We start from the raw sequence: 58478 nt of genomic DNA on the forward strand, positions 1-58478 counted from the left end.
TTTACTACCGGTTCTGTGGGTGTGGCTTGGTGGGCTTGGCAGGGGAAGGATTCTGCAAAATCTCCATTCCCACCCCAATCCTGGGGGAAGGATATTGCAAAATCTTCATTCCCACCCAACCAGAGGTGGTATTTGCCAGTTCTCCAAACTACTCAAAATTTCCGCTACCAGTTCTCCAGAACCTGTCAGAACTTGCTGGATTTCACCCCTGCTTCCCCCCTTCCCCTTCCTTCTCTTAACAAGCGTCTGAGGCCATTTGGCTGCAGCACCTTCTCCAAAGCCTCCTAGCTCCTGCATTGATCGTGTCATGGCTTCTGGCTGCCAGCGAACTGTCTTGTTCACCCAAAAGCCCAGGGTGAACTGTATTTTGGCGAATGGGCCGCACCAAAGGGCCTGGAACAGAGGGGCTGAGGCCCATTGGCCAGGGTGAAAGAATGGGGGTGGGCCAGCTGAGGAGAAAAGCTGGTGATAATGCGCAGAGGCGGAACCTTGGAGGAGAAGCAGGCGTGGCCAATAGCAGGAGCCTAAAAGTCCCATTCTGCATCCACTTCATGGTCTGTTTCTGTTGCTTCCCTCCAGGAGGAGGTTTTGAAATATTTCTATCAGGACTACCTGATTCTGTAACAGCTTTGCTTACTACGCCATCCATCTGATAAACTCGCAAGGTTCATTTTTCTTGAAGTAGACTGTGTTATTTCTCTGTGCCATATAATATATGTGGGTCTGTGGGTATATGCATATTTTTTAAAAAAATTAGGTATTTATTTATTTATTTTGTCATGTTTATGTAGTGTATATTGGAGGTGGTGATCCTTTGACAGCTGTATGCAATGAAATTTCATTTTAATGTATGCTGTTTAGTGTACATTTAAAGTGACAATAAAGTTATTCTAGGTTCTCTACATCAACAACGAGGCCAGGAACTGCCTGAGAAATCAAGTCCATTTTCCCAGAAACCAAGTGATGTGTAGTGAGGTAGTCTTTAAACTTAGCGAGCAAGAAAGCTCGGGCCAGGCAGAAGTTGCATGGCAGCACTTTAATGGCTAAATGAACCTGCCAAATCATTTGGGCTGCAGTCAGTTTTACAGTTCTGAATGACCTGGGCAAAAAAAATTCCCCCTTCCTTTTAGTTTCCTTATTTTTCTGGGAATATTGCAGATCTGATTGGGTGGCTGAGGTGGGATAAGTCACATTATTTTCAGTCTCTGTTTTTGCTCAGTATGCTACCCTATCACCTCCACTATCACCTATCACCTCACATCCCTGATTTTGCTCCATGGGAATGGGTGACGAACAGATGTTACACATATTGAAGCTGCCTTTAAATAACGTCCAGATAAGAGAGAAAATCCCGATTGGATTACTGCGTGCATAAGAGCACATAAGAGCATATTGGCGTGCATAAGAGCACAAACGTGCCTACCGTTCCTGTCCTATTGTTTTCTTTCATTATATCCAATTAATATAGTTATTGCATGCTTATGCTTATATATATATGCTTATATATTATATAGTTACTTTCATGCTTATGCTTATATATACTGTTGTGACAAAATAAATAAATAAATAAATAAATAAATAAATAAATAAATAAATAAATAAATAAATAAATACATGGGGTTGTCCATAAAGATCATCTATAAATTGCAACTCTCGCAGAATAAGCTACACACATACAACTTTGCCGTTTATTATTATTATTATTATTATTTATTTGATTTTTATACCGCCCTTCTCCCGAAGGACTCAGGGCGGTGTACAGGCAAGATAAAACCAACAATACAATATACAGGTTAAAATGCAATTTAAAAAACTTATTTAAATTAGCCTGAACATTAAAATTTGCCATAAACTAAAAAACTCCGTTTAAAATTAATAAAATTTAACCTTAAAATTCCATTTAAGCCAGCCCCGCGCGGATAAAGAGGTGTGTCTTCAGTTCGCGACGGAATGTCCGAAGGTCAGGTATTTGACGTAAACCCGGGGGAAGCTCGTTCCAGAGTGTGGGAGCCCCCACAGAGAAGGCCCTTCCACTGGGGGCCGCCAGCCGGCATTGTTTGGCGGACGGCACCCTGAGAAGTCCCTCTCTATGGGAGCGTACGGGTTGGTGGGAGGCATGTGGTAACAGCAGGCGGTCCCGTAAGTACCCAGGTCCTAAGCCATGGAGCGCTTTGAAGGTCGTAACCAACACCTTAAAGTGCACTCGGAAGGCCACAGGTAGCCAGTGCAGTCTGCGCAGGAGCGGTGTTACATGGGAGCTACGCATAGCTCCCTCTATCACCCACGCAGCTGCATTCTGGACTAACTGAAGCCTCCGAGTGCACTTCAAGGGGAGCCCCATGTAGAGAGCATTACACTAATCCAAGCGAGATGTAACGAGTGCATGAGTGACTGTGCATAAGGCATCCCGATCAAGGAAGGGGCGCAACTGCCGAACCAGGCGAACCTGGTGGAAGGCCCTCCTGGAGATGGCCGTCAAATGATCTTGAAACGACAGCCGATCATCCAGGAGGACACCTAAGTTGCGCACCCTATCCTTTGGGGCCAATAACTCGCCTCCAACAGCCAGCCGCGGCTGCAGCTGACTGAATCGGGATGCCGGCATCCACAGCCACTCCGTCTTGGAGGGATTAAGCTTGAGCCTGTTTCTCCCCATCCAGACCCGTTTATCCATATTATACTGCTGTTGTATGAGCTACACTGACTCTCCGTTGTTTCTGGGTGAAATTCAAGGTGCTCCTTATCACTTTAACCTAGCACAGGCAGTGGTGGGATTCAGCCAGTTCGCACCTATTCGGGAGAACCAGTTGTTAACTTTCTAAGCAGTTCGGAGAACCGGTTTGTTGGAAGAAATCTTATTTTGTTTTTTTCCCCATTTTACTGGGCTAATCCTGTAAGGAAGGCAGGAAGGAAACATTCTGGTGTTGTTTCTACCCTAATCTTTATTGCCTTGCTTACAGGAATTGCCTCTCTGGTTAACCCTTATTACATTGTAACAGCTAAGGTGAAGCACCCACCTGAGTGACATTGAGTTGACCACGGCCACATGGTCACATGACCACCGAGCCATGCCAACTCAGCGGGTCATTTAACTGGTTGTTAAATTATTTGAATCTCACCACTGAGCACAGGGCTATGTTATTTGTGGGACTTGTCTCTCCTGAAAGGCAAGTGACATGGCTTTTGTAATTTGTTTACTAACATAATTACTTTCTATTTTAATTGGATTTATTTTCTCTCTTTTAAAATGATGTTCAGGTTTTGTTAAGTTCGGGCAATGAAGAGGCAGGAGACAATACAAGTGACAACAGCTCTTTCGTTTATTGTGATCCCAGCAAAAGCCAACAGGCAAAAAACCCTCTTTAAATAGTATTTTGGCTGAGGCATCAGCCAATCAGCAACGTGCATTTTCCCGCCCAAATTTCCCTCCTAAAATTCAAATACATTACACTCCTCCCCTCCCAGAACACATTGTACCATATTTACATAGTTTTTTGCATAACATTTGCATGTTATTTTTCCACGTAGTCACGCAGGTAGACAGGGCGTCTCCTAACTCTTTCTGACCTACGCAATTCATTCCCTGGGAGTGAGTCGAGCTGGTCGGAGGGACTGTTTGTTCCTCCCAGCTTCTCCTCTGGGCCATCAGGCCCTGGATTATTGGCAGAGTCGTCTCTGCTGTCCTCTGGAGGAGCCGGTTGGCATCACTGGACTTCTTCAGACTCAGCTAAGTCCTCCGATGAGTTAGCTGTTGGTTCACATATTGGGTAGTCAGGGTCTGGCTGTTTGGTTTCTGGATTGTTTTGTATTCTTTTTCATAATTGATCTATGTGGCGTCTCCACACTCGGCCATCCCCCATGTCCACTATGTATGATTTTGGGCCCGTCACTCCTACAATTGTTCCCTTTAGCCACGCTGGGCCCTCACTATAGTTATGTGCCCATACTGGGTCACCTGTTGTCATTGTTCTGGTTCTTCCCTTTGTGCTTTGGTACCCATCAGGGGAATATGTTGGGTTTAACCGATCTAGGGGGCACCGGAGTCTTCTACCCATTAATAACTCCGATGGGCTGCGGCCGGTGGTCACACAGGGAGTTCTATGTTGAACTGCCAGGAAGGTATCAATTTTGGATTGCCAATCTCCTGGGCTAATTCTAGAAAGCGCTTCCTTGGCACTGCGTACGAAACGTTCTGCAAATCCGTTCGTCGCCGGGTGGAAAGGCGCCGAGAGGACATGTCGGATGCCCTCTTCTGCCAAGTACCCCTCAAACTGGGTGGCCGTGAATTGTGGGCCATTATCGGACACTAGAGTGTCGGGCAACCTGTGTGTCACAAATAGATGTTTCAATACTGTGATTACAGCTTCCGCTGTTGTGGTTTTCATGAGTAAAATTTCTAACCACTTTGAGTAGGCATCTACTACAATTAAGAAGGTCTGCCCATAGAACGGCCCGGCAAAATCTATATGGATCCTGGACCAAGGACCCTGGGGTTTCTCCCAATCCCTTATGGGGGCTGTTGGGGGTAGTGGCCTTGATTCTTGACATGCTTGGCATTTCCCTACCCGGTCGCTAATGTCTTTATCCATTTGTGGCCACCACATGTAACTTCTCGCTAGGCTTTTCATCCTCACAATCCCCGGGTGGCCCACATGCAATAGTTCCAACACATGCCCTCGTAATTTCTCCGGAATAACCACTCTATCCCCCCATAACAGACAACCCCCTTGTACCAACAGTTCCGAACGCTTTTTTGTAAATTCTTTGAAACGATCCCCCGGTGCAGTGGGCCATCCCCTCTGCACCCAACCGATCACAGTTCTTACGACAATGTCTTTGTAAGATGCCCTAGTCACTTCCGTAGATGTGATTGGGCCAGAGTCCAAAGAGTCAATTAACAAGACGGGCGTCACTGGGGTCGGGTCTTCAATAGTCTCTGGCAACGGGCATCTACTTAAAGCGTCCGCATGTCCCAAATCCTTGCCCGGTTGGTGAGACAGTTTGTACGAATATGCTGCCAGGAAAATAGTCCAACGGGTCAGCCTGGGTGATAATGCAACCGGTGTTGGACGGTCCCCCGCCAAGAGTCCCAATAAAGGTCTGTGGTCTGTGACTATTTCAAATTGCCGCCCAAACAGGTACTCGTGGAATTTTTTAACCCCAGAAACTATAGCCAGGGCTTCCCGGTCTAGTTGGCTATAGTTCCTTTCCGCTGCAGACATCGTGCGGGAAAAATATGCGATAGGAGCTTCTGAACCATTTGGTAACCTGTGGCTGAGGACAGCCCCTACCCCGTAGGGTGATGCATCACAAACTAGTACTAGTGGCAACGTCCCATTGTACTGAATTAGAAGGCTATCGCTGGACAAAAGATTCTTAACATCTTCAAATGCCTTAGCCTCAACCCTGCCCCAAGTCCAAACAGATTTTTTCGCTAGCAGTTTATGTAGCGGTTTGGCTACCGTTGCCTTATTTTTTAAAAATACCGCATAGAAGTTTACAAGCCCCAAAAATGCTTGTAATTCTGTTTTGTTTTTTGGGGTTGGAGCCTTTCTAATGGCTCGCACTTTGCTCTCAGTTGGGTGGATGCCTTCCTTATCTATCCGGTAACCCAAGAATTCTACAGATTCAACTCCTATCTGGCATTTGTTGAGTTTAACCTTAAGCCCCGCAGACCTGAAAATGCCCAAAACCTTCCGCAATTTGACCCCTAATTCTTCCAAGTTTTCTGCTGATACCAGTACATCGTCGAAATATGGAATTACTCCCGGTAGACCTTGTAGGAGTCGTTCCATTAGGTTTTGGAATAACCCGGGGGCTACACTAACTCTGAACTGAAGTCGAGTGCATTTAAAAGCACCCCCATGTGTGACAATCGTCTGCGCTTCGGCTGTTTCGTCGTCAACTGGTAATTGTTGGTAGGCTTGAGCCAGATTGAGTTTGGCAAAAATCTGTCCCTGTCCTAACGAGTGCAACAAATGTTGCACTACGGGAACGGGGTAAGCACTCTTTTGCAATGCTTGTTAAGCGTTGCCTTATAGTCAGCGCAAATCCGGACTGATCCGTCCGGTTTGACTGGGGTCACTATTGGTGTCTCCCATTTTGCATGGTCGACGGGGACTAGTATTACCTGGCTTACTAATTTGTCTAGTTCCCTGTCAATCTTGGCTTTGAGGGCGAATGGGACCCTCCTAGCTTTTAATCTAATGGGAGCCACCTGGGGGTCCAAATTGAATGAAATGGGGGTCCCCACGTACTTGCCCAGGCAGTCTTGGAAAACGTCCTTGAATTCTCTCAACAATTCGTCCTTCAGGTTGACTCCGCTTCTGTGAACCCCGGTTACTTCCATGCCCAAGGCTCTGAACCAGTCCAGACCTAACAAACTGGGCAGGTTTCCATCTACGATGGTGATCGGCAGGGTTTTCTTGAATTGTCTATATTTCACTCTGACGGACGTGACTCCTCGAACAGGGATTCGGTTCTCCTGGTAGTCTTGCACTCTCAGCTTTTGGGGTTGCAGCTGGCGTTTTGCGACGTCTGGCAGGTCCCTTGCGATTGTGTCCCAAGACATAATCGTGATTGATGAGCTGGTATCCACCTCCATTTTACACTGCACTCCTTCGATGTATGTCTTGGTGAATATTTTCTTTTCTAGCCGTGTCGATGCGTGGCCCACTCTCACAATGGTCTGATTCAACTTCGCGCCTTTTTTGAACTGACCAATCCCTGGCCGCTTCGCGAATCCGCCGCCCTGTTGATTGGCCGGTTTGAATTTTGGGCGGGAAGGTTGAGAGGCTCGGCAGGCCTGAGCTATGTGTCCTTTCTTTTCACACTGCCGACAAATTGCGTCTTTGAACCTGCAATTCTGTCGTTGGTGTTGGCCTCCGCAACTCACGCACTTGTCCCGGTCGCCTCTCTCCAGCCTCCCGGTGTGGAAAACCTCTTCCTCTTCTTCACCGTCTGATTCGGCCTGGATTTCTTCGCTGTGGACTGCCGTTGCTTTCGCCGCGCATTTATTTCGGTTTTTGTAAGGCTCCCGCTGCTTTGGTGGACTTTTCGTGTGCCCTGGCCTCACCCAGGGCTATTCCCAGGGTTAGGTTGCTTTTCGACAGCAGCCGCCTCTGTAGTCGGATGTCCCTGACTCCACAAATGAGTTGTTCTAATAAAGAGTCCTCTAAGTCTCTATACTCACAGTGGTTTAGACATCGCTATGTATCCGCCCTTGATACTGGCTGGGTTTGAAATTACGTTGCTCCTTCAGCTCTTTTTTAGAATAGAATAGAATAGAATTTATTGGCCAAGTGTGATTGGACACACAAGGAATTTGTCTTGGTGCTTATACTCTCAGTGTACATAAAAGATGATATTAAATCCAGAAAATTTACAACTGGCTTTATCATTAAACAATATATCAATATAAATCATAAGGATTTTCCTAGTCTCACTGCCTTCAATATCCCACCTTTGTCGCCAATGTTAAGTTCGGGCAATGAAGAGGCAGGAGACAATACAAGTGACAACAGCTCTTTGGTTTATTGTGATCCCAGCAAAAGCCAACAGGCAAAAACCCCTCTTTAAATAGTATTTTGGCTGAGGCATCAGCCAATCAGCAACGTGCATTTTCCCGCCCAAATTTCCCTCCTAAAATTGAAATACATTACAGGTTTATTAGCTTTTAACATTTCTAAACTGATAAACAAGCTGGAGACTAGCTCCAGGTAAGAAAAAAATGTTAGTACAACTTGGGGTCTGGCTTATCTCTTTTGTGAACTCTCAACAACCCATTTCCTTACAATTATGCCCCTTCTGACATCAGGCCTCATTTTAATGAACGTGTGATATTATGGGAGGCAAATATATAACATGTCTGACTCAGTGGTGGGTTTCAATTTTTTTTACTACCGGTTCTGTGGGTGTGGCTTGGTGGGCGTGGCAGGGGAAGGATACTGTAAAATCTCCATTTCTTCCCCAATCCAGGGGAAGGTTACTGCAAAATCCCCATTTCCTCCTGATCAGCTGGGACTCGGGAGGCAGAGAACAGATGGGGGTGGGGCCAATCAGAATTTTTACTACCAGTTCTCCAAACTACTCAAAATTTCTGCTACTGGTTCTCCAGAACTGGTCAGAACCTGCTGAAACCCACCTCTGGTCTGACTACATGTGACCAATTTTTGTGCAAAAAAGGAGTGAAACATGGGGCTTGAGGTTCTCTCTTCCTTTTTAATAGAGAGACCCCACTTTATCAGGGTACCCTAATAAACTGCTTTTAAATGATTTTCTGACTCGGTTGCTTATTGGGAAGGTAAACTGAGGCAGAGCCTAGGGCCAGATTTGGCTTTCACTCCCCAAGACTATCTGCCTGTCCCACTAGGTCAGTTTGTGTGGATCCTTCCCTTTAACACTCTCATCTGATGAGGCCTCACTTCGTTTCTGTAGCCGTCTCAGAATAGACTCTTACCTGAACTTCAGGGGATTCCTACCATTTTACACTTCTGGAAGACCATGAAGATCTGGTTCTTTCCTCAAGCATTGAGCTAGGAAGTGGGTTGAATCAAACACTCAATAGTTTGGTTGGTTTGGTGCTTGGTTCTATTCTATTGTTTTTATTGATTGCAGGAATGACTTAGGATTGCTATGTGAGATAGGCCACCATTTTAGTTCTTTAAATAAATAACATCACTTCAGCACTGTATGCTAAGAATATCTTATAGCTGTCTCAGTAAGAAGTTGGGGACAAGAAGAAGACATAAGAGGAAAAAGAAGATATTGCCACAGCATGTTCTGACAAAGTTAGGTACAAATGGAAAAAAGTATTTTTAAAGTTTTGTGTCCACTTAAAAAAGGTTGTTTCCAGCTACTTGTCCATGTGTGTGTTCCTCTTTATTTCCTTCCTTGGAAAGGTCTTGGACTAGGAGCAGGAAGACTGAGCTTTTACTCTACTCCAACCACAAATGGTCCTTGGGTTATTTCCTCCATCTCAGTCAACCTAAGTCACAAAGTTATTTTTGTAGGAGAAATAGGTGGTTGAAGCAATATGTACTCTGCCTAGAATGCCATTGTGGGTATATTTTTATACACATAAAAAATTGCAGCAATTATCATTTACAAAAACAACCTTCCAGAATTCTTTTCTAATTGTCTATCCAATTTTAACTTCAATTGAATATTGGCCTTTAAAATTTTTGTATCTTTGTGTGTATTTGAACCCAAAATTTTCTGGCTTCCTTGCAAGTCTACTTGATATGATAAAATGACCTTTTGTGTTGCCAACATTTGCAATATAGATTTGAGGTACCTTCAGACATATTTTAGATAATTTTTCTAAAATGCCAACATTACCTCATTTTCTAAAAAGTTCTTTTAAAGTATAATCTAATATGGATTTCAATCCTTTTTAACATTTGTTCTTCTACCATTTCAAATTTCATGAAAAAGTGTATACATTTTAGCCGTTATATGTTCATTTGGCATAGTAGTTAAGATAACAGGCTAAAAATAGAGAGACTCTGAGCGCGATGTCCTCCCTTAAAACATCAAAGCCGGTTGAGTAACCTTTGGCCAATCTCTTTCTCTTCTTCCAACTAGCCTCACAGAGTTGTGCTTGTGTGTTCAGTGTGCTATTAGCCACCATAAATCTTACTCTTACCTATACATATACAGCTGCTTGAACATACAGCTGCAGGACTGGAACCCGCAGGCCAAATTTCTATCTGAAACATGTCCCCGCTAAATATAGGCCAGAAGGACTAAATGTCTTGCTGCTTCGAATGTAGTGAGGGGAAATCATTTGCTGCTGAACAAGAAAAATAGCTACTGAGTTTTACCTCAGAGTGAGAAGGCTTCCACAGCAAACTTGGAGAGGACATATCCACTTCTGTAGGCTGCCAGTCTTCCCGCCAAACTGGACACATTGACCACTCTCCCTCTGGCTCTCCTCACTGGGGGAAGCATGTGGAGTGTCATGTCAATCAGCCCAAGCAAGTTGACATCCAGCACCTTGGCAAAATCCTCCTTCAACCACTCATTGGGAGCAACTGGATAACCAGTGCCTACAAAGGCCTGTGGAGGGGATTCAGGAGGCTCTTCATAATTCTGTCTCAGAATCAAGGGTGAAATGCTCCCGGTTTGGACCGGATCTCTTGATCTGGTAATGATGTTGGCTGTTGGTTCAGAGAACCAGTAGCAATCATGGTGCAAGGCTCTGCCCACCTGCCTCGCTGTTGTTTTCATGAACTTGAGCTGAGCAGATCTGTGGTGCCTGGCAGGGCAAAAGTGGCGGCTCCTGGTTTTCCCAGCTGCTGAGTACTCACTTAAAGAAGAGCAGCTGGGGAAGCAGGCAAGGCATGGTAGCGGTGGTGGCAGGCAGGTGTCGGGGAAGCGCTGAGGGCAGCACACGCATCCAGGATGTCCATCTTTGGGCTTTCCGCTTGGGCAGCGGCGGGCACAGCCAGTCCCCATCCCCACCTGCTCGGCCTGCAGGTCCTTGTGGGAAAGAGCCCAGGCAAGTTGCATGTTCAGAGCTTCCCTGGCGGTGCCGAGAGCGTGGCCATCAACCAAGGAACGGCGCCTCCCAGAGGGAAGGAACCCAGGAAAGCTTCCCTGGTGGCACCAAGAGGGCTGCCACCAGCCGGGGAATGGCTGCTCCCAGCGGGGAGAAGACCAAGCAAGCCACGCATTCAGAGCTTCCCTGGCAGTGCTGAGAGCGCGGTCATCTTCTAGGGAACTCCTGACTCTTTACCTGAGAGGTTTGCAGGAGACTCAGACAAATTAGAACTTGTCTTGCCCAACGCGACGTATTCCTCAGCACCAGACCAATGGAATTTCCAATGATCAGATCATGAGTGTCCTTCACTGTCAGCTTCTTCACAGCATCAGCTGCCAGATGGGTGTGCCCTATAATTTAGCACAATGACCGATCATGGATAGCATCAAAACTTTATAGCAAACTTATGGACAACATTTTGGAAATTTCATCCAAGAAGACACTGCCACACGCACAATGCAGAAACTTCGAGAAGGCAACGGGAGAGTAAGACGCTAACTGAAGAATTCAAATTAGTTGTAGCAGATTTGAACTGGAATGAGCCTTTCCTGATAGCACAATTTAGATGTGGCTTGAATGGTAGAATTGTGAAATGAATTCATCAGGCAGGGAGTTCAAATCAAATCTGCAGAATCTGCATTATAATTGACTCATGTTTAGAAGAGATCTGGGATGGTTCCAACTAACACAAGCTACCACCTCCTCATCTCCCATATCCACCTCCCTTACAGATTCTAGGCTATGAGTAGGCTGAGCCTGAGGAAGGTGGGGTTAAATGAATTATCAATTTGGAATTGCTGCGCAGCCACAAAAAACTCATGTACAGTCCCTTGCAAATCCCATTGATCCTTATCTAGCACCAATTTGGCTTGTTAATAGATAGGATTGAAAAGAACATTGTATTCTGAATAAAAAACAAACAAACCTTTGCAAGAGAGAAAAATGTAAAAATGTAAGATACATTCTTAGCAATTTCCGGATTTGGGCTTGAATATTTGTTCATGGAGGCTTGAAAATAGATGAAAAGGAAACCTTCATCTACAATGTATGGAATGCTTACCTGCCAGTTATGGTTTTTAACCTTTTCTTGAAGGTTAAGGTTTATGGCTAATTATTGGCAATACATTTGAAAAAGGAAATTTAAAAATACAAGAAAACCATGTTAGTTAGCCAATGCAACAATATACTACAAAAATCATATTTCAAAGATTACAAGTCAATACGGTGTGGCCCTCAAGGGAAAGAAAAGTTTGCCATGGTCTTTCAGAGCTGTAAAATTGACCGCAGCCCAAATGCTTTGACAGATTAATTTAGCCATTGAAATGCTGTCATGCATCCATTGCCTGGCCCATACTTTTTTGCTTGCTAAATTCAAAGACTATGTCGCTACACATCACTTGGCTTCTGTACAAATGGACTTGATTTTTCAGGTGTTTCTTGGCCTTATTGATGATGGAGACACTCTGGAATATTATCGGAAAGATACCTCCCTTCCTAGAATCACATGGGCCATTTAGGGCAGGCCATCTATTCCAATACCCACTCCATCCAGAAATCCAAATAAAAGCATACTAGATACAGTGGATGACTTCCCATCTTGTTTTAAGAGCAATAAATAAACAAACAACTTTTTGCAAATCTTCCTGTTCTTTTACTTCAAAGATTGAAGACTTTTTAGTTCTTAAACAATGGGGCTGAAAATATGCATTATTCTTGGATCGGTGAAATTGTCTTACCCATTTTCACTAAAACTGAAATTAATTTGTTTGCTCATTTGGACAACTGTAATATATTTTCTGCAATGGAATCTACACTGCTTGTGCTGGCTTTGGAAGAGGAATGCTCAATATGTAATCTGTTATTGCAGTTGGCAAATAAGAGACAGGCAGGAAGAAGAATTTTGCATCCCAGCCGGCTGAGTAACGGGTACGAGGATAGCGAGCCGTCAAAGCATGCTCTATGCAATTGGTGACCAAGCGGAAGTTCTTGCTGCTTAGCTTCACGAGTGTGCAGATATATTTGTAATCTAAAAAACATGAAGCAAAAATCAGTCAATGGGTTATCTTTCTATAGTAGTTTCTATGCTATATTTTATATAGAAAAAAAATATGAGGTTTCCAATTCTCTGTTCTGGGAGAAAGGCAGAGTGGGAGACATAGTGTCAGGTACCCTTGTTGTGTGCAAACAACAAAGAGCAAACAATGGAAAGCTCTCTCTCCTCAGCCCAAACAAGTAGCTGAAAATATTTATGATGCTTCAAAAGTGGAACGGCAATGGAATGGGTAGGGACTGTCAACTCAAGGCTCGGGCCTGTCATGAATGTGAACTGAGATAATCACTTCAAGTACGATGCATCAAGCATCCTGAAATGGTATCAATACATTATTTATCATGTTATTTTATTTGTACTGTGAGAAGATGGAGAAACATGGAATTTTCTACCGAATATGGATAAATAACTGGGCTAGTTTGCACTTTGACCATCAGGGAGGAGATGAAGGGCAACCGTTCCTGACTTATTTCAAGCAGCCAAATGTCTTGTGTTGGCTTTGGTTACCTTTATGATTCCTGCTCCTGCTGCTTCTAGACAACTCATACACAGACAAATACCCTTCTAAAGTTCTCCTTTTACTCACAAGCATCCAGGTATGGTTGTCCATAAAATTCTTTGACATGTGGTGGTATTTTGTTGAAGACACCCTTTAAGTGCTGATCTGGGTTATTTAGCATATTTGTGGCAAAGCCCCCAGGCTCAATGATGCTGGTTCTGATTCCAAAAGGAGAAAGCTCTCGCCTGTATTGGAATAAAAGGATTATTTTTGCATAAGGAGAGTCAGTGAGGTGGAGGGATTAAGGCAGTGGTGGGATTCAAGTAATTTAACAACCGGTTCTCTGCCCTAATGATTTCTTCCAATGACCAGTTTGCCAAACTGCTCAGAAAGTTAACAACCAGTTCTCCCGAAGTGGTGCGAACTGGCTGAATCCCACCACTGGATTAAGGTCTTGGACTAGGAGCAGGGAGACTGAGCTCTTACTCTGCTCCAGCCACAAATGCTCCTTGGGGACTTGGGCTGCTTACTCCCTTTCAGTCAATCTAACTCAGAAAGTTATTTTCATGGAAGAAATAGGAGGTTGAAGCAATATTTAAGCTGCCTTGAGTTCCATTGTGGGTATTTCAGAGTCCTTTCATTTTTGTGCATGTAAAAACTCACAGCAGTTATTATATATAAAACAACTCTTTTCTAATTGTCTATTTCTGGTTTCAATTGAATATTGATCTTTAAAATTCTTTGTATCTTTGTGTGTATTTGAATCCAAAATTGTCTGGCTTTTCTGCAAGTCCACCAAGCATGATAAAAGGACCCTTTATGTTGCCAACATTTCCAACATAGATTTGAAGTACCTTTAGACATATTTAAGACACTTTTTCTAGAGTCATATGTCAACATTAAATCATTTTATAAAATTTTCTTTTAAATTACACACGCTGCTAGAGAGAAGTTCCCTGAAGATGGGCTCCAGCACAAGTCTGAAAGCTCGGAAGACAAAACCTCTGGTCCTGGTGACCGACCCAGATTAGATCCTGAAAGAAAAATAGCTATTAAATTTACGTTTTACCTCAAAGTGTCTGAGAAGGCTTCCACAGCAAACTTGGAGAGGCAATACCCGCCTCCGGGGGCTGCCAGTCTTCCTACCGCACTAGACAAGTTGACCACTCTACCTCTGGCTCTCCTCACCAGGGGCAGCATGTGGAGTGTCACATCAATCAGGCCAAGCAAGTTGACCTCCAGCACCTTGGCAAAGTCCTCCTTCTTCAGCCACTCATTGGGAGCAACCGGATAATTAATGGCTGCATTATTTACTAACCCCCAAAGTCCTGTGAGGGGGAAAAAAAGTGAGATTCAGGAGGATCTTCATGATTCTGTCTTGGAATAATCTTAGCTGGAACCCCAATTCCTTCAGTTCTGCTTTTTATGCCACGTATAACTCCCAAAGATAAAATTTGTTAATACCCCCAAAATATGAAAGTCAGCGAGAGGGAGGTTTGTTCCACACCTTTTTATTCAGATATTTGTCATTCTTCTCTGAAAAGGCCTGCCTTTAGACCTTTAGAAGGTGTGCATTCCATAAGGATGGCGAATCAGGTATGGTGTAGTGTTGATAGAGCTGGTATAGAAACCAGGACATTGAGTTCTAGTCCTGCCTTAGGCCCACAAGTTGTATGGGTGACCTTGGGCCAGTACTTTGTCTTAGCTCAACCAACTCACAGGGTTGTTATTAAGGCAAAAATAGGAGGAGGAAGAAGTACAGGTAGTCCTTGACTTATGATGACAATTGAGCCAAAAATCTCCGCTGCTACATGAGACATTTATTAAGTGAGTTTTGCCCCATTTTACCACCTTTCTTGCCACAGTTGTTAAGTGAATCACTGCACTTGTTAAATTAGTAACATGTGAATAAGATAGAATAAAATAAGATAACCTTTATTGTCACTTTTTCCGTGTATATACTGGCATATATTAAAATGAAATTCTGATGCCCCCAAAAATATGTATGTTATGTATGCGTGTATGTATATAGAATAGAATAGAATAGAATTTTATTGGCCAAGTGTGATTGGACACACAAGGCATTTGTCTTGGTGCATATGCTCTCAGTGTATATGTATGTGTATATGTATATGTGTATATGTGTATATGTATGTATATGTATGTATATGTATGTATATGTATGTATACCAGAGGTGGGTTTCAGCAGGTTCTGACCTGTTCTGGAGAACCGGTAGCAGAAATTTTGAGTAGTTCGAAGAACCGGTAGTAAAAATTCTGACTGGCCCTGCCCCCATCTATTCTCTGCCTCCCAAGTCCCAGCTGATCAGGAGGAAATAGGGATTTTGCAGTATTCTTCCCCTGGAGTGGGGAGGGAATGGAGATTTTACAGTATCCTTCCCCTGGACTGGGGTGGGAATGGAGATTTTACAGTATCTTTCCCCTGCCATGCCCCCCAAGCCACGCACCCCAAGCAATGCCATGCTCACCAAGCCACACCCACAGAACCGGTAATAAAAAAATTTGAACCCCATCACTGATGTATACGTATGTATGTACATACATACATAGAAGAAAGTGAACTTCCAATAATCTTTTCTGCCATTCTCACCACTTTCTGCACAGCCCTCCTGTCCAAATAAAACAGTAATACAATATGATGTAATGCTTTCAATCTTTTGTTTATCAAAAGTGGTAAGGACAGGGGAAGGAAGCTGTGCTCATATGATGCAGAAAACAACCAAGCTATCCTACTTGTTATTTGCACACCCAGAAACTTAATACTAGTAACCACCCCCACAGATGAATTCTTAATACATAGAGGTGTATGGATGTGCCTGCCTTTTCTAAAACCAACAATGATCTCTTTGTTTTTCCTACATTTAGAACAGGCCACACCCACCCCAGCTCCGCAAATGGAAAAAACATTGAGAAATGTCATGTGACGGCAACGTAACGTGGCGAGTTTGACACATGTGGTTTAGAACCAAGCTGTTCATATTACACCTGTCCACCAAACCCTCTACTTCCTCCCTGTAAGCACCTTCATTGTCATCCTGAATAAGGCCCATCACTATTCAGAATGGGACAATTAAACACAGCTGTCTGGTCATGCCCGTTCCACTGTGGGCTCCCCATCACACTGTCCCATTTATTTACACTTCCCTTTAACTACCTGCCCAGGCAAGGACCAGAGTCAAACTTCTGGGGTGTCTTCTCTCATGAGCAAGGAATGGTGCAGCAGAGAGAGAAAACATTCCCCAACCAGCAGCAATATCCTGTATTGGCCAGTGAGCGCCTGTGCAGCCACATTCTGCATGGGTGCTTGCTGGCAGGAGGGAAATTCATCAGGCAAGCCATGGTCTTATGCACTTTCAGTTTCTCTTTTAATATGTGCTGATTGGATGATCGGATGGGTGGCTATTTGCCCTGCACAGCCAATTGGCTTGGGAGAAATCGTCCTACTGCAAATTGCTCGGGGGGATGACGACACTAGTGGTGGGCAATCAGTATAAAATGCCGGTGGAGGGCCAACCAATGATAAATGCCCACAATGGGTCAGAAGGTTACAAAAGGTGATCACGTGATCATGGGACACTGAAATTATCATAAATATGAGTCCATTGCCAAGAGTCCGAATTTTGATCATGTTACCAAGGGGATGCTGTCATAAATGTGAAAAATGGTTGTAAGCCACTTTTTTCAGTGCTGTTGTAACTTCAAAGTTATTAAATCAACTGTTGTAAGTTGAGAACTACCTGTATTATTTATGTTTGTTCTTTGAGTTACTTATAAAAAAATGATAAAGGTTTCTCCTGTTCAGTCATACTTGACTCTAGGGGGCAGTGCTCACCTCCATTTCTTAGCCGAGGGTGCCAGCGTTGTCCAAAGATGCTTCCATGGTCATGAGGCCAGCCTGACTATATGCCGAGGCGCAGAAAATGCTGTTAACTTCCCACCAAAGTGGTACCTATTTATCTACTTGAATTTGCATGCTTTCCAACTGCTAGGTGGGCAGGAGCTGTGGCAAGGATGGGAGCTCTCCCCATCATGTGCCACTTGGATCTCATATCCAGGCTGTCAGCTTTTTAGCTGACAAGTCGGCATCTTTAACCACTGAGCCATCGCGCCCTCCCTAAAGTAATAAAGGCAGGATAAAAATCTAATAAATAAATAGTAAATAAAATAATTGGGGCCCTGTGAAATATGAAGGAAGGCCTTAAGCTCTCCTAGGAATTTTTTACTCTGGCAGTTTCCTTCCAAGCTGGTTTGTCAGAACAATACCTGAAATGTGTCAAGTGTTGCTTCAGGCCTAAAGAAAACAGTTAGGGATCAGCCCAAGACCCCTTGTTTGATCTCAGGGCCACAAGAATACACAGGGTAGCAATTCATGCTGAACTGAACTTGCAAATCGAAAACAGACATAATTATGGTAAATTATGGTATGATACGTTTCCATGACATTAATTTTAGTCCTATAATTTTATGTCCTGATTTTGGACAGGGTGAAAAGAAAAAACATAAAGAACTTGCTTTGGAAATCTGAATTATTGGACTTAAAGATATAGCGCAGTATACTGCAAAGTTTTTGCATAATAATGCCACTGTATACTTTTACAAAAGATTTGTGTGTGGCATAGCATAGGCATTTTTGTTTAAATATCAAAGGGAGGATGTATTGCCTTCTTAGAAGATAGGAAAAAGAGAGAAGAATAACACTTTATAACAAAGCTGTCCTACCCAAAAAATGTACAGTATTTTTGTTAATCTTATTTCAGGGGTGTCAAACTCATGGCCCCCAGGCTGGATATATCACGTGCTAGCCATCCCTACCCCCAGTTTAGCAAAAGGGGGGAAAGTCCTAATAAGTCATGTGATGACAATGTGACGACGTGAGTTTGACATCCCTGCTTTATTTGAATTAAATTATGGTATCATCATCATAATTTATGGGATTATTAAAGACTAATACTACTGTTTAAGATGCTAATAATTTATACAAATTACAAAGCAAGCAATGTCAGCCCTTCATGCCAATCGTTTAGTTATAGTCAGGATCAGAATTATTTCTTTTAATGTTAATGGTCGGGTAAGTATCATGCATTTCTGTAAAAGAGAGAAATTGCATTTTGGTTGCAGGAAAATCACAAAACCCTGTCACCTTAAAGCAAGCCCCTAGTTGAAGGAAGCATGTTTTGCATTTGGCAGGATAAAAAATTAGAGTTTGGCCGGCTCCAGTGACGTCACCGCTCCTGCCGGGTGCTCTAACAGGGCACTCCGCGTTAGAAGATTGTAAAAGTCAGTGAAACAGTGAAACAGTATAAATCACTGTTCACTGACCTTAGCATACCCTTTGGGCATAAGAGGGTTATGCAGAGTTGTGGAAAAGTGGTAGATCTAGACAGGGGGTTTGCTCTTAAGAGCGAATTTTCCTGGATTTATGATCCCACCGAATTCCACTATCTCCAACTTCAAATGCGCTCCTGTTTTTTTTCAGGAAAAAGGAGTAGGAGAGTCACTTCTGCTCAAAAGGACTTATTAAATTGATTGATTTTATAAGCAGACAGGAATTTCACAAGCGTTCGATCTTTGATGTAGAATCAGCACGGCAAGTATACCGACTCCCTTTTTGAAACCTGAAACCTTTCTTTGTCTCTGACTTTTAAAATGGCGTCTGAAAGTGAAAGTAAATTTTTTTAGTACAACAAAGTAGCGTTATTTGTGGATTGTTACAAACGGAGTTCTCTTATACTGAATGGAGTAAAGGAAAGTTGTTAAGTTTAAATTCCTGATTCTTTTGAAGACAGAATGGCAGCTAAACCTTTAAAGCCTTCTGGAAGAAGGGGATCTGAACCAAGTCTTGAGGATATATTGAAAGTACAATTAAAACTTTCTGAAGATAGGCAAAAAGAGATGATGGAGAATTTTAATGCAAAAATAAGAGAAGATATTCTCATGGCAGTTCAAGGACTGAGTAAAAAAATTGAGGGATTGGAAGAGGAAATGCAACAGATCTCTCAGTCAAATAAGCATTTAGAAGATAAAATGCAAGGTGTTCAGAAAAAAGTGGATCAAAATGAAGATCAGGTTGTGATATTACAATATAAACTTATGGAAGGAGCTCTTAGAATTTGTGGTATGCAAGAACAGCGAGGAGAAGACTTAAGAAAAATTATATCAGAAGCATTGGCTGAATTTATTGAAGTGGAACCCCAAGAGGTAGCTTACCAAATTGATAAAATATATAGAGTTAACTCCTGGATCGCAAGACAGAGAAAGCTTCCTCGGGACATTGTGGTTTATTTTGTGAAAAGGACTATGAGAAATCAGATTCTGCAAGTTTCATATCAGACAACTTTAAAAATTGGAGAACAGGAGCTGAAGGTGTTGAAAGAGATTCCTTCCAAGATGTTAAGAGATAGGAAGGAATTTGTTTTTTTTACACAAGAACTTAAAAAACATCAGATTCAATTCAGATGGGAGGTGCCAGTTGGACTGACAGTATTTTATCAAGGAAGGAGATATAGAATTGACACTGTTTTAAAGGCAAAGGATTTTCTTTCTACAGTTTTGAAAGTTGAAACAGAAGTGATAGAAAAACTTCAAGAGATTCAAGAAGGCGTGGTGATCCAAGAGCCTTTATTGCTGCCAGCATTAGAGGAACCACAAGAGCAAAGGGTGACAAGAGGAGCTCTTAAGCGTAAAGAAGAGCAACATAAAAGTCAGGACCCCAGTATGGAAGCTGTGGGAGGAGCCAGACGGAAGATACCGGAGGAGGATCTTCCGTTGTTTGCTTCAAAGCTTCAGGAGGCCAGTAATGGCAAATAGAATTTTGTCATGGAATGTTAATGGCTTGAATTCAGCTCAGAAAAGAAGGAAAATATTTCACTACTTGAAACAATTTAAAAATGATGTGATTTGCCTGCAAGAGACACATATAAAATTATCAGACCAAAAATATTTAATTAACTCAAAATTAGGTAAACATTTTGTTGCATCAGCTTTGGAAAAGAAGCATGGAATTGTTGTATATATCAGGAAGGATATACCAGCTAAGTTAATTGAGGCAGATACTCAAGGAAGATTTATTGCTATTGAACTGGTGATAGATGCAAAAAAGACTTTGCTGATAGGTATTTATGCACCTAATCAGCAACAAGAAAAGTTTTATAAAATGTTACATGAGAGGTTGATCCTCTGGGATTATAGTTCGTTTATTTTATTAGGAGACTGGAATGGAGTAATTGATACAAGAAGTGATAAGAGAACCTCTTCCAAGAAGATACCTATACATGCAAAACTACCAAAATCCTTTTTTGAAATGATGGAAGACTTTGAGTTTAGAGATATATGGAGGTTACGGAATCCAGATGAGAGAGATTTTACTTTTTTCCCCGATAGGCATCAATCTTTCTCACGTATTGATTTTATTTTAATTTCTAATGACTTGCTTTCTAGGGTGAAGAAAATGAAGATATTTCCGAGGTGTTTAACTGACCATAGCCCAGTATGGATGGAATTATTACAAGGGAAAAAAGGTGGTAGAACATGGAGGTTGAATGAAAATCTGTTTAGATATGAGGATAATGTAAATCATTGTAAGAAACAGTTGAAAGAATTTTTTGATTTTAATATGCACAAAGGGACACCTATAGGAACTGTGTGGGAGGCGAGTAAAGCTTTTATTAAGGATATTGATATACTTGGACAACAGGCAAAGGAATAATAAACAAAGGCAGCGTAGGTACTTGGAAGAAGAAATTCAAGGAAGCAACAGTTATTAATTCAAAACCCACAAGATCACAAACTTAAAGAGGCTATAAAAATATTACAGAGTCAATTTAATATGTTAATGGCAGACCAGGTGGCAACGAATATACAATATGCTAAACATAATACCTTTTGTAATGCAAATAAACCTGGGAGATGGTTGGCATATAACTTAAGGAAAAAACAGAAAGCACGTGTCATACAAAAAATAGAATATAAAGGTAAAGCGATATATCAACAGGATAAAATTAAAAAGGCATTCTCAGAATTTTACACTGCTCTATATGCAACAGACAAAATATTGAATAGGGACATTTATGATTATTTGAAAGATTATAAGGTTAATACTCTAACATTAGAACAGAGGGAGGAGTTGAATCGGCCGATAGCTACTGGAGAAATAGTGGAGGCAATTAAACAATTAAAAATGGGGAAAACCCCTGGTACAGATGGTTTTACAGTAAGTTATTATAAAAAATTACAGGATGAAATATTAGGCCCACTTAAAGAATTATTTAATCAGATACAACTAGGAATACCCCCGTCATGGAAAACATATTTTATTTCACTAATACCAAAAGAGGAGCAAGATTGCTCTAAACCCGGTAACTACAGGCCGATTTCACTTTTAAATAATGATTATAAGATTTTTGTTAAAATAATAGCAAATAGATTAATGTTAGTTTTACAACAAAGAATTCATACTGATCAATCTGGTTTTATAAAAGGGAGGCAGATGAGGAATAATGTTAGACAGATTATTAATATATTGGAATATTTGGAAAAGAAGAATACTTCAGCAGCACTTATTTTTTTGGATGCAGAGAAAGCCTTTGATCGATTGCATTGGGATTTTTTATTTAAATTAATAGAGAAAATGCAATTTGGAGATTGTTTTGTTAGAATAATTAAAGCGATTTATGGAGAGCAAACAGCTCAGATTATAATAAATGGTAGTTTGACAGAAGTTATTAAGATTGCGAAAGGAACGAGACAGGGATGTCCCTTATCACCATTATTGTTTTGTTTTGACTCTGGAACCATTATTAGATAAAATACGAGAATTAATGAAAATAGAGGAATTAAGATTAGACAATATGAGTACAAAGTTAGAGCTTTTGCAGATGATGTAGTGGTTACCTTAACAAATCCTATAAATTCAAGTAGATTTTGTTGGAAGTAATTGATAAATATGGAAAGGTATCAGGATTTAAAATAAATCAGAATAAAACAAAAGTGATAATTAAAAAGGCATTCTCAGAATTTTATACTGCTATATGCAAAAGACTTTGCTGATAGGTATTTATGCACCTAATCAGCAACAAGAAAAGTTTTATAAAAGGGAGGCAGATGAGGAATAATGTTAGACAGATTATTAATATATTGGAATATTTGGAAAAGAAGCATGGAATTGTTGTATATATCAGGAAGGCTATACCAGCTAAGTTAATTGAGGCAGATATTCAAGGAAGATTTATTGCTATTGAACTGGTGATAGATGCAAAAAAGACTTTGCTGATAGGTATTTATGCACCTAATCAGCAACAAGAAAAGTTTTATAAAATGTTACACGAGAGGTTGATCCTCTGGGATTATAGTTCGTTTATTTTATTAGGAGACTGGAATGGAGTAATTGATACAAGAAGTGATAAGAGAACCTCTTCCAAGAAGATACCTATACATGCAAAACTACCAAAATCCTTTTTTGAAATGATGGAAGACTTTGAGTTTAGAGATATATGGAGGTTACGGAATCCAGATGAGAGAGGTTTTACTTTTTTTTCCGATAGGCATCAATCTTTTTCACGTATTGATTTTATTTTAATTTCTAATGACTTGCTTTCTAGGGTGAAGAAAATGAAGATATTTCCGAGGTGTTTAACTGACCATAGCCCAGTATGGATGGAATTATTACAAGGGAAAAAAGGTGGTAGAACATGGAGGTTGAATGAAAATCTGTTTAGATATGAGGATAATGTAAATCATTGTAAGAAACAGTTGAAAGAATTTTTTGATTTTAATATGCACAAAGGGACACCTATAGGAACTGTGTGGGAGGCGAGTAAAGCTTTTATTAGAGGGATATTGATATACTTGGACAACAGGCAAAGGAATAATAAACAAAGGCAGCGTAGGTACTTGGAAGAAGAAATTCAAAGGAAGCAACAGTTATTAATTCAAAACCCACAAGATCACAAACTTAAAGAGGCTATAAACATATTACAGAGTCAATTTAATATGTTAATGGCAGACCAGGTGGCAACAAATATACAATATGCTAAACATAATACCTTTTGTAATGCAAATAAACCTGGGAGATGGTTGGCATATAACTTAAGGAAAAAACAGAAAGCACGTGTCATACAAAAAATAGAATATAAAGGCAAAGAGATATATCAACAGGATAAAATTAAAAAGGCATTCTCAGAATTTTATACTGCACTATATGCAAAAGACAAAATATTGAATAGGGACATTTATGATTATTTGAAAGATTATAAGGTTAATATTCTAACATTAGAACAGAGGGAGGAGCTGAATCGGCCGATAGCTACTGGAGAAATAGTGGAGGCAATTAAACAATTAAAATGGGGAAAACCCCTGGTACAGATGGTCTTACAGCAAGTTATTATAAAAAAATACAGGATGAAATATTAGGCCCACTTAAAGAATTATTTAATCAGATACAACTAGGAGTGGGAATACCCCCATCATGGAAAACATCTTTTATTTCACTGATACCAAAAGAGGAGCAAGATTGCTCTAAACCCGGTAACTACAGGCCGATTTCACTTTTAAATAATGATTATAAGATTTTGTAAAATAATAGCAAATAGATTAATGTTAGTTTTACAACAAAGAATTCATACTGATCAATCTGGTTTTATAAAAGGGAGGCAGATGAGGAATAATGTTAGACAGATTATTAATATATTGGAATATTTGGAAAGAAGAATACTTCAGCAGCACTTATTTTTGGATGCAGAGAAAGCTTTTGATCAATTGCATTGGGATTTTTTATTTAAATTAATAGAGAAAATGCAATTTGGAGATTGTTTTGTTAGAATAATTAAAGCGATTTATGGAGAGCAAACAGCTCAGATTATAATAAATGGTAGTTTGACAGAAGTTATTAAGATTGCGAAAGGAACGAGACAGGGATGTCCCTTATCACCACTATTGTTTGTTTTGACTCTGGAACCATTATTAGATAAAATACGAGAATTAACGAAAATAGAGGAATTAAGATTAGACAATATGAGTACAAAGTTAGAGCTTTTGCAGATGATGTAGTGGTTACCTTAACAAATCCTATAAATTCAAGTAGATTTTTGTTGGAAGTAATTGATAAATATGGAAAGGTATCAGGATTTAAAATAAATCAGAATAAAACAAAAGTGATAATTAAAAATATGTCTATACAACAGAAACAAAAACTAGAGGAAATGACAGGATTTGAGGTGGTAAAAAAGGTTAAATACTTAGGGGTTTATATTAGCTCATCGAACAAGAAACTTTATAAGAATAATTATGACTTGCTATGGCAAAAAGTTCAGAATGATATGAGTGCAGTTATCGCTATTGGGAAGGATTGCGGCTATTAAAATGAATGTGTTACCTAGATTTTTGTTTCTGTTCCAGATGATACCAATAATTAAAAAGGATAAAAATTTGGAAGATTGGCAGATTGGGATTAATAAATTTATATGGCAGGGTAAAAAGGCGAGGTTAAAATGAAAATAATACAGGACTCACGGGAAAGAGGTGGCTTAAAAATGCCTAACTTTAAACTATATTATGAAGCAGTAGCCCTTTCAGTAATAAGTGACTGGTTTAATTTAACGGAGGAAAGAATTTTGAATATAGAAGGTTATGACTTGTTATATGGATGGCATGCTATTTATTTTATGAAAAAAAAGTGGATAGGGCTTTTAAGAATCATGTGTTGAGAAGTGCTCTTTATGGTCTGGAAAAAATATTCTTATAAATTAGATTACAAGATTCCTATATGGGCGAGCCCTAGACATGCAATAGAGAATATAAATATAGAACAGAAACAGGAAATGATTACTTATAAAGAACTTTTGTATGCTGAAGGAGGTAGATTGCAATTAAAATCATTACAGGTATTAAATGAAGAAGGGAGGAATTATACTTGGTTTCAATATGGGCAAATAAGTGCTAGATGGAAAGAAGATCAAAAAATTGGTATAATGCAAAGGGAGGAAAATTTAATAAAGCAAATTAGAAATCAGACCCAGGAGCATATAAAGAGATTGTATAATGTGTTGCTTGAAATAGATTCGGAAAAGGATTTGGTAAAGGACTGTATGATAAAATGGGCACAGAATATTCAGGAACCAATAATGTTGGAATACATGGGAGAAAATCTGGGTTAGAAATGTTAAGTTTACACAAGCACAGAATTTAAAGGGAAAATTTTTATAAGATGTTTTATAGATGGCACTTAGATCCCAAAAAATTATCACGTATGTATCCTAATATCCAAGCGAAATGTTGGAGGTGTGATTGTGATGACGCTACATATTTTCATATTTGGTGGACTTGCAAGAAAATTAAGGTCTTTTGGATAAGAATTTGGTGGATTATTCAAAATGTACTGAAGAAGAAGATAAAGTTCCTGCCACAATTTTTCCTTTTGGGAATTATAACGGATTGTACAGGGATTGAGACTAAACTGATTCTGAATTTAATAACAGCAGCAAGACTGTTGATTGGACAATACTGGAAGAGATACCTACAATAGAAGAATGGATACTGAAAGTCATTAATTTGGCTGAGATGGCTAAAATCTCAGCTTTTTAAAAAGACAATACGCAGGAAAGATATTTAATTGAATGGAAAAATGGATTGATTATCTACAAAACAGATATCAGATTAAGAAATATCAGATTGCCTTTGAATAATTAGAAAGTTATTTTATGTAATGGGAGGGGTTGGGAGATGAAAAGCTTTGGATGAGGTTAATTGGATTGGAAGGAAAATTTTATTCTATGTTTGGTTTATGTATAACAATACCTTGTGATTGACCCGGGAAGCCGGGGAAGGGAGGGGAAGGGGGTTTTCTGGGAGGGAGGGGGGGAAAAGGGGGGGAAAATGCCTTTGTTTTTTTAAAACTTTTTCAATAAAAAAAAAAATTAGAGTTTGTCATTGTTATTTCACAATTTTTCTCCTCCTGGTAGAATATGGCATAGTCGATCCTGCTTGGCAATACTTATTCATTGAATAGAATAGAATAGAATAGAATAGAATAGAATTTTTATTGGCCAAGTGTGATTGGACACACAAGGAATTTGTCTTGGTGCATATGCTCTCAGTTGGAAAGCATATTAAGGAGGAACAATTAGATTACAAATTGATGAGCCAGGGCTTGGCCATTTTGTACTTTTCAGCTATTTTAAGGGATGAACTTGTTCAGTCCACTGAGAAAAGTTTGCACAGTAACAGTGTTTAGTGCAATTTAGTGTTTGCAATTGTTATTTCACAATTTTTCTCCTCCTGGTAGAATATGGCATAGTCGATCCTGCTTGGCAATACTTATTCATTGGAAAACATATTAAGGAGGAACAATTAGATTACAAATTAATGAGCCAGGGCTTGGCCATTTTTTAGCTATTTTAATGGATGAACTTGTCCAGCCCATTGAGAAAAGTTTGCACAGTAACAGTCATCGAAGTCATTTCGTCAAGCACCTTGTAAACCATCTATCCAGCAACAGAGCTTCTCTGGCATCTGAAGTAAAGTAACACTGCCTTGACTGGCTGACTGATTTGAGTGATCTAAGGTTGTTTCTTGCTGCCTGTGTGAGAAATGCTTGTTTTATTGATAAAAAAATGCTTTTTGGGGAGATATCTGGTTTTTGTGCCAATTTCTAAGACTATGTGAAGTTTGCTTGGTATTTAGGACCTTGCCTATAAACTTTTGTTTGTGGTTGCTTGTTTTACAAATAATTTCCAAGTGATCTTATTCTGCAAAATGAAATTGATTTAATCTCCACCCTTGGTGTGTGATTAATTGGGCTAGCCTATCAGGCACTGAACCCAGGTTTTGGGGACAATAAAATGGAGGAGAATTTCAGTTCCTGATGAAGACCTTAATAAATGTGAAAAGTGATAATAATAGGAAATGGGAACAAGAAGTGCAAAGTGCAAGATTAAATAAGGTTAACTGAAAGACAGCTTTGCTAAAAGTCAAGTGTAAAAACTAAAGTTGCAACAAAATATACACATGTTTAATTATTAAGACTAAGTAACTTGACTATTGAAATTGGTTACACAGGAACAAAACTTTATTAAAGGCAGAAATAAGACATGTTATAGAGCCAATTCATTGCCCATCTAAATTTTTTTGCTATGGCCTTAAATACAAGAACGCCAATTTAATATGTTTTAATTAAAAATGAGTAAAATATATTTAAGAATTATATTAAAAACAGAGAGCCTTTGATAATTTGCTAAGCATATATTGATTTTACTCTGAAACCTACTCAGCACTGATAATAACATATATGTAATTTGTAAAAGTTAAGTAGCAATGTCAAATATTTAGGAACTGTTCTCAAGAAAGGGTTAAATGAATTATGAAAGAAAAATAATATCCCCCCAAGATCAGCTTTGGGTTTTTTTTATTACATATCTATTTTCACAAAGGTAAGAATAAAATATATGTTAAGGATTATATTAAAAACAGAGAGTCTGTGATAATTCGCTGACAGTATACTGGTTTTATTCTGAAACTTATGCAACACTGACAGTAATGTATTTGTAAAACTTAACTGGTGATGTCAAATATTTAGGAACTGTTCTCAACAAAGGCTTAAATGAATTATGGAAGAAAAATTATATTCCCGCCCAACATCAGCTCTGAATTTTTTTAAATTACATATCCATTTTCCCAAAACTTCTGAGTTTCTTTAGGTAGCAAATATCTTATGTTTAGGCACTTTATGACGGTATGTCCAAGGCATTGTGGTGATTTAGGTCCTTCTTGAGGTGTACCTGGTTTTGAAGCACCAGGGTCTTTAGGGATGATTGTTATTACTATGGACATGCCAATCACAACTGCCCCATTCTGGAAAACTTCTTTAGCACGGTTGCTGTCTATTGCCTTCCTGAGCTACTTCCAGCTACTGTCAGGCATGAGTTGAGAATTGGTCTCTGTCTTCACTGCCACCATCTCTATTCACTGCCACCACCTCTATTCCCCTGGCTGGATTAGTTGAAGACAGAATTTTCTCATTATCAATCCCCTATATTTTATCCTATATTAATCAGCATACCGCTTAGCTGATTTTGAATGTGAGTTTAATGAATTCTGTTGTATATGGATTCTGTACATCTTATATTAAGTCCTAAGCTCTTAAGTAGCACATTCTATATCCAATAAATATCTGAAAAGCGTTAGAAAGAATTTGCATCCCTCAAGAGACTTTTTTTGTCTCTTTGTGCTGAACCCACACAGATGCAAGGATATTTCCTTCATGAGAGAGTTCATATTTCTTTGTCTCTTCATATTGCCCAAATGATTAGGGGGGGAAAAACCCTGTATGTATAATCCAATTTAAGAAACAAACTAAACCAGTACACAATTATTGCATACAATCAGTTTGGTTTAAATATGCATTTGACTAATTAATGAAATCAATAATATATAATGAGAAAATGTATTATGTCTCCTAGAGAGGGAAAACCCGATGGCTTGAAACAAGCCCATTTTTTCCACACTTCCTGCAAAAAATATCACATTGGATAATAAACAGAGTCCATCACCTTTGTTCCCCACGCAGGTTTTCACCCACTCAGTTGTTGCTGCAACATTCTCAGTATTGGTGACGTCCAGTAGAGTGGTTTTTAACCGGTCCGATGTGACCTTTTCCAGCTGTTCTGCCCCTTCTGGAGTGAGACAAGCGGCCAACACCCACAGACCCCGAGCATCCAGCTGCCTGGCCAGCTGTTTCCCAAAGCCAGAATCACAGCCAGTGATGAAGATGTATTTCTCTGTCAGGTTCTCCACTATTTGTCTTTCCAGGTACCATCGGCAAAGGAGCCAAAGGCCCACCAGGGCAGCCAGAAAGAGCCACATAGCTGAAACCTGCTTGGAAGAATGAGAGAGAATGGAGAAACCAGATGTCCTTAAATCCAGGTATGGGTGAACTAAAGTAACCTATCCTGTTCCAGTGTAGAACATGTGATAATATTTCATCAGATCAGATTTATCTCAAGAACATTTAGAACATTGTGATTATCTTCATTGCCCAATTTTTTTAGCCACTAGCACGTTAATGAAATCAATGAAGAACTACATGATTAACACTGTGTTTGATCAGATGAGATGGGGATTCTAGAAAATAATGAAGAAGAGAAAAAGAGAATAGTACAAGATTATTATTTGAACCTTTACAAACAAAAGAAAACAGCAAAGGATAAAATTGACAACTACCTATTGGAAGAAGGGCTTATGCCACTAGAAGAAGAAAAAAGGATAATGTTAAATAAAGAAATAACACTAGAAGAATTGAGGGGGGCAATCCTAAGATTTAAAAACATTAAGACACCAGGACCGGATGGTCTCCCAGGGGAGGTCTATAAAAACCTGAATGAGATTATAGAACCAGTCCTATTAGAAATATGTAATGAAGCTCTGCAAGAAGCAAAACTACCAGAATCGTGGAGGGAGGTATTACATCGGAGGCTAGTGGGTACAAATGAGTCCACACAGAGGTTGTAACGAACACAACCTTTATTTAACTCAACTGTGGATAACAATGAGATAACGTGTATAACAGCGACACCAAAACCCTCCGGTGACAGCCCTTATATACTAGCTGCCTCAGAAGCTTAACCAATGACAGGACTTCCAAACTCCTGCTTTTTCCTCCAGGTGCGTCTAAGCCAATCAGGGACCGCCTGGCTGTTGTCAAGGCTCAAGCGCATCGTAACCCCGAGGACTTTGTCAGACATAACACCCTTCCTCTCCTGGATTGCGCATACAAAATCGGCCAAATACGCTGGCCGACGTCAACTCCGCCCAGACCTTCTTAGTACAGGGGTGGATGCCGAAGGAGCAGGAGTGGGCAAGGCTGTGGCCGGACTCACTGAAGAAGACATCTCCACCCTCAGAATTGGACTGGGCGAGGCTTTATCTGGCCTTGCCGAAGATGACTACTCCACCCCCGGGGAAGGACTAGACAGCGCTGGAACTCCCGGAACCCCAGGTAAGTGTGCCGATGAGATTGATCCACGGTTTGAGGGTTGGTGTCCCTCCCCGGCCTCTTGGTCCAGAAGGCTGGTCTCGGGGAAAGGCCCGGCATTGTCATAGGTTTCTCTTGGGGTCATCGCCCTGGCGGTTGGACCCTGTTCGGTTGGGCAGTCCTGTTTATGGTGTGGCTCCTCAATACCCGGTATCCTCCGCCTGAGCTGGTTCACATGCCGGCGCCACTCTCCCATCGGCCAGCCGGACCCTGTAGGAATAGGGGCCAGTCATTTGAGTGATGGCTCCCAGCACCCATTTAGGTGATGACCCAAAGTTCTGGGTGAATAGAGGGTCCCCTGAATTAAAGGCCCTGGGTGTGCTGGCATTGTACCGGGGCTGGTCAGTATCATATTGTGGGTGTAATCGGTCTAGGGTTGTCCGGAGTTGCCGGCCCATTAACAACTTGGCCGGGGTGAGATGGGTAACTGGGCACGGAGTGGTATGTTGTGCCATTAAATACTGGCAAATTCGGCGATGCCAATTAGTGGGCCCCAAACGGGCCAGCGCCTCTTTTGCCGATCTGACGGCCCATTCTGCCTGGCTGTTCGCTGCCGGATGGAACGGGGCCATGGGTGCATGGCGAATGCCATGCTTGGCTAAAAACATCTGGAATGGTGCCGACGTGAATTGAGGCCAGTTGTCCGTCACCACAAGATCTGGCAACCCGTGGGTGACGAACAACCGTTCTAATACTCGGATGGTGGCCTCAGCAGTGGTAGAGGACATAATTGCCAACTCCACCCACTTGGAGTAGGCATCAACCACCACGAAGAATGACTGACCTAAGAACGGTCCTGCATAATCCAAATGGATTCAGGACCAGGGTGAGCGGGGTATCTACCACTCCCTAATGGGCACCGCCAGGGGAGTTGGCCTTGACTGCTGACAGGTCTGGCAACCGGAGACACACAGTTCAATGTCCTGGTCCACCCCGGCCACCACACATAGCTCCTGGCGAGCAACTTCATGCGGACAATGCCAGGGTGGGCCTCATGTAGGGTATTTAATATGAACCCTTTCAGGTCAGACGGGATCACTACCCTACTTCCCCACAGAAGACATCCCTTGAGTGCAGACAGCTCATGCTGTCTGTGCCGGAAAGGAAGAATTTCCTCCGGCACTGGGCCACTGGCCAACCCCTCCGGACCCAGTGCAGAACCTGTGTCAGGGTTCGGTCTTTGGCGGAGTGGCGTGAGATGTCCGCAGCAGATATTGGGGATTCCCACTCCTCAACTAGCAAGACAGAAGCCACAGGGGCTGGGTCACAGACAAGAGTAGGCAACGGGCAGCGACTTAGGGCATCTGCATGCCCGATCGCTTTCCCTGGGTGATAAATCAATTTGTAATTATAGGCGGACAAGAATTCCGTCCAGCGAGACATCCTAGGGGACAATATCTGGGGCGACGGACTGTCCCCCGCCAAAATGCCAAGTAGTGGCTTATGGTCGGTCACTAAAGAAAAGAAACGGCCATAAAGATAGTGGTGGAATCTCTTGATTCCAGCCACTGCTGCAAGGGCCTCTTTATCCAACTGGCTATAATTCCGTTCAGACGCTAAAAGCGTCCGGGAATAATAAGCAATTGGAGCCTCTGCCTCGCTAGGCAGCACGTGACTCAAGACGGCTCCGATGCCAAATGGGGAGGCATCGCAGGTCAGAGTGACAGGAAGGAGAGGGTCATATTGGACGAGGACCGCTCAGGAAGTTAGGAGGCTTTTAACAGCCTTGAATGAAGCAGCAGCTTCTCTTCCCCACCTCCAAGGCGCTTTGGCCTCTAGTAGTTGTTGCAGGGGCTCCACAAGGGATGCCTTATGGGGCAAAAATACCGCGTAAAAATTCAGGAGCCCCAAAAATGCCTGAAGCTCCGTCTTATTTTAAACTTACCTTAGTTTTAATTTTAATTGGCCATTTTATAATCAGTTTTTTAATACGCTTTTTAATTTTTGTCTATGTTCATGCTGTTTTTACTTGGCTGTGCACCGCCCTGAGTCCTTCGGGAGAAGGACGGTATAAAAATCTAATAAATAAATAAAAATCTAATAAATAAAATAAATAAATTATTAGAAGGGGCGGGGGCCTGTAAGATAGCCTCTGCCTTGGAAGGGGCAAGGTGGATTCCTTGAGAGTCCAGAAGGAATCCCAGAAATTCCACCTGTCGAACTCCAATCTGGCACTTCTCCCTTTTTAATCTAAGTCCCGCCCCCCTGAAACAAGATAAGATGGCCCTCAACTTCTTGGCCAAGTCCTCCAGACCAGCAGCCGAAATGAGGACGTCGTCAAAGTACGGGACGATGTCCTCCAACCCCTGGAGCAATCGCTCCATCAGGCATTGGAACAACCCGGGGGCAACGCTAATGCCAAATTGTAGGCGGTTGCATTTGAAAGCCCCCCGTTGCATCACAATTGTCTGGGCCAGGGCGGTGGCCTCGTCTACCGGCAATTGCTGGTATGCTTGAGCGAGGTCAAGCTTCGCAAAAAGGGAGCCCCGTCCCAAGGTGTGGAGCAGATGCTGCACCACAGGAACGAGGTAAGGATTGGCTTGCAGAGCCTTATTAATCGTCCCCTTATAGTCGGCACAAATCCTGACCGACCCATTGGATTTAAGGGAAATCACGCGTTTCCCAGGGGGAATGATCTATGGGCTCTAGGACCCCCTGGAAGATGAGTTTGTCCAACTCCTCATCAACCTTAAGCCTCAATGCGAGTGGCACTCTCCTAGGTTTTAGACTAATCGGCACTATTTGGGGGTCCAAATTGAACGATATCGGAGTACCTGTATATTTACCCAACTGACTGCTGAAAACATAGGCAAAGTCACGGATGATGTTCTTGTAGCTGTCGGGAACAGTGGAATGGACCCCTAGGACGCTCAGGCCGAAAGCCCTGAACCAGTCCAACCCCAGTAGAGTGGGCAGGTTCCCCCTCACCATGATCGGAGGCAAACTACTGGAGAACTCCCCATGATTAACAAAGACAGTGCAGCCACCTATGACAGAAATAACCCGCCCTTGATAGTCTTTGAGGGTGACAGGGCATGGTCTCAGGCGAGACTTGGAGAACGTCGGCAAGCGTCGCTTAAGAGTGGACCAGGCGATTAGGGTTTTGGATGAGCCTGTGTCCAGCTCCATTCTGCATGGCTTGCCCTCCAGATTCACCGTAAGGTGAATCTTATTACCATGAGGGTCAACGGTGGCATGCCTGACGGCAAAACACTCATCCCTGCATCTGGCAGGCAGTCCGGAAGACTTCCGATGAGGAGCAGGATCTCTAAGGGAATCAGCCATCAGCAAAGGAATCAGCAAAGTCGCCCAGCAGACCCAGGCCAGGTGGTCTTGCTTCCCACAACGGCGGCAAATGGCATTTTTAAAATGGCAGTCGGCCCTGCCATGGCTTCCCCCGCAGCCAACACAACTTGGCGGTGAAGACTTGGCCGCAGGCACCCCGCGCTGAGGAACAGACTTGAGGTGGCACACATCGTCATCTTCATCCGAGGAGCCAGATGGTGTACCGGATGGGTGTACATCTTCATAGTGAACCGCCAGGCTAGGCGCAGCTTGAGTCTCAGGCGGGCAGAATCTCTGAATCTCTGCTGTGGACTTCTCCGCCATCTCAGCTGCCCGCGCCTCATCCAATGCCACGGCCAGGGTGAGATCTGAGCGGGCTAGCAGCCGACGCTGCAGCCGCAGATAAGCAATCCCAGCCACCAGCTGATCCAGAAGGACGTCGTCAAGCTGAGAAAACTCACAATTACAGGGCGGCAGAGCGCAGGGAGGCCACATAATCACTCGGCCGCTGGACACACCACCGGAACGCATTCCTCCAGGCTATGCATGAAGGTGTGGGGGAGTAGTGGTTTCGCAGCTTGGTCAGTAAGGCATCCCACAGCATCTCAAAAACTGGCAACAGGGCGGCCAGGACCCTGGCTGTCGCAAAAACCTCATGGCCGCAGAGGCTCAGGAAATACCCGCACTTACAAGAGGCAGGCAAATCAACAAAGTCCTGGGCCTGCAAGAAACATTCAAAGCGCTCCAGGAACGAATCCCACGTCTCAGATGCCAACTCAAACGGCACAAATGCGTGGGCATTCGCCATCATGAGGGAACCACGAGTCGAGCCTCAGAACCAAAAAAACCCAAACTGGTTGCTCTATAGTGGTCTTCAGCAGTTATACAGGTTGAGAACAGATTTTGCTAGTCCAGAGATGAAAGATCGTTGTTTATAAGGTCATAGGTGGCTTTTTTGAAGTTGTAGTTAGGAATACTATTGATATGACAATTTATGTAAGGGCGAATATTGAGACAAAAGTCAATCATGCAGTGGTCACTGTTGGAAAAGGGTTCTTTTATTTGTAGTCCATAAATTGAGTTTGTGTTGTTGAAGAAGATGAGGTCAAGGCAGTTGTTGAGTCTTGTATTGTTAGTTGCAAGTTGTTCAAGACCTAGGTTTGTAACAGCGTTGTATAGTGTAGTATGGATTGGATCAGTCGTACATTCATTTGTTATCCAGTTAATAAGAGGTAGATTTAGGTTACCCAGGAAGATGAGAGATATGGGCAAGAGGTAGCCCATGTTAGCAGTGAGGTTAAAATATTTGCATGAGTAATGTTGTAGTCAGCGGCTTTGTAGCATAGTATGAATTGAAGTGTGGTATTAAGTGATAGGTCGCATACAATAGTTTCAGGAAGGGAAAGTTTATGTGCAATTTGAATGTTTTTTAAATTCAGTGACTTTTTGTAAAAAATAGCCACTCCACCACCTCTTCGGTTTTCACGATCTGATTGATGAACTTGATATTCTTTGTTTGAAATGATGGAGTCAGGGAGGGATGAGTTCAGCCATGTTTCACAAACAAATATAATATCAAATGTACCACTGTTTAACAAGAGGATAAATTCAGGTAATACTTCTTGCATTTATCAATTTGCATTTAAAATCTGTAGAGATTGGAATTGAAGAGGTAAGGGGCTTGCATACCTAGTTTTGGATGTTAGTTGGTTGAGGGTTATGTACAACTGGTGATTGTATAGGAAGTTGGATGGGTGGATGGATGTTTTGGGTGGTGAGTGTTTGGATGTTGGGTACTTGACTGTTTGTTGAGATGGTTGGTTGGATGGTTGTTTGGAAGGTTGGTTGGATGGAAGTTTGGATGGATGGATGGCTGGATGGTTTGTTGGATGGCTGTTTGGATGGCTGGTTGAATGGTTTGTTGGATGGCTGATTGGATGGATGGTTGGGTGATGGGTACTTGATTGAACATTGGGATGGCTGGTTGGATGTTTTGGGTGATGGGGGTTTGGTGGTGAGTTTTTGATTATAGGATTTATTTTTTATGCAATCAGTACGGTAGTCAATATATAGGTTTAATTCACCATTGTCTTGTCTTCGTTTAAGTTAAGTGCGGAGTTCACGAGAACGTATCCGTTGTAGGAAAGATAGATCAGGACGTGATCTAAGTTTACTGTAGGCAGGGTTTGTTTCAGCAATTGAGTTGATGGTATATATGAACTTACGTTTGCTGTTCTCATTTATGAAGATGACTCTGCAGAATCTTGGTGCTATTGATCCATCACTGTTTTTATATTCTGGTCCATCTCTGGAGACTGCAATAATTTCATTTGGGGAGATGGTTGATGAATTATAATTTCCAATTATGTTGTGAATTTTGGTAATATCTGGTTCGTTAGTGTTTTCTAATCCAAATAATATTGCATTATTTATTTTTTGTCCTCTCTCTAATTAGTTGGTTAGTAGTTATTTGGTGTTTAGGTTGAGTTGAAGGATGTGTATTATGTAGCGTTAGATGAGTTGGGAAGAGATTTAGATCAGTGGAGTATTCATTTTTTTGTGTTGTAATTTGTTTTACCAGATTTGTGAAACTTTGTTCAATAACTGTTAGGATTTTTTCCCCTAAGTTTTGTTCAATAGCTAGTATTCTTTTTTCTAGGTTTTGTTCAATAGCTAGAATTCTTTTTTCTAAGTTTTGTTCAATAGCTGCTATTATTCTTGTTTTTAAATTTTTATCAGCGTCAATGGTTGATCTGTTGGATTTTTTGGGCTGGCATAGTGATATTTTTATTTATTTATTTATTTATTTGAATTCATTATGTAATTAGTATTGAAGCAGTATCTTTCTTATTTCTTTTATTTTATTTCTCACTCTTTTCAATTTCAATAAATGAAGAAATATCTTTCTCTTAATCAATCTTCCTCAACTTCTATCTCTCACACTTTCACTTTCACTGGAATAAGTTTAGAGTTGTGATGGAGTTGCAGAGAAGGAAGTGATGGGAGAATGGAGTAAGCAGGGATGGCAATTGTGGATGTTGCAATCCACTATGTTAATAGTGGAGAATCGGTGGGAAATTTAAAATGATGAACCTGGGCAGTCGAAGTCCTTTAGGTATGGGATGATGGAGGCAGGTGGGATGCGGTGGGGGTAGTGCCAAACCTCCTTAGGAACTCACCCGGCCCTGAGCGATTCAGTCCTTCGGATGTGGTGTCGTCTGCTTTGGTGCTGACAGCTGCTCCTAAAATTCCGGCTGATCGGCAGTGGGCGGTGGTGGTGGTGGCGGCGGCTGTTATAATCACGGCTGTGGCGTGGATCAGTGGTGGGTGGCGGTGGCAGTGGCTTAAAACCTGGCAGTGGCGTGGATCAGCGGAGGGCTGCAGCAGTGTCGGTCGCTTGTATCCTGGCAGCGGCGTGTGAGCTTAAATTAAATTAAATTAGGATCTCTTGAATTTACTGGGCCACCAGAGTTGAGTCGGTGGAGCCGGTGGGTCCAAGAAGTTTAAAGCGGTAACTTGATCACTCGGATCTGGGTCAGGTTTCTGAGAGTGGCCATTACAAGATGGCAGTAGTAACGGCAATTGAGCGGTAGTTGCCAGTGGTTATGGAGGAACGGTACGCTGGAATTATCGCTCTCGGAATATATCACTTGGATCCTCAGGACCTCGTCAAAGTGGGGATACCTGTCAGTCCTGGAAGCGAGGGATATTCAAGCTATGATGGACATAGGACTCCGAGGAGCTTCTCTCTTTTTCTTTTGCTCTCGTGCTCACCGGAACCGGAACACCAGAACATACCGCCAGAGAGTCTGATTATCCAAAAAGTATATGATTGCGCAGAAATGGATAGACTTACCATAGAATTACAAGAAAAAGAAGATTCAGAATACAATGTGGTCTGGGAAAATTGGTACACATGGACAATCAATAGACACAGAAAACAATATATATATAAGGCTATTGATAATTAGATGTATATAATGTATATAGAAATTATATGGAAGATAGATCCGAAAGATACAATAATGTCATGGCTCTGTTGAATTTGTACAATTGTTATGAAAAAAAAGAAAATTGTAATAAAAATAAAATTAAAAACAACAAAACAAAAACAACAACACTATCTTTGATCTGAGAAGCCAGCTTGGTACGCCTATAAATCTTTCTTCTATGAAAGTCTCCAAAGGAAATCAGCTATGAAAGAGCACCAAATTTTAATCAATGCTTAAACATATGCTGTTCATATATTTACGTATTTATTTATTGAATTTATATTGCCACCTATTCACCCATGGGGACTCAAGGCGGCTTACAGAATAAAAGACCACATTTAAAACAAGAAAAACTAACAAAAAGAATCAAATAAATTAATATAGCACAATATAACAAAATTACACCACTAATAACACCCCTTTTTATTGGAGTAGTGCCATAAAATTATATATCAATGAAAAGATAATTTAATCAAGAATGTAATGCAATGAAGTTTGTTCAATTATCTGTATTCTATGAAAAGTTATAGCCAAATAACCAGAAAAAGGAAGCACAACTTGCTTAGGTTGATATAAAGGTAGCTTTCCTTCATCTAATTGTAGCCAATGAGCATGAGTGTTTAGAGAGGCAATCAGGTGTCATCTTGTTTTGGCAATGAGCCAATCAGATCACAGTAGGATTCAGTTATTGATGTCATGTATTGAAGCTGAGAGAAGGACATTTGTCAGTGTGTTATGTGATTGCTATCAAGTTGGTTGGGGTTTTTTTGTGTTCTTTCATTTAGTGAGCTTGTAAAATTAAAGTAATGGAGCAAAGAGTTGACTGGTCACCCAGAATGCGATGTAAAATAGTATCATTAAGGTAACAAGGCTACAGTTATAAAGAAATTGGAAGAAAAATTGGTGGAAACTTAACCAAGGTGTCATTTCTAAGTTTTTGAAGAGGTATAAGCAGGAAAAGGTACACAACAGCAAGTGATGATAGAAGAATTAAGAGACCGTGCCTATGTGACAAAAGAAAATCATCTGGGTGTGTACAAGATGAAAATGGCACAATGCAATATGAACTTGAGTGCAAGGATGTTTGGTGCAGACTGCAGGAATTTGGCCTAAAATCTAGAATTCCATGAAAAAAGCCACTTTTATCTCTCAAACAAAGGTTGAAAACACTAAACTGAGCTAAAACCCATGTTACCTGGACAGAGGTAACATGTGGTATATAATTTTATGCAGTAATGAAATCTGAACCGGTTTACTACTGGTTCTCTGGCTGCACATGTGCAGTGCGCACCACACACCATAGTGTGTGTGGTGCGCACACACACTGTGTATACTCTTACATGTATATACTCTTATAGTCCTAAGAGGACTATAAGGGGCGTGCATAAGAGCACAAAAGTGCCTACCGTTCCCGTCCTATTGTTCCCTTTCATTATATCAAATTAATATAGTTGTTGCATACTTTTGCTTATATATATGTTTTTCTTTTTATGATGTGTTGTTGTTTTATATCAATGTTTACGTATACTGTTGTGACAAATAAAATAAAATAAAATAAAAACAAATGCGAGGTGTGCGCATGCACGCCAAAAGGAGGTATAGGGTAAGTAGAACAGCGTGCGTGGGGTGGTGGTGATCAGCTTTGGCACACACTTTTTTTTTTAACTTTTAAAAGCATTTTTTTACAACCTCTTCGGCTAAAGAAGATGTAAAAAAATGCTTTTAAAAGTAAAAAAAAGGCTCTGATAATTGCGCGACTCAGCTGGGCATGGGCAGCTGAAGGGGTGGGGGCAGGATTTTTGCTACCTGTTCTCCGAACCACCTGCCGCCATTGCTACCAGATTGGCCGATCTGGTCTGAACCGGGAGCATTTCACCCCTGATTTTATGGTACTACTCCCAAAAGAAAATGGTGTTATTAGCCATCAAACCTCAAACATACTGTACACTTTTCTCAAAAGGTTTCCACAATTTTGGCCACTGGTATACGGGTACCTACATATGTGTATTTTTTGTACACACATTAATATGAATGCAAAGTTTATCTGTGTAAGTCAGCTTATTCAGGTGGTTTCAAAGGGGAGAGAAACTTGTGACAAGTGGCTTATAAGAGCAAGAAGATCCCAAAGAATAGGTAGAGATGTCCAATAAAACATAAATATTCCAGTACATGCAAACAAGTGTTGACTTCATCCCTCTCTACCAAATTTCTTCCTTCATTGTGTAGGGTAAAGAAGAGATCACCTGATGTCCTGCTTTCCATTTCTATCTGGAAAGGGTTAAGGTTGGAACAAGCACAACCTTTGGAGCCATCCGTGCTAAACGCCTACAGCCTTCTTTCCAGTGGTTCTCGATAGAGCTTTTGATATTAGGTATATAGTAAAGCCGTAGATTGTTTAAGTCGAGTCCTCTGGGATGACAACTCTTGACCAACTTGCTGGCTGTTGATCATGCAGGGTGGAACCTGGGCCAGCAGGTCTAATAGCTTTGAAGAGAGACCTGCGTCACTTTATCAGAAGCAACAATCAGTTGGCTCCAAAGGTGCAATGGCACCTTCATAGTTTTACGAGGCTTTCTCCCTGGATCAGGGGTCCCCGATCCCTGATCTGTGGACTGCAGCATGCCAGAAACAGGGCTGTGCAAAGAAGCAAAGCCCCATCTGCAGGATGTAGGCCTCATGTGAAACCATAGGGGAAAAAACTCTCCATGGAACCAGTCCCTGGTGCCCAAATGTTTGGGGATCGTTGCCCTAGATAACTCACGTTGTCTGGGTTGGCTGAGCAACTTTTCCATTCTGGCAAGTTTAGAACCTGGTTCTGCTAGCATGGCCCACGTGTGGCGTAGACCCATTTCAGCTGCCTGCCGTTCTTGAGTTTATTCTGTAAATCTTACCCATTAACTATGTTTCTTTCCTCGTTTTTGCCAGTTAATGTTTTTTTAAAAATATATATATACCCAATAGGAACAGTTCAGGTTTTAAATCCATTTGCTGTTGTATCATTTCTTCTAATCATGTTTTAATTTTAATCCAATAATTTCTCATTTCTGGACACGTCTACCAGATATGATAATATGATCCTGGTGTCTGATGGCATTTCCAACATTTAGCTGATTTATCTTTAAACATTTTTGCCAATGTTTTAGGTGGCAAGTGCCATCTGTAAAACATTTTGTATTGAACCTCCTTATATGCTGTGGACATTGTTAATTTATAATTCCTTTCCCATAGCTGCTGTCATTTATCTAGCTCAATTGAATTGTTTCTTTAACCTGTTCTTCTTCTAGTTTAATATTAAGTAGGTGATTACCGTATATACTCGAATATAAGCCGATCCGAGTATAAGCCGAGGTCCCCAATTTTACCCCAAAAACTGGGGTAAACTGGGGACTCAGTATGCAGGGTGGAATGAGGCACCTACGGTTGAAACCCTCCTCCCTCAGCTGAGAAGGCTGGCGGCTCCCCGCCCGCCCTCTCACTGCACCGGCAGGGCTTCCCACCGTCCGGTAAAATGTGAAAAAAGAAAGAAAAAACTCGAGTATAAGCCGTATATACTCTAGTATAAGCCGAGGGCTTAAAAACAAAACTCAGTATAAGCCGATATACTCTAGTATAAGCCGAGGGGACGTTTTTCAGCACAAAAAACGTGCTGAAAAACTCGGCTTATACTCGAGTATATACGGTATATATATTTTTAATTATTTTTTCTCTGTTCCTGTGAGTATCTTATTTAGTTCTATCATTTCTAAATAAAAACCATATAGTTTAGCATCTTTTGCATATTGTAGACATTAGGAGAAACCCTTCCATACTTCCACCTCTCACAATACTTGACAACACAGTATCAACAGCAGAAACCTTCAAATTTCTGGGTTCTATCATATCGCGAGATCTAAAATGGACAGTTAACATCAAAAACATCATCAAAAAAGGACAACAAAGACTGTTCTTTCTGCGCCAACTCAGAAAGCTCAAACTGCCCAAGGAGCTGCTGATCCAGTTCTACAGAGGAATTATTGAGTCTGTCATTTGCACCTCTATAACTGTCTGGTTTGGTTCTGCAACCCAACAAGAAAAACACAGACTTCAGAGGATAATTAGAACTGCAGAAAAAATAATTGCTACCAACCTGCCTTCCATTGAGGACCTGTATACTGCACGAATCAAGAAGAGGGCCGTGAAAATATTTACAGATCCCTCACATCCTGGACATAAACTGTTTCAACTCCTACCCTCAAAACGACGCTATAGAGCACTGCACACCAGAACAACTAGACACAAGAACAGTTTTTTCCCGAAGGCCATCACTCTGCTAAACAAATAATTCCCTCAACACTGTCAGACTATTTACTGAATCTGCACTACTATTAATCGTTTCATAGTTCCCATCACCAATCTCCTTCCACTTCTGACTGTATGACTGTAACTTGTTGTTGCTATCATTAAATTGCAACCTATGACCAGTGATGGGATTCAGCCAGTTTGCACCACTTCGGGAGAACCGGTTGTTAACTTTCTGAGCAGTTTGGCAAACTGGTTGTTGGAAGAAATCATTAGGGCAGAGAACCGGTTGTTAAATTACTTGAATCCCACCACTGCCTATGACCATCATTAGTGTTGTAAATGTTGTACCTTTGATGAAGGTATTTTTTTTTCTTTTTCTTTTCTTTTATGTACACTGAGAGCATATGCACCAAAGCAAATTCCTTGTGTGTCCAATCACACTTGGCCAATAAAATTCTATTCTATTCTATTCTATTCTATTCTATTCTATTCTATTCTATTCTATTCTATTCTATTCTATTCTATTCTATATCTTGTTTGTATTTGCATATGAGTATACCAGTCCATCTCAATCCCTTGTTCTTCTATTTCTAAAACAAGAACCATTTTGAAAGTCCCACAATTCATTATGGCCAGTCTGAAAATGGCAGTTTCTTCTGGGCCACAGCCATGTGAACTAGGGACATGGAAAGGACGGAGCAGCTTGGTCTCATTCCCAATGCCACAGAGCTTCCAGGAGGTGGTCTATGGTAAACGGTAAACCTCAATGGAGGCGAGGAGCAGCATTGGGACCCCAAGGGGCAGGAAGTGGAACATGGGATATCTCAGGGGGTGAGGGAAGCCTTGTGAGTCACGAGGCAGGTGGGTTTGTGCCTGCGCTAGGTCTCCCAAAATCTTCCCCCACCCCTGAGGTGCCCATGCTCACTTAATGTCCTACACCCTCATTTAACGATTGCATTGGGGAGAGCAGGGATGGCTGGTTGTTACATGAGATACTTCATTTAAGGCTTGTCCCGACTTCTGACCTTAATGGTTAGGCTACATTGTGGTCACAACTCGAGGACTACTTGTTGTTGTAGGTCAGGTATGTCCAACCCATAGCTTGTGGGTCACATGCAGCCCTGGACAGCTAGTAATGCAGCCCCACAAGCTATAATTAAAATATTTTTTAAAAATAAGGAAGTTTGCTATTTATATACAAGGACTATATTATATACTATTTTATATGCAGCCAAGACAATTCCTCTTCACTCAGTGCAACCCAGGCAAGTCAAAAGGGTGGACAGCCATCACGAACATGCAGCAAAGAGGCTCAGCTCACCTATTAATGAGTGCTGAGAGATATTCATTCTTTTTAAAGTTAAAAAAAAGGTTTCTTTAGAGATGACTGGGGTAGGAAGGACTCACTTCTACATTTAAGACTATCTTAAACAAAGAGTTGGGTGTGTGTGGGGGGGTGACTTTGTTGTGTTTCTAAACACACCTCTGACTGGTGTGATTTTACAGGTAATCCTCCACTCATGACCACGATTGAGCACAACATTTGCATTGCTAAGTGAGGCAGTTAAGTGAGTTGCACCCCGTTTTACAACCTTTTTTTGTCAGGTTTTTTTGTTTTTGTTTACATTTATATCCCGCCCTTCTCCGAAGACTCAAGGCGGCTTACAGTGTGTAAGGCAATAGTCTCATTCTATTTGTATATTTACAAAGTCAACTTATTGCCCCCCCCCCAACAATCTGGGTCCTCATTTTACCTACCTTATAAAGGATGGAAGGCTGAGTCCACCTTGGACCTGGTGGGACTAGAACCTGCAGTAATTGCAGGCAGCTGTGTTTTAATAACAGGCTTCTTACAGCCTGAGCCACACCGCGGTTTTTAGTGAATCATGTAGTTGGTAAATGAACCTGGTTTGCCCCTTTGACTTTGCTTGTTGGAAAAGTTACAAAGATGATCATATGATCCCAGGACAGTAAAACTGTTTATAAAAGCCTGCCAGTTGCCAAGCGTCTGGATTTTGATCATGTAACTATGGGGGTGATGCAATGGTCGTAAGTGTGAAAACTGGACATAAATCACTTTTTCTGTGGCCTTGTAACTTTGAATGGTCACTAAAGAAATGACTGTAAGTCGAGGACTACCTGTATAACATTTTTGGCAGCTAGGGCTCAGTTTTTACCAGAAAGTGGAATTAAATGCCACTTGCAAGCAAAACCATATGTACCTCAGGACACTGCAAATGGCTGTAAATCAGGGGTGTCCAAACTTGGCCCTTTGGAGAGTGGTGGACTTCAACTCCCAGAATTCCCCAGCCAGCATGAGCTATAAATTTAAGCAAGTTGCTAGTTGGAGAATTCTGGGAGTTGAAGTCCACCACTCTCCAAAGGGCCAAGTTTGGACTCCCCTGCTGTAAATGCAGACCAGTTGCCCAATACACAGAATGTGGTCATGTGACTGGAGGGGAGGGGCAACATTAGAAATTCAAGACTGGATTGTAAATCAATTTTGAGTGGTCCATCGTAAATTCAAACAGTTACTAAGCAACTGGCCGTAAATCAAGAACGACCTGTGCATCGTAATGCCAGCTCCTGCAAAGCCGTCTGTTGTTTCGTTACTATTTCAACATTCAACTGAGGGCTTCATGCAAATCAAAGGTCCTATGGCTCTTAACTAGCCTTTGGCTTTACACTACACTGTATGAATGCAGGCCCCGAGGAGATTTCCACATCTGTGTCAAATTGACCTACTGAAAGCCAGGAACAGGTGATTTAAGTGACGCTGCCACCGTGGCATTAAAAAAGCAACTCTCCATAAGATCCTGAAGCAATGGGGTTAGCCTCGGAACTTTGTACTTGACTTTTGTAATTTGCACATGTCTTTTACCTCCATTCTCTGCCTCTCTGATGTCTGATTAAACTGACCAACCTTCTGGGAATTTTTTTTTTCCTGGTATATGTTATGGACTGTTTTTATTTGCTGTGCTTTACCAATATTAGCTCAACAACAGACTTGAAATAAATCCATCATCACCCATGCTTTGTTTTGCCTAATCTATACCTAAAATATTTAGTTTAACAATTGCTTGCTGACCAAAATAGATTGACATCATAATAATAAAAAAAATATTCTTAATGATGTTGCATGAGGGCTTCAAAAATACATTTATGAACTTAAACAGATAGCACAGGGGTGTCAAACTTGGGTCGTAACATAATGTATTGTGACTCCCCCCCCCTGCTAAACAGGGTGTGGGTGTGGCTAGCTTGTGATACATCTGGCCTGCAGACTGTGAGTTTGACACCCCTGAAATATCAGAACTCTAATTATGAGCATAACCTCAACATTGATAAAGCCAAGATCTTACTTTAACCATATAACAATATCCTCTGTAGCTGCTGCGTGTCCCAACAAACATTAAATCAAATTAATCTAATGCAATATTTCACCACTCTATGCCCCATGCAGTAAATGATTTTAAATGAATAAAAACTACTAGATATGGAAGCAAACTAGCATAAGATTAGTAAGAACACTTTTAAACAAATCCTATGAAAGCAACTATCGTTGCCTCTTCTTCACAGCAGCCTCTACAGCAAACTGTTATTGCAAAAAGAATGGCATGAGCACAAGGGCATAGAGATTGTAGAAAAAATGCTTTTAAAGGGTTCCGACGATCCCAGATGACTTGCCTGATCGCCAGAACCTTTTAAAAGCATTTTTTAAACAACCCCTTCGGCCGAAGAGGTTGTAGAAAAAATGCTTTTAAAGTGTTCTGACAATTCCTGCTGAGTCACACAATCATCAAAGGTTTTTTTTTTACTTTTAAAAGCATTTTTTCAGCCGAAGAAAGAATGCTTTTAAAAGTAAAACAAAAAACCTCTGATGATTGCGCGGTTCAGCTGGGCATGGGGGTGGTGGTAGCAGGGATTTTTGCTACCGGTTCTCCGAACCACCCGCCGCCATCGCTACCTGATTGGGCAATCCGGTCCGAACTGGGAGCATTTCACCCCTGCGACGCATCCCTTAGCAATGGAAGTTCCAATCCCAACCAAGGTTGTAAGTTGAGGATTATTTGTATTTAAACTTGGACTGTAAAACATTTGCATTGGTGGGGATTCCTGCTGTAAAAGCATTTATGCCTGTACTGATCTCATCTAACGTTCTTAGGCTATTCTCCTATGTGTAAATTAATCCATCAACAGCTCTCTAGTTCAGCCTTTTCCAACTGGAGTCTTCTAGATGAATTAGACAACGCATCCTATCGGTCCACCCAACGGACAGGGGATGATGGTTGTTGGATCCAGTTTTGTTGGACGATGTTGTTTGAAAAAGAATGCAAGATGAAATCCAATTCTTATCCCATACAATACGGACGTTCTGCTGCCATTCCTACTAGGTAGGATTAAAACGTATTATACAAAGCACAATTCAGTTTTATCATTTCAAATATAATTTTATTCCAAAAAATATATTTCCAAGCTTTCTTTAAATTCATTTTTACAAACAAAAGCACTGATCAAAAAATGTCATCGGAAATGTGTGGTGGTTTATTGCTTTTCTAGAAATTGTTGCTAGGATTCTGTATAATTCATAAGCCTTTCTGAGCCAGGTCATACAGCTGCACAAAATATACCTTCTGTTCCTATTTCTAGAAGACCCACTCAGGTCAATTAGTGTTGCAAGGCAGCTTAAGCTATATGACCCAACTGTTCAGAGTTGATGAAATATTATTGGCTCTATTTGTACTGTAGGTATCAATGATTCTGCATTATACAGGTAGTCCTCGACTTATGACCTCAACTGAGCCCAACGTTGAAATGGTATAGGGTTTCCTGCCTGGGCAGGGGGCTGGACTAGAAGACCTCCGAAGTCCCTTCCAGCTCTATTCTATTCTATTTCCATTGCTAAGCGAGACAGTTGATAAGTGAATTTTGCCCCATTTTATGACCTTTCTTGCCACAGTTATTAAGTGAATCACTGCAACTGTTAAGTTAGTAACACCGATTGTGTTACCGTGGGTAACTTACAGCTCAGGCTGTAAGATAGCCTGTTATTAAACACAGCTGCTTGCAATTACTGCAGGCTCGAGTCCCACCAGGCCCAAGGTTGACTCAGCCTTCCATCCTTTATAAGGTAGGTAAAATGAGGACCCAGATTGTTGGGGGGGGGCAATAAGTTGACTTTGTATATAAATATACAAATAGAATGAGACTATTGCCTTACACAATGTAAGCCGCCCTGAGTCTTCGGAGAAGGGCGGGATATAAATGTAAACAAAAATTAAAAAAAAAATTGTTAAGGGAATCTGGCTTCCGCATTGACTTTGTCAGAAGGTTGCAAAAGGGAATCGCACTGCCACCATCATCAATATGAGCCAAGAATCTGAATTTTGATCACGTGACCACGGGGATGCTGTTAAATGGGGAAAAGTCACTTTTCCCCCCCCCAGTGCCATTGTAACTTCCAACGGTCACTAAATGAACTGCTGCAAGTCGAGGACCACTTGTATTAGGATATTAAACCCTTGATAGGGAAGCTATGTTTTGTGAGTTCACCCTGACACTGCTTGTGCTGGTTTTGGCCAAGTGTAGGTCACGATGAAGTCTGCTACCGAGCTGGGCAAGTAAGATACTGGAAGGTAGAAGAGTTTCGCATCCAAGCCACCACTGTAGCGAGCACGAGGGTAGCGGGAGGTCAGGGCGTGTTCTACACAATCAGTGACTAAGAAGAGGTTCTTGTTGCTGCTTTTCATCTGGTTTTGTAAGGACTTCAAAACTGTGCGAAGAAAAAAAAAAAAGACAGAGTAAAATTCCGCAATGACTTACTACACACCCGAACCTTTTGATAATTCAAGGAACCAACTGCTCCTTGAGAGCCAGCCTCTAACCAAGCATTCCCTGACCTGGTTCCATTTTTTTTTTCCTGTAATTGCTCAAGAAAAGAGTTCCGGCTGAACAGATGGGGACAATGCTGGGTTGTAAAAGACCTCGATAAATCACCATTTCACATGTTGTGATAGAACGTGCACTTGGAAGAGTATTTGGGGGAGAAGGTTTGGCAACACTATTTTGGTCACTATCTTTAAAGCGCTCCATGGCATAGGGCCGGGTTACTTACGGGACCGCCTACTGCCACCGATTGCCTCCCACCGACCCGTACGCTCTCACAGAGAGGGACTCCTTAGGGTGCCGTCCGCCAGGCAGTGCCGACTGGCGACACCCAGAGGAAGGGCTTTCTCTGTGGGGGCTCCCACCCTCTGGAACGAGCTTCCCCCAGGGCTGCGCCAACTTCCCGACCTCCGAACCTTCCGCCGCGAGCTTAAGACACATCTATTTATTTGCGCAGGGCTAGTCTAGGTTTTTAATTTTAAATTTAGTTTTAATGGGGTTTTATACTATTTTAGTGATATTTTAATTTCGGCCTAATTAATAAGTTTTTTAATTGTTGTTTTTATTTGTATTATTCTTATGTTTTTATTTGGCTGTACACCGCCCTGAGTCCTTCGGGAGATAGGGCGGTATAAAAATTCGAATAAATAAATAAATAAATAAATAAACACAGAGCTTTCCTGGAGACAGGCCAGATTAAGAGACTGCATCTTGAGCTGGATGTGGGGAGTGGGGAGAAGGTGGCCAGGGTAGCCATCCGTACAATCTCACAATACAATATTCCCTCTGATGGCGAAATGGAGGCCGGGGGTGACACATGTGTCAATTCGGAGACCGTGTCTCGGCTGAAGGCCTCTGACAATGAAACGGAGGTTGGAGGTGGCGTGCACAAGCGGCTGCAAAAGAAGTGGGCCAGCAAGGCAGGTATTGGGGTGTGCGAGGCCTGGTAAGTAGAGCAGCTCCACCCACACATCCCCACCCTAGCTTAATTTTTACCCGTGCGCCTCGCCTCACCCTGTGCACCCTGGAATGGGTGGGGTCTTAACCAGGGCTTATTTTGTTGTTAGGGCTTATATTGGGTGCATGTGTAAAAATCAAGCTAGGACTTACTTTCGGGGTAGGTTGTACTTTCGGGGAAACACGGTAATCGATTGTAACAGTGGTCCCCAACCTTTCCAGTTTGGTAGCCTGGTGGGTAGGGGATGGTTCTGTGTGAGCGACAGACGCGTGCCCAGTTCCATTTGTACAAATGGAGCTTCGCGCACGAGGGCCCGCTGCTTGCACACTTGGGCAAGTGGAGCTTGCGCGCGTGCACAATTGCCCTCCACTCATGCAGCCTGATTCTGAACGGGCCACAGTGGCCCACCTGGGGTGGTGGTGGTTCTCTGCTCATCCAAGTGGAGCTGCATGTATGCATGCACTCGCCTGCTGCTCACATGGCTCACTTCTGAATGGGCTCCAGGCCGGGGGTTGGGGACCTCTGAGTTAGAAGTTTATAGCTTTAAATTGGCAAGATTCTGTCCATTAGGTGTAAGCAAATAAAGGATGGAATTCAGATTTTGCCGTCATCGCTGGGCTTGAACCTGACATATGTCAATGCTTACAATTAGCAGTGTGAAATCAAGTTTCACATTACTATCTTGTTTTCTCATTTAAAACAGATAATGATCTTCTTAACTAGTTTTATGGAATAGATATTTTTCAAGTCTTCCATGGTTTTTGAACTGCTGTGGGTTCTGCATTTTTGGTATACCCACTCACAACCAAATATGCAATCTACACTCACACCAACCCACCCACAACCATATATGCAATCTACAGCCCAATTGCCCAAATTCCAACTCACACTTATCAAAGTATAGCTGCCCATAGACTTCTTTAGTTTCAGAAAGTACTTTGTTCCATGAAGTCTGGAAGCTCTCTAATGTAGATTGGAGAATGCCTGTACTGAAAGCACCAGGCTCAACAATGCTGACCTTTATTCCAAATGGAGAAATTTCACGCCTAAATAGAATAAAAAGGAAGAACAAGGAGATGCAGAAGAATATACAGATCTGCAAAAATCTGTTTTGAATGTTAAATCCCAAGTATAGACTTTTTGCATATGAGGAAATAGCCAAAGACTCATTACAGAACATAGAATAAATCTGCAGCACAATTATCTTTTCTTGCTCAACTTCTGTATTTTTTTTCAGTAAGGGAAAAGCACTTTCAAGCAAATTGGTAAAATTTGAGGAAACTGCTTAATTTAAGACAAACATTTCTATGGCTTTTTTCTTTTTCTCTTTAGTTAAAATATTATGTCATGTTGGTATCAGCTTTGTGTCCATATGTTTAAACACACATTTGTTTGACAGAGTAAGGTATCTATTTACTTAGTTATTTCAGTCTACTTTCTAAGGCTATAAAGGATTTTTTGTTTCTGGCAGATCTATATGAGGATAAAAAAAAAAAAAGAGTCCAAAAGTAACTTTTCCCAGCCTGGACATCAAATGCATGTCCTTTAAAAAAAAAAAAAAAAGGAACAATTAAGGAATGGCATCCAGCTTTATAGCAACACCAATCTCTTTGCAGTTTCTGCTTTTATTCACTGATGCTTCTTAGAATGATCATGTCAAAAGTACAGTCAGCATTTTTCATATTGAAAAAAATCTGGAAAAGTTCCTTTGGTCGTATCTGTTGCTTTTGAAAAAATGGTTAGGTATACCTCTCCAGTGCCTCTGTGGACTTGTTCCTTAGAGGAATGGTGAATGCTAGCAGAGTCTTCCTTATGACTACTGTTCATCCCAATAGTAATTCTTATTAAAGTGAAGCCCCCCTCCCCAACTCCTCCAAGAGGTAGGAAGTAGTGGTGGGTTTCAAATTTTTTTACTACCGGTTCTGGGGGTGTGGCTTAGTGGGCGTGGCATGGCTTGGTGGGTGTAGCAGGGGAAAGATACTGTAAAATATCCATTCCCACCCCACTCCCACAGGACAGAAGCAGCATCCTTATCAATTTTTCCTGAATAAAAGTAGTTGTAGAGGCATTAAGGCTGTTCTTTTCAGAAAAAGAGCCATTTTGGTCTTGTGATTAAGGTACTGGCTTAAGTGCGTTCTAGTCCTGTCTTAGACATGAAAAACTATCTGGGTGGCTTAGGGCCAGTCAGTCTTTCTCAGTCTATCCCACCTCACAGGGTTGTTATTGTGGAGAAAATAGAAGGAGGGAGGAATGTTAGGAATGATTACTGCCTTGAGTTGTTTATAAACAATAAAGGTGGGAGAAAAATCAAATCAATAAATAAACAAACAAACAAACAAATAATATGAAACCAACATTTCATGGGGAAGCAGAAAGATTAACCTTACCATTCTGTCTTTTAATTTAACTGATTAAACAGGCTATAAATAATAGGTAAAAGTAAAGGTTTCCCTTGTTCAGTCATAGAATCTAGGGGACAGTGCCTATCTGTTTCTTAGCTGAGGGAGCCAGCACTGTCAGCATATTTTAATATTAAATGTCTTGTCATATCAGGGAATGTTTTTTTCATATTCAGAACCTCTCCAAAGCTGGTTGAGGAAATGAAAAATAAGGCTTCTATCAAAAAGCATTTGCAGGATGCTCTGTTAGTGTTTCTGTTGGCAACCATTGTCAAGGGATGAAATGCTTTTATTGATTAACGTAACAATATTTGTAACTTTCCCCAATTGTTAGATGTTGGGCAAGATACCACAAGCATAACATAAATAAGAATGCAATGAAAAATGACATCAATGCAATAGAGTAATACAGGTAATCCTTGACTTACAACAGTACAATGGCACTGAAAAAAGTGATTTATGACCATTTTCCACACTTAAGATCATTGTAGCATCCCCATGATCACATGATCAAAATTCAAATGCTTGCAACTGGCTTGTATTTATGACGGTTGCAATGTCCCGGGGGGCACGTGATCCTTTTTTACGACCTTCTGACAAGCAAAGTCAATGGGGAAGCCAGATTCACTTAACAACCATGTTACTAATTTAACAACTGCAGTGATTCACTTAATAAATGTGGCAAGAAATAACGTAAAATGGGCCAAAATTCACTTAACAAATTTCTCACTTAACAACATAAATTTGGGGCTCAATTGTGATCGTACTACTTTATTATTTCTTTATTCCCCAGATTTAGCCAACATTTTAACATCTGTACAACACTGTTTTTATGAAATCTTTGACGTTTATTCATGATGGAATTCAAAACACATTAACGACATATTTACTGTCCAGTCCTATAGATTTCAATAGGTAAATGTTAACTTAAATCTCTTCAGTACATTCACATAGGATCCAAGCATATATGATTACTTGGTCGCACTCCTGTTTTAAAATGTGGTTGGATATTTCATATGATTTTCTGGTGTTACTGTTAGAGAGTACACAGTTCTATCTGCTGTGAGCATACACAGTCTACACCAGATGTGATCTGCATTTTGTCAAATAGGAATGGAACATAGAGAATACTGACTGCCATCTGCTGGTGCAAAAAGCAACAGTACTATATCATTAGTATCATTATATCAGTATCATCAGTATCATTATACCTCAGAAATCTCTTCAAAAAGGAAGTAGCAAATAAAATAATTTATTTTAGTCTCCTTCCTTCCTTCCTTCCTTCCTTCCTTCCTTCCTTCCTTCCTTCCTTCCTTCCTTCCTTCCTTCCTTCCTTCCCCTATTCCTCTATTTATTTGTAAATTGTTCTTATTTACAATTGTAAACTGCTCAGAGAGGGCTGTAAAGTCCTGTGAAGCGGTATATAAGTCTAAGTGCTATTGCTATTGCTTGGATATTACCCGCCTACCGAAAGATTGTTCCTCCAGCACTACTTTTATCTCAAGCAAAGTAAGTACATGTTTAGATCTTTGGGAAAATCCTTAACAGACATAAACATATTTTACAGAAATCATTGTAGCTCAGCCTTTTTGGAATCTGTGCATCTACTTCTTTCAAATGGAGCTGAAAAGAGATCCATGCACTTCAACTAATCAAAAGAGAAAGTTAAAGCTTACCTCAAAACGTCTGAGAAGGCTTCCACACCATACTTGGATGGGCAATACCCTCCTCCAAAGCATGCTAATCTTCCCATCACACTGCTTATATTGACCACTCTCCCTCTGGCTCTCCTCACCAGGGGCAACATCTGCAACGTCACATCAATCAGCCCAAGCAAGTTGACATCCAGCACTTTGGCAAAGTCCTCCTTCGTCAGCCACTCATTGATAGCTGTGGGTATAGCTTTACCTGCGTTGTTTACCAAGCCCCAGAGCCCTAAGGAGGAAGAATACATGGTCATGATGTCCCTGTCATTCTAGATCAGGAGTAGTCAACCTTTTTATACCTACCGCCCACTTTTGTATCTCTGTTAGTAGTAAAATTTTCTAACCGCCCACCGGTTTAACAGTAATGAGCCGTGTATCGTCGTCTGCGTATGCCTCTCACGCATCGTGGATTGGGTTTGGGGGGGGGCACCGGCTACCAGCTCTGCTTGTCTGTTACAGCTGGGTAGTGTGGGGAGAGATGCGCGAGCTATTCTGGGACAAGGCTCTTTTGTTTGCGGTCGCACTATAGCGCCATTTAGTTTCACTTACGTAACCTGAACTAAACTTATGCGCAGGTGATACAAATGGTATATTTTCAGAAATTTAAATTGCCACGGGGAATTTTATGAAAACCTAATGAAAATGTTTTTAAATAATGCTATGAAATTTTTTTTAAAAGTCAATTAAATTAAAAAAAAGGAAAGTGCTTCAGTATCGGACAAAACCCCTACCGCCCACCATGAAAGCTGGAACACCCACTAGTGGACGGTAAAGACCAGGTTGATTACCACTGTTCTAGATCCCCACTTACGTTCAGAACTGAAGCATTACCACTACTTTAAGGGTTGCGTGAAATATATTCGTTGTCACAACCAAAATGGACCATTTTTCAAAAACAGAAAGGGATACGGAGAAAAGTAACAAAAAACAATCTAGGCCAGAGCTGTCAAACTCCCGGCCCGTGAGCCTGATGTGATACGCACCGGCCATGCCCATGCTTGGTTTAGAGAAGGGGAAAAAAATCCCAATATGTCACGTGATGCTGTCGTGATGATGTGAGTTTGACACCCCTGATCTAGGCTTTTTTTTGGGGGGGCAGTTGCTTGAAGGGAGGGAAGTGATGACACTTATGCCATAACAACATCAGAGGAATCGTGGTTATATGTTGCATCATTTATTTATACAAGTATCATGAAGCAGGCTTTATTGTGTAGATATCATTGTGTGTCTATCTGATGCAAGTGTGATGTCTTCTTTGGAGGACTCCTCCAATGCTACTTCAGAGGCTGGCTAAAGGGAGAATGAGATCATTCCTGGCACGTCAGGAATTATTGAGCCTGAAATGCCGGCAGAATAGGCTTTGGCTGGAAACAGCTTGCAGGCCAGTGAAGAAGAGGGGGAGGAGCTGCCGGCCCTAGTAGATCTCAAGGGCACGCAGGGCAGAGAAATGGAGGTCTGCCAAACTGCTGGGGAAAAGGCCCCACACCTCTTGATGGGCTGCACCGAGAACTATTTAGCAGGCAGAAGGAGGCGTTGCTGGAAGCAATGTGCGTGGGTCATGGCTGTGTGCTCGTTTGTGTTTCCTTAGACTCTGAGCAAACGTGGACTCTGAGTGAACGTGAATATACAGGTTTGCCTGGGGGCTTTTATGTTCGTTTATTGGACTCACTGTTTGAGCTGCTTGCAGTTTGCGTTATGGACTAATTGGCCATTGCCTGGGGAATTAATCTGGGATTGCTTGTGGCTGTCTTTGGTTGGGACAGTTATAAAGCCGGGTGAAGGGAACTGCTGGGGGAAGACAAAACCCTCCATAAACCCCACTGACCTGTGATTGTGAGTGAGTGGGGCAGCACAGTATGTGTTAACCCTCCACTGGCTAAAACACCTTTGGAGAATTATGGAGGATGAAAATATTGCACGGGTGAGAGAAATGACTTACTCCTGTCCTCCAAAACCGTTTAGATTAAGGTAGAATTTCCCAACAGCTGGAAAATTTTAAAGGAAAATTAAATAAGGGAAAAGTCCGTCTTCACGTTTTTTACTTTAGCTCCCCTTGTTTGTCATTTTAATTGTGACAATGCTGGATACTCATGGAAAATTCACTCGCTGCCAAAGACATAAAACACTTTATCCCAGCAGCTAATATTTGAAATTAAATGTAGGCAGTCCTTGATGTACGACCACAATTTCCATTGCTAAGCAAGGTGGTTGTTAAGCAAGTCATGCCTGATTTTATAATCTTTTATGCAGTCAAGTGAATCACGTGCTCATTGAGAGAATCCGGCTTCCTCCATTGTCTTTTGCTTGTTGGAAGCTCGTCACAAATGGCAATCATGTGACTCTGAGACACTGCAACTGTCATAAATAGACACCCAAATTTGAATCACGTTACTGTGGGGATGCGGCAATGGTCATAAGTGCAAGGACCAAGTTACTTTTTCAGTGCCATTGTATAACTGAACAATTGCTAAATAAACGGTTGTAGCAGGGGTGAAATCTAAAAATTTTCCCTACCGGTTCTGTGGGCATGGCTTAATTGGTGGGCGTGGCTTGGTGGTCAGGTGACTGAATGGGCATGGCCAATAATAATAAATAATAAAGTATACAAAACTTGGGAGCAAACCGGTCTACCTTCTTTAAAAATAGAGGCACCGGTCTACTAATTGCCTTTGTTTGGGAGGCACCGATCTACCTTCTTTAAAAATAGAGGCACTGGTCTACTAGCTGCCTACAGCGCTGATCAGCTGTAGTGTGGCCTATTGAAGCGCCATGGCAGTCATTTAAGGCCGTTTGCAGCTATATCACCACTGAGAGCTTCAGGGAGAGAGAAGAGGAACAATGAGATGTGGGCGGGGGTGGGGGCAGGGATTTTTGCTACCGGTTCTCTGAACTACCCGCCCCCATCGCTACCAGATTGCGCGATCCGGTCCAAACCGGGAGCATTTCACCCCTGGGCTGTAGGTTGAGGACTACCTGTACCCAAGTCCCTCGATCTACATACATACAGTAAGTATGGCCAGAGCACTAATATAAATAGAAGGAGTTGGTTACCTTTGTTCCCTACACATGTTTTCACCCATTCGGTTGCTGCTGCAACACTCTCAGTGCTGGTGACATCCAGCAAGGTGGTTTTCAACCGGTCCGATGTAAGTCTCTCCAGTTCCTGTGCTCCCTTCTCCGTGAGACAAGCGGCCAACACCCGCAGACCCCGAGAGTCCAACTGCCTGGCTAGCTGGTTCCCAAAGCCAGAATCACAGCCGGTAATGAAGACATATTTATCTGTCAGTTTCTCCACTGTCTGTCTCTCTCGGTACCATCGGCGAAGGAAGTAAAGTCCCACCAGGACAGCTAGGTAGAGCCACATAGCTGAAACCTACCAGGAAGAAGCAAACATTGTGAATGAATAGGGAGAGATGCCTCTTGCAAGCTTGGGAGGGCACAGAATTTCCCTTTGGAAATCATTGGCTAGTTGCTCTTGCTGGGGGGAAGATTAAAGTCCTTTTCCCATTGATGATCTAAACTTGCTTTTAGCGCCACTGTAACACTAAATGAATAGTTGTAAATTGAGGACTATCTGTATCCAAACCCCTTGATCTACATACACAAGTACGGCCATTAAGTCCTTAAGTCAGCCCAAACTTTTACCAACACAAAATTTACCACCTCCTTTGCTTTGCTATGCTATTTTCCATCTCCTGGATCAATTTATTTATTTATTTATTTATTTATTTATTTTATTCAATTTTTATACCGCCCTTCTCCCGAAGGACTCAAGGCGGTGTACAGCCATGTAAAAGTCACAATATAAACATTAAAAGAAATTAAAGCAAGCATATTATAAGGTGGCCGAATTTAAAACATTTAAAACATTAAAATATAAATAAACCCACTAAAATTTTAAGCCAGTCCCGCTTGAATAAATAGGTGCGTTTTCAGCTCACGGCGAAAGGTCCGAAGATCAGGCACTTGACGTAACCCAGGGGGAAGCTCGTTCCAGGCGTGAGCTCCCACAGAGAAGGCCCTACCTCTGGGGGCCGCCAGCCGACATTGTTTGGCGGACGGCACCCTGAGAAGGCCCTCTCTGTGAGAGCGTACGGGTCGGTGGGAGGCAAAAGGTAACAGCAGGCGGTCCCGTAAGTAGCGCCTAGCACCACGGAAAGGCTGAGTGGATTTTATACACGTTGAGACTGCCCTTGAATTGTGTCAGGATAAAGGGGAAAATACAACTTAACACAAGATAGCTCTGGATGGGCAACTTAAGACCTTCTCATTCATAGCTTGTAGACAGGGCTGGAGGCAACAACATGGCAAAAGGGAACAAAAAAAAAATGGTTTGTGTCAGAGTACATTTGCCCTGTGGCTTAGTGTCAGGGGAACAGGCAGAAAGTCAGGTGTTCCTGCCCTGCGTTCTCTGGAGCAAGGACTGGATTAAACTATCTTGAGGATTTGAATTTAGCAGAACGTGTTAGGTTTGTTAAACAAATACTGAGAAATAAACTAGCTGTGCATTGTTCTAAAAAAAAGTTCATAATACAATTGTCTTGGAAAGAGATTATGCAATTAGCTGTACTAAATGCTGAGGGGATTTAAGAGCACCAGCGTGCCTACCGTCCCTGTCCTAATGTTCCCTTTAATTGTATTCATTTTATGTATTCAGTTCATGCTTATACTTATATATATTATCTAATATGTACTCAACAAAATAAATAAATAAATAAAATTAAATAAATATTCATTATTTTTTAATTAAATCTAATATTTAATTCAAATATAATTTTTTTTAATTGAAAGAGTTTTAAAAAACAAAAACATTTTCCCCCTTTTTCCCCCCTCCCTCCCAAACCCCCCCCCCCGGCTTCCCGGGTCAATCACAAGGTATTGTTATACATAAACCAAACATAGAATAAAATTTTCCCTTCCAATCCAAATAACCACATCCAAAGCTTTTCATCTCCCAACCCCATTACATAAAATAACTTTCTAATTATTCGAAGGCAATCTGATATTTCTTAATCTGATATCTGTTTTGTAGATTATCAATCCATTTTTTCCATTCAATTAAATATCTTTCCTGCGTATTGTCTTTTAAAAACGCTGAGATTTTAGCCATCTCAGCCAAAATTCAAATATAATTTATTAAGAAATATGCAAGGATGTTAGCAGACATGGCAAAATTGACTAATTGATTAAAAGAAATGACACTTTCTAGCTTTGTTTCCATTCAAAACTACTCTTGGATTTTTTGATTGAAACTGAAAATAATAAGATTTTAACTTTGGGTTTTGGTGGTTAGGTATGTTGATGATGATAGAAGTAGTGTTTGTTGTAGTTCATTCTACCATAGATCAAAGGGACATTAATTTATAGTTTCTATGTATATAGAAGAAAGTCAGAAGTTCCTTTATTCTTAAAGCCTTTTTTATGTTATTGTTGCTTCAACTCCCTAATTTCCCCTTTCTTTGCTTTTTTTTGTATTGAATTTGAAGTTTTGAATTAAAAAAGAGAAATATACAAGGATTGAAAAATCCATCCAAACTTCATCTGGATGAGAGAGAAGCACAAGAGACAGAAAACGTTTGGACCAGACTTTGATCATTTGATTTGTTGGGAAGACAACTAATATTATGAGTACTGGTAATTTATCCCACATTTCTCTACTTACTGGACAATGTTTGAAGGATCAGAGACAGTCTTCCAAAGAAACTTCATTAGAGAATATGCTCATTTATCTTAGAAATTCAGCTAACCTGCTAGAAATGTCCATGGGGTTAATTTAATATTTCTCTCCTTTGATGCAAAAGCTCTTTTCCACTTTCTTCTTCACAATCACCACCATAT

The 58478-nt window shown here is 41.4% G+C and overlaps 4 protein-coding genes across 5 annotated transcripts in view; all 4 read right to left on the bottom strand.

The window, feature by feature from the left end:
* Positions 1–5986: 5986 nt before the first annotated feature.
* LOC131191445 (uncharacterized protein K02A2.6-like) lies at positions 5987–6957 on the bottom strand. The gene has a single exon (XM_058169587.1). The coding sequence runs from the start codon at positions 6602–6604 to the stop codon at positions 5987–5989; it is 618 nt and encodes a 205-aa protein (XP_058025570.1). The 5' UTR covers positions 6605–6957.
* Positions 6958–7510: 553 nt separating this feature from the next.
* On the bottom strand, positions 7511–10725 carry LOC131191811 (uncharacterized). The gene has a single exon (XM_058170300.1). It carries the CDS (start codon positions 10510–10512, stop codon positions 9826–9828), a length of 687 nt encoding a protein of 228 aa, XP_058026283.1. The 5' UTR covers positions 10513–10725; the 3' UTR covers positions 7511–9825.
* LOC131191810 (retinol dehydrogenase 7-like) lies at positions 7511–29001 on the bottom strand. The gene is made up of 4 exons (XM_058170298.1): positions 28653–29001; positions 14162–14420; positions 13180–13337; positions 7511–12569 (listed from the first exon to the last, which is right to left on the bottom strand). The coding sequence occupies exons 1-4, from the start codon at positions 28963–28965 to the stop codon at positions 12352–12354; spliced, it is 948 nt and encodes a 315-aa protein (XP_058026281.1). The 5' UTR covers positions 28966–29001; the 3' UTR covers positions 7511–12351.
* A 17114-nt stretch (positions 29002–46115) lies between these two features.
* Positions 46116–58478, bottom strand: part of LOC131192991 (17-beta-hydroxysteroid dehydrogenase type 6-like) — a 17001-nt gene continuing 4638 nt past the window's right edge. The window contains exons 1-4 of one of the 2 annotated variants that reach the window (XM_058172673.1): positions 55692–56009; positions 52611–52869; positions 49424–49581; positions 46116–47464 (exon numbers count right to left, since the gene is read on the bottom strand). In XM_058172673.1, the coding sequence (XP_058028656.1) occupies positions 47241–47464; positions 49424–49581; positions 52611–52869; positions 55692–56004 (954 nt within the window). In that variant the 5' untranslated portion in view covers positions 56005–56009 and the 3' untranslated portion in view covers positions 46116–47240. Of the gene's footprint in view, positions 47465–49423; positions 49582–52610; positions 52870–55691; positions 56014–58478 lie in introns of those variants that run through there. The other variant, XM_058172672.1, reaches the window with a different exon arrangement.

The sequence above is a fragment of the Ahaetulla prasina genome, chromosome 2 (assembly GCF_028640845.1).
Source record: "Ahaetulla prasina isolate Xishuangbanna chromosome 2, ASM2864084v1, whole genome shotgun sequence".
Taxonomy (NCBI): domain Eukaryota; kingdom Metazoa; phylum Chordata; class Lepidosauria; order Squamata; family Colubridae; genus Ahaetulla; species Ahaetulla prasina.

Excerpts from the sequence above, each read along its gene's own strand:
- LOC131191445 (XM_058169587.1), bottom strand. The coding sequence starts at position 6,604 with ATGGAGGTGGATACCAGCTCATCAATCACGATTATGTCTTGGGACACA.
- LOC131191810 (XM_058170298.1), bottom strand. The coding sequence starts at position 28,965 with ATGTGGCTCTTTCTGGCTGCCCTGGTGGGCCTTTGGCTCCTTTGCCGA. Across the intron at positions 14,421-28,652 it reads AACCTGCGTGGGGAACAAAG|GACTTTGGGGGTTAGTAAAT; the intron begins GTGATGGACTCT and ends TCCCCCTCACAG. Across the intron at positions 13,338-14,161 it reads GCCTTCTCAGACACTTTGAG|GCGAGAGCTTTCTCCTTTTG; the intron begins GTAAAACGTAAA and ends ATTCCAATACAG.
- LOC131191811 (XM_058170300.1), bottom strand. The coding sequence starts at position 10,512 with ATGCAACTTGCCTGGGCTCTTTCCCACAAGGACCTGCAGGCCGAGCAG.